The 70,888-nt window shown below is 46.0% G+C and overlaps 2 protein-coding genes and 1 pseudogene across 3 annotated transcripts in view; 2 read left to right on the top strand and 1 right to left on the bottom strand.

The window, feature by feature from the left end:
• Window positions 1-9,710, top strand: part of Ptpn18 (protein tyrosine phosphatase non-receptor type 18) — an 18,051-nt gene extending 8,341 nt beyond the window's left edge. The window contains exons 6-15 of the mRNA XM_059281630.1: window positions 4,378-4,446; window positions 5,768-5,830; window positions 6,105-6,247; window positions 7,067-7,133; window positions 7,218-7,295; window positions 7,390-7,479; window positions 7,680-7,768; window positions 8,394-8,605; window positions 8,990-9,064; window positions 9,263-9,710. Coding sequence (XP_059137613.1) covers window positions 4,378-4,446; window positions 5,768-5,830; window positions 6,105-6,247; window positions 7,067-7,133; window positions 7,218-7,295; window positions 7,390-7,479; window positions 7,680-7,768; window positions 8,394-8,605; window positions 8,990-9,064; window positions 9,263-9,330 — 954 coding nt within the window. The 3' untranslated portion in view covers window positions 9,331-9,710. The remainder of the gene's footprint in view (window positions 1-4,377; window positions 4,447-5,767; window positions 5,831-6,104; window positions 6,248-7,066; window positions 7,134-7,217; window positions 7,296-7,389; window positions 7,480-7,679; window positions 7,769-8,393; window positions 8,606-8,989; window positions 9,065-9,262) is intronic.
• Window positions 9,711-22,534: 12,824 nt separating this feature from the next.
• LOC131926120 (phosphoglycerate mutase 1-like) lies at window positions 22,535-25,957 on the bottom strand (annotated as a pseudogene).
• An 11,205-nt stretch (window positions 25,958-37,162) lies between these two features.
• On the top strand, window positions 37,163-42,358 carry LOC131926326 (serine protease 40-like). 2 transcript variants are annotated; one of them, XM_059281674.1, is made up of 5 exons: window positions 37,163-37,568; window positions 38,334-38,525; window positions 39,174-39,448; window positions 41,146-41,315; window positions 41,889-42,358. In XM_059281674.1, the coding sequence occupies exons 2-5, from the start codon at window positions 38,407-38,409 to the stop codon at window positions 42,210-42,212; spliced, it is 888 nt and encodes a 295-aa protein (XP_059137657.1). In that variant the 5' UTR covers window positions 37,163-37,568; window positions 38,334-38,406; the 3' UTR covers window positions 42,213-42,358. The 2 variants fall into 2 exon arrangements, with proteins under 2 accessions (XP_059137657.1, XP_059137656.1); XM_059281673.1 differs by having other exon boundaries at window positions 37,282-37,568; window positions 38,363-38,525.
• The last annotated feature ends 28,530 nt before the right edge of the window (window positions 42,359-70,888 follow it).

Here is a 70,888-nt window from a genome sequence, read left to right as displayed (position 1 = left end):
AACCGACTCCCTGTCAAGCTTCACTGTGTTGACATGTCATCATTTCTGCCACAACTCATCGCTGGGGTAATGAAGTTCATCCTGGGAACTGCTCTGGGCAAGCAGTTTTGAGCCACATCCCTGTTCCCTGTGCTGAATTCATTCTGTGTCCTTTCACTGGACCAAGTTGTGCCCATGAGGACGACGGTGTGTCGAGTCCCGTCTGTCCCAGTAAACTCTCAACACCAGAGCTGTTCTTCCATAGCCCCCCACACCTACACTTCTATATTCATCTTAAGATTACCTTTTCAGGAACATCAAAAATTTGCCAGTGGCTAGAGAGACAGTTCAGTGGTAAAACACTTGTCATAAAGCCTGACAACTTGAGTTTGATCCCCAGAACCCATGTAAAGGTGGAAGGAGAGAACTGACTCCACAAAGTTGTCCTCTGACCTCCACGTGTGTGGCTGAGCACTCATGCCCTGACCCATCAGACATGCAGGTAATAATAAAATATTTTAAACTGCTGGGATTTTCACAGGGACTGCACCACGGCTGTGTATTTGGACTGTGCCGCCATCTTTACAACGTCGACTACTCCGCGAACACAGACGCCTTTCCACTTACCTGCATTGACCTCTTCTTTCAGCAAATGCCTTGTAGGGGTTAGTGAAAAAGATGGTACTTGCCGGGCATTGGTGGTGCACGCCTTTAATCCCTTGGGAGGCAGAGGCAGGTGAATCTCTGTGAGTCCTAAGCCAGCCTGATCTACACAGTGAGTTCCAGGTCACCCAAGACTACATAGCTGAGACCCTATCTCAAAAAACAAACAAACAAACAAAAAAAACGAAGAAACATAAAAAACCCCAAAATATAAACAAAACAAAAAAACTACAGTTTTGAAAATTTATGTCATATATTTTATACTTGATGTTATAGGATTGTTTTAATTTATGTTGAGAAAGGAAGTGACAATCCACAGGACGGGAGAGACACTTAGTCAATCATATGCTGATAAGCACTTGTATCCAGAACTTCTTCAATTTAGTAATAAAGACAATAGCCTGGTTTTAAAACGGGACCAAACAACTTATACTGAGTAATGATACAAAACTGATACCCTTACATTGATCATTTCCAGCCATCTAGCGGAGCTTATTCGCCTGGTGTGTGTGGTACGCATTCTTTAGGAGTTTCTTCATAGGAACGATTCACGTCATATATAAATCAAAGCTTCGTTTCTTCCTTCCCAGGCTGTGTGCTGACATCCCCCTCGCCCTCCCTGCCCCCCTCCGTCACTTCCTCATCTCCTTTCCTCCCTCTCTCTTTTTCCCAGTTGTGTTGCCGCAGGCTGGGGTGGGGGTGGAACTGACAGGCTTCTGTCTCCATCCCGGGCTCCCAAGTTTCACCACCGGGCATTTCTGTGGAGTTCGTAGATGCTCTGGGCATTGTTGAGGCATTCCTTTCTACTCCTAATTCTCTTCATGTTTTTATGGCGAAGCTATGTTGGTTTGTCAAGTTTTTTTTTCCCCTCCATTTGCATGACCCTGTGTTTTTGCTTTGTTATTATCTATTTATATGATATTATCTATTAATATGATACCTGACACCAATGGGTTGTTTTTAACTCTCTCTCTCTCTCTCTCTCTCTCTCGGGCGTGCGTGCGTGCATGCGTGTGTGTGTGTGTGTGTGTGTGTGTGTGTGTGTGTGTGTCCATGTGCATGCACACCATAGCATGAGTGTGCAGGTCACAGGACAACCTCTGGTGTTGTACCTTGCCCCCCACCTTGTTGGAAACAGGGTTTCTTGTTTTGCTACTAACCTGCAGGCTTTCAGAGACATTGCCTCCTGTCCTGAAAGAGAGCTAGAATCATAAACACACTCAGCTGTGTGCAGCATTTCATGGGCTCCTGGGATCCAAACTCAGGTATCCACACTTGTGCAGCAAGTGCTGAATTCCCCAGCAAGCCTTCTCCCCAGCTCTGACACTGATGGATTTTCATTGTCAAAACACCTTGCATTTCTAGGGTTAATTCTGCTTGGTCATGGCATATAATACTTGGCTAGTATTTTCTTGAGAATTTGGGCTCTAAGTTCATGAGACATTGGTGGGCACTTTGTTTATCTTGTCATCTCTGGTTTGAGTAGGACCTTAATTGACTTTAGTGTGCTGAGTCATGTTCATGCGCCTTCAGGTTTTGTTTTTTGTTTTTTTGTTTTTTTTTTTCAAGGATGTGTGAAGGGTTGGTATTAATTCTGCCTTACTTATTCAGTAAATGTAACTAGATTATTATTATTGTTATTATTATTATTATTAGTAGTAGTAGTATTGGTTTTTCGAGACAGGGTTTCTCTGTGTAGCTTTGGCGCCTCTCCTGGAACTCACTCTGTAGACCAGGCTGGCCTCGAACTCACAGAGATCCACCTGCCTCTGTCTCTGGAGTGCTGGGATTAAAGGCGTGTGCCACCACTGCCTGGCTAGATTGTTTTTTTACAGGAGGCAAATGTGAGAACTGTTTTAGTGTAACCACATTTCTGTTTTTGTCTTTGTTCCTTACTGTTTTCTGTAGATCCAAGCTTCCATCTGGTGTCCTGTTCCATTCATATGAGACGCTTCTACTTATAGATTTGCTTGCAATGAATTTGTCTTGTTTTTGTGTGACAAGGTTTCTATTTTATTAATTTATTTGGGGGCAGTATGAGTCAGAGAATAACTGCCCAAGAGTCACTTCTCTGCTCTGGCCATGTGGAACCTGGGGAATAACTCCAGTTGTCTAGCCCAAGGTATCTTTTTTAATTCCAGTATTCTCAGGATATCACATGACTAACTTCTGGCTTACAGAGTTTCTGAAAGAAATTGTGTTTTGCTTTTAAGATTTTTTTCTCTTTATTATTATTATTGTTTTTCTTTTTTTTTGATCAGGTGGGTCGTGGTGTGCCATTGTCTTCTTATGAATTTCCCCCTCAATGCAGATTACTGACTTTATTAATCTCTAGTTTCATCAGCTTTGGGGAACTTGCAGCTTTTATTTCTTCAAGTACGATTTCCCTTCTCTCTGGAACTAGAGAGATGGCTCAGTGGTTAAGAGCACGGGCTGTCCTTCCAGAGGACCCGAGTTCAATCCCCAGAACTGACATGTGGGTTCACAACGATTTGTGACTCCGGTTTCAAGGGAGCCAATGCCTCTTCTGGTCTCAGGCACCAGGAATGCACCTAGTGTCCAGACATACATGTAGGTAAAACACCCATACACATAAGATAATAAATTAAAATAAATTTTAATTGAAAGTGTTTTTCTGTTCTCTCCATCTCTCCTCTTCTGGGCTCCAGTACCACGTGGTGTGTCCCACAAAGGCCCAATTCTCTTGTTTTCCTGTCTTCTCTCATTGCTTTGTTTCTGATGCAGTATCTTCATGCTCATGGCTTTTCCTTCTTCGGAGGTTTAACCTGCTATGAGTGAATTTCAAGTGTTTAAGAATTCCATTTAGGGCTGGCTTGGCATCTTATACTTCATCCTTTGTTACATTTGTGTTTCCATTTTGACTATATTGCTCTTTTGAGGTCTTTGCCTCTTTCTTCTGTCTCTTCTGGATCTTTTTCTACTCCCTGATTATTTATTCCCCTGGTAACAAGTCACGTGTTACTACATCTTTGTATGTCAGGGATATTCTTATTGGACGCTGGATGGTTTAAGTGTCCATAGTTCAGGGCTAGATTGTGTTGACTTTCATTAAAGACTGTATCAAGTGGTTTACTTTTCAAGGAAGGTGGCCAAGTCTCCTTTGGATATTTTATCGTCCACCCTTTTCTGTTTCCCTGGTTTCTGTTTGCACAGCTCTCTCTTCCCTGAGAATTCTGTGTTGCCCTCTCTGGGCCGTGACCTGTGCTTCTTTAGCGTGTTGGAATCATGGGGCTCCTTAGTTCCTACAGCTCAGTGACAGGTCAAGGCAGTAGACCAGGTGGTCCACTTAGTGACCACGCCCTGCAGTGCACGTGTCTGTGACGAGATGCCATGGGTCATGCACTTAGTTCTAACTCCAGGCAGTACGAGGATGTCCTGAACTGCCTCCCCCCAGCATAATCAAAAGCTTGCCCCTCAGAGGCAGGTGGATCTCTATGAGTTCGAGGCCAGCCTGATCTATAAAGAGAGTTCCAGGACAGCCAGGGCTACACAGAGAAACCTTGTCTCAAAATGAATGAATGAATAAATAAATAAATAAATAAAATAAAAAAAAGCTTGCCTCTGTGGAGTGTGCATGTGTTTAATGTCGTTCTCTGCAGCTGGCCTTCATTCCAGCCACAGCTGCTGGCCCTTCCACGTGTCACACTTGGGTGTCCTGGCACTCTGGAAGTGACCTCCCCCATTCACTCTTGCCTTTCCTCCCTCACTCTGCAGAAGAAGTGTGAACGTTACTGGGCCCAGAATCAGGAGCCACTGCAGACTGGGCCCTTCTGCATCACCCTGGTAAGCTCAGGCAGGGATGGGAATAAGGTGGGTTCTGCAGGCCTCAGGTAGTGTGGGAGATCTCAAGGAAGATATGTCGAAGGAGAAGCCTTGGGCTGGACCTGGAAGGATGAGCCATTTTCTCACAGCTCCCTTACATCGTGGAAAACTCAGAATTCTTTGAGGTTGTCGTGCAAACTGTCAGAACACAATTTAAAGTTTTTAAAATTTATTTTCACTTTGTGTGTGTGTGTGTGTGTGTGTGTGTGTGTGTGTGTGTGTGTGTGTTTTGCTGGAAAGAGAATCAAGGGCTTCACACATGCTGGGTAAGTGTTCTTCCCAGGCCCTAGTACTTTTGACTATGATTACTGTTACCTCTGTAACCAAATTGTACCTGTTCAGGTTTCTGCAATTCATATTTCCTTACCATGCCCAGAGCACTGGAGGAAATAACTACAGGTAGTTAGCCATTAACAGATGCAGTGGACCACTGTATTTCAGAACAATAGAACCCTCTGTGTTCACTGTAAAGGGATTAATTTGGTTTGTATAGTTCTTCCTCTTTCCCTGTTCTGACAAAAGTTTCCTTGAAAGCTTTGGGAGAAGATTGGACCAAAGGAAAATCTAAAAATATTATCAGTACAGGAATTCATTTGAATTAAAAATATATGGCTGTATCATAATTGTCTGTGAAAACAATTTTTTTTTTTTTGAGACAGAGTTTCTCTATGTAGTCTTGGCCATTCTGAAATTAGCTCTGTAAACCAGGCTGGCCTCAGATTCATAGAAATCCACCTGCCTCTTCCTCCTAATTAAAGGAGTGCACCACCACTGCCCAGCTGACTGTGAAACCATTTAAAGGTATTCTTCTGAAGTAAAATACTATGTAATGAGAATGTATAAGGAAGCAAGAAAATAGAAGTACGCTGAGGATTGGGGACTGTGACAAGGACACACTATGTAAGCTAGTCTAACAGAGTATGAACTGTAAGACATGCCCAGCAAGCTCGATTGTCGCTCAGCCACATGGGAAGTAAGTCTGTGATCCCAGGAATGTAAGAACAGCACCGCAGGCCAAAGAATCTTAAAAATGTTTTTTAGTATTTGATTTTTATCAAAATGCTTTGCTTCCATCAGGCATGGTAGCACACACCTGCCCTCCCAGCACATGAGAAGCCGAGGCAGGAAGATCTCATGTTTGAGGCCAGCCTGGGCTCTACAGCAAGACCTGTCTCAAAAACAAAAAACAAAACCCAAACCTTTGCTTTCTAGAAATATGAAATGTGTCACTGAAGATCTCTGTTTCTCTTCTGTTTTCTCTTTCCTCTTTTCACATGCTCAGACAAAAGAGACACCAGTGAATGCAGACATCATTCTCAGGACCCTCCAGGTTACATTCCAGAAGGTACTGAGAAGGCAAAAGGTGAAGGGACTCTTGCGTGGGAGGAGCTGTTTCCACCTCTGTAAAATGGGACACTCATGACAGTGATCAGTTTTCATCACCCTCAGTTATGATGCAGTGGGCTTGTGTTTCCTTGCAGTGCTGGGGATGGAGCCCCACAGCCTTGTACATGCTCTTTCACTGAGCCTTATCTGGTAAATTTAAATGGGATATGTTTAGAACTGTAGTCAGTGCTCGATAAATGTATGCTTTTCTATTCTCTGTTTCCCTGTCTCAGGAATCCCGCTCTGTGCACCAGCTACAGTATATGTCCTGGCCAGACCATGGGGTTCCCAGCAATCCCGATCACATTCTCACCATGGTGGAGGAGGCCCATCGCCTCCGAGGAGCTGGCCCTGGACCTCTCTGTGTCCACTGCAGGTTTAGGGAACAGGGTTTATGGGGATCTGGTGAGGGTGAGACAGAAAAGCCAGGGAGAGAGGTTATGGTTTGGAACCAGCCTCCCTTTTCAGTTGCCTCTTTTGAGAAACTTCTGGCCATATGTTCATGACACAGTGAGCTGGAATCGTTAGCATTTGTTGATCACAGACTGCCGGGACTGGGGAGTAAGCATATAACTAACTGGTACTTCGCAAGTCTAAGTGAATGAAAAAGGTTTTAGAAGAAATAGCTCAGTGGGTAAGGTACTTGCTGTACATGAAATTGAGTTCAGATCTCTAGCACCCAGGAAAAGCCAGGATGGGTGGCTTGCCCCTGTAACCCCAGGGCTGGGTGAGGGGTAGACAAGTGGACCCATGGGACTTGCTAACCAGCTAGTCAAGCCGATTTGTGAGCACCCAGTTTAGTAAGAGATACTGTCTCAAATGTAATGTTGATCTCTGGTCTCCACACTGTCACACACACACACACACACACACACACACACACACACACACGGGTGCATGCTAGTGTATATATAAAAACAAAAAAGGCTTTATTTGAAAGTATAATCTAGGGATCCTGCAATTTAAGAGATACTGTAGGGGATCTCCCTCAGCTCAGCCCCGAATTCTCTAAGTAGAAGATGGGATGTGGCATCTGTACGGTTAGGCAGGTCTGACATCTCAGAGCTTAGGAAGCTGAGGTCAGAGGATCCAAGAGGTCCAGGTCAGCCTGGGCAACACAGCAAGACCTTTGGGAAGGGGAAGAGGTCATTGTGAGCACGCCATGATGGAGCCTGCTCTGATTCTTGCTTGTCAGTGCTGGTTGCGGACGAACCGGTGTCCTGTGTGCTGTGGATTACGTGAGGCAGTTGCTGCTGACCCAGGTATGGCGCCAACTTCTCCGTGTGCAGAGTGTGTCCCACGCCTGCCTGCCAGGTCCTGTTCACACTCCTCCTTCTCTGTCCCAGACAATCCCACCCAATTTCAGCCTCTTCGACGTGGTCCTTGAGATGCGGAAACAGCGGCCCGCCGCAGTGCAGACGGAGGTGTGTGCTCGGCCTGTCTTCCCATTTCCCGGGGACACGGGGAGACGCTGGTATTTCACCATTTTCCCTTCTCAATGACCGCTCTCCCCAACAGGAGCAGTACAGGTTCCTGTACCACACAGTGGCCCAGCTCTTCTCCCGTACTCTCCAGAACACCAGCCCCCACCATCAGAATCTCAAGGAGGTACAGAACCCCCAACTCGACTCTTTTTGGTCAGCCATCGACACTCTTACACTCCTCCTGGGAACAGCAACCGACTCACTGTGAAAGGCGCCTTTGCCTCCTCGGGACCCCTTCCTCAGCCTGTCCCCTTACCTCAGCACCTACAGTGACCAGCACAAGGGGCTTGGCCTCACGACCCTCCCCGCCTGCTTTCCCCGCAGAACTGTGCCCCAATCTGCAAAGATGCCTTGTCCCTCAGGACCTCTCCAGCCCTGCCTGCCTCATCCCGCCCACCAGGTGGGGTTCTCAGGTACTGGCTGACCCACTCACAGCTCGCTCTTCCTCTGGACTGCTAACATTCTGGGTTAGCCTTCCCCTTGCTCTTCCAGACGGTAATTAAGAAGTAGGCAAATATATTTTTTTAGATTCTCTCTCTCTCTCTCTCTCTCTCTCTCTCTCTCTCTCTCTCTCTCTCTCTCTCTCTCGTGTGTGTGTGTGTGTGTGTGTGTGTGTGTGTGTGTGTGTGTGTACACACTCTGAGAGGTCAGAGGACAACCTTGGGTATGGGTCCTCACCTTCCACATGTTCTGAGACAGTCTAGTCTCACTGTGTACATCAGGCTTTTGGGAGATTCACCTGTCTCTGTCTCCCATCTCACGGAGGAGTTTTAGGGTTACAGACACACATGACCAAGTCTGGCTTTACATGAGTCTTCATTAGTTCCACTTGCCAATCTGTCCCCCCTGCTGTAGGGTTACTAGGGACACGGAACCCCGGTTTCAGCCCTCGGGTGGCCCGCCCCTTCCCTCCTTTCCTGCGCTGGGGACTGGGGCAAGCAGGCAGGAAGGAAGCCCGCACCCTGGGGTGAGCTTGCTCCCTCCCCTGCTCTCCCTGTACTGGGCGCTTTCACTTCCTCTGCTTGCTGCTCGCTGCAGGAGCATCTCGGTGCCCGGGCCCCCGACCCTTCCCATGGCCGACACGTACACGTACGCTGTGGTGCAGAAGCGTGGCGCCCCCGCGGGCACAGGGCCGGGGACGCGGGTGCCCAGCAGCGCGGACACCACGCTCTACAGCCACGTGGCTCCGCGTTCCCAGCGGCCGATGACACACACCGAGGACGCCCGGGGGACGACGCCACTGGGCCATGGTGAGTCGGGGCCCGCCCGGGATGCGCGGCCGCAGGCGACCTGCGCGCACCTGTTTGCGTGTTCCCCACCCTACTAAGGCTCGGGGTGGGGTGGGGGGTCTAAGTGGCCACGCGGAGGTCAGCTCCCGATCCAGTCTAGTCACGTTCCTGGGATCCTGACGGTCGGGGTTCAAGCCCCAAAATGAACCCCAGGTCAGATCTCGGTTGAGAGGTTGGGTTGTCTAAGTCGGGCCCTAAAGACAGACCTCTGGACTTGGCCACGCCCATGGCTCCGCCTCCAACCGGCTACCTCGGGAAGGGAAGTCTGGGGCTGCGCTCTAGGTGGCGTCCCTGGGACTCGAGAAGGCTGCACGAGCTGACCCGTAGGGGTTCTCCCGCCTGCAGTTCCTGCGGATCAAAACCCTCCCGGGCCTGATGCCTACGAAGAAGTAACAGATGGAGCGCAGACTGGTGGTCTAGGTAAGTCAGTTAGAACCTAGGGTGCAGCTTTGGAGAGTCCCAGGAGTTTGGGAGTTTGGACTGGAGTGCGGGACTCAGGCTCTCCTTCAATACCAGGACCTAGGGGCACGCCCACGGGGAGGGGGTGCTGGTGCTGGTGGTCTGGGAGAGGTTACCTTTTCACGCCTAAGCTTCTGCACGGCGCCTTTCTTCTCTCAGGCTTCAACTTGCGCATTGGAAAACCCAAAGGGCCACGGGATCCTCCTGCGGAGTGGACACGGGTGTGAGTGCTGTGCCAGTTACGGCCTGTCTCTCAGTGGTGTCTGGACTTCTGCAGCCGCCATGCTGCTGTGCACTGTGTTGGGAATGGGACTTGTGGGTCTGCATCAAAATAAAAGTTTCTCAGGTCGGAAAAAATATAAGGGCTTTGCCCCAGTGATTATAGCAATCAAACCCCGAGACTTGGAGTCTACCTGAGAAAACTTAAGAAAGATCACCGGAAGTGGGCGTGGCAGCTCCCTTCTCCACAGAATGAGAGGTGTATCCTCAGTACTGGGGCCTCCTTTGCCCAGACACTCAGGTGACCACAGGGGGATGAGGTAGATGGACTCTGAGGATGGGTAGCTGGACCTCTTGCTGTTCAAACAGATCCAAGTCAAGCCTAGCTAGAGCCAGGTGGACTGACCCCAGACAAGCAGATGAGAGACAGAGACAGAGAGACGGGGGTGGGGGTGTGTGTGGGGGGGAGAGATTCCAGATAGGAAAAGATATGGTTCACCAAATCTGGACATAGAGCTAGATCCCTAAATACTCACACCTTCAGAGGGATTGTCTATGGCAAAACAGATGGACCTCAGCTAGAGAGAAATGGATCAACCAATAGCCTTTAAGACCAGTCCTAGCCAGTGATCACCAGTCCCCCAAAGTCAGACCCTCACTCTGCCAGGTAGACAGCCAGATAGTCTCCTAGCTAGACAAAATTCCAGTCATAAACAATTTCCATATGAACAATACACAGACATCCCAGTTATACTGGGAAGACCGACTGACCTTCCAGCCATAGACAGAATGGCTAAACTTCCAACTATCCAGACAGATGGAGCTTCTCCTACATAGAACTCCTATTTGGGTGGACACATTAATATTGCTCCTTTTGATCAGACAGCTGCCAGATAGGCAGATATACATCCCTAGCTGGGCATGCGTGGTCTGGATAGTGGGATGTGTCTAGACCATGCACAGCTAGGCTGACCTGGCGTATTCTCAGGCAGAACCCCAGCTAACAGATTGATGAACTACCACCCTTCATCTAGATAGGAACCCATAGGGGGACCTTCAGGTGAATAACTACCTTCAGGTAGAGCTAGATCCCATGTTAAGATTTGCCAGTCAAATTCCAAGCTAGATAGATAGACATAAAGCTACCCAGACTGCCAAGTGGACCCCAACTAGTCAGACATGATGATCCTCTAGATGAGCCAACAAACCTCCCAAATGAGTATATATATATATATATATATATATATATATATATATATATATATATATATACATTTCCAGCAATACAGATGGAGGCCCAACAAATTAGACTCTGTCTAGACGGACCCTGGGGAGGCAGAAGACCTGTCCAACATACTGAACACCACTGTTCAGAGTGGAGCTAGACAGTCAGTCTTGAGTAGAACAGACAGATATACCCAGGCTGCCACTTGGCAGACACACCTGCAGCCAGCAACATAGACCTCTGACCTAATAAGACAGATGAACCAAACCCCAGAGTGACAGACCAGTCATGAGCTGGAGGACTAATGAGATAGAGGTCTTCACTGGAAAGTGCACCCCAGACAGAGTCCTACCTGGACAAAGCCCTCAGACAGATGCCTGCCTGAGTTGACATACAGAACTCCAGCTAGAGACACCCATAGTAGACCCTCATGTAAACTCTCAATGAGCTAGAAAGATCTCTGGCTGGTCACAGAAATGGATCACCCAGTCAGATAAATAGTACGCCATCCAGAAAGACAGAACTTCAAACCTCCTTTCTTGAGATGCAGATGAGCAGATTCTCTGAGATGGAAAGCCATGAATAAATATATGCATAATGCTCTAACCCTGATCCTCCCCCACCCCCCACCATGATGTCCGCAAATAAGTCACTCTGGCTATGCCTTCTGACATAGTACCTTCTTCAGGCTCTTGGAAAAGCTTGAATTTGATGAAGGCTCCTACCAGGAACTTGCTTAGCTAGGCACACATCACTAAAATGATTATTGTGAGAATTCAATGAAGGGCAGGTTAAAAAAAAAAAGTATGAAACATGTCTTATTTGGCCACAGTGTCTACTGGCAAGTGCTGGGAGATCTTTATGCCAACAGGAAGCAGGGATGACAGGGAAACCTTGAGAACCTTCAACACCTCAGCTGAATCTAAACTCTAAGGAAAGTTGGGGCTGATCATGCTGAGAGGCAGCTTGGAGCAGAGAAGGGTCAGGGTGCCATTTTCAGAGCATGGGTGGGGAATGAACACCCTGAAGTGAAAAAATGAAGGGCAGAGGGGTGTAGGGTGTCATTTGGCATGTAGGTTAATCTCAAAGGCAGAACTGTTGTTGACTTTCTCAGTCCCAGAGACCAGCAAGGAGAGCTGTAAATTCCTGGAAACGGAACTCTTGCAGGAAGAGGAAGAACAGTTCATCCTGACGGAAGAGAAACCAACCAAAGTTCTCTCCTGGAGGCCAGAAGATAGGATGGTTTGAGGTTGACAGGGTCAGTTCTGAGCTCAGCGAACACTGTGCAGGTCCCAGCTGCCCGGTCTGAGTAGAAAGAAAGTGGCTGTGTTGAACAAGAGAGCATGTCTCTAGCATCAGCTGAATAGGAAGACTCCCGGGTATTGGCAGGTCCCGTCAGTTCCACCTTGGAAATTTACCCTAAGTCAGACTGCTGCTCACTCCCAACTGGACTCTGCAGTCACCTTCCTAACCTCCCTCTTAGTCCCCTTTTGCTCAGGATAAAATGCCAGTCTGCTAGGCTTGTTGCTTTGAATCCTGAATGATAGTTATATTGAATGTCAACTTGACAGAATCTAGAACTGCCTAGGAGACACACACCTTTGTGAGAGAGTCTGTAAATTGGGTTAATAAAAGTGGGAGGACCCACCCTCGGTGTGGACAGCACCATGCCATGGGCTGGGGTCCTGGACTGAGTAATAAGAAGAAAGCAAGCTGAGCACTTGAATTCGTCGCTGCTTCCTGAACGCAGATGTAATGTGACCAGCTGCCATGCTCCTGCCTTGACTTCCTCACTGTCAGGGACTATACCCCGGAACTGTGACCCCAAATAAAACCTTCTTTCCTTAAATTGCTTCAGTCTGGTGTTTTGCCACAATATTAGAAAAGTCACTGAGACAGGAAGTAAAATCTGGTCCAGAAGAAAGTCTTAGGCATTCTTTGATCTTGTTCCAAAGAAATGGGGGTGTTGGTGTTGTTGTTTTTGCTTTGTGTTTGTTTTGTTACATTAGAAATTAAACCTTAGGCAACATGCATGGTAGCCTGTTGCTTTACCACTGAGTTATATCCCCAGCCATCTTTTAACTATTTATTTATTTTTAAAGTTGAAACAACTATATGTATGGGTGTTTTGCCTACTTGTATGTCTGCACCATATGCAGAAACCAAAAGAGAGCATCAGATCCCCTAGAACTGGAGTTACAGATGGTTGTAGCTTCCATTGGGTGTTGGGATGCAAATCCACGTCCTGTAGAAGAGCAATCAGTGCTTTCATTCACTGAGTTATCTGTCCAGCCCCTAGTTATTTAGTTACTGTGGTAGTTTGAAAGAAAATGGTCCCAAAAGGGAGTGGCACTATTAGGAGGTATGGTCTTGTTGGAAGAAGTGTGTCACTGTGGGGGCAGGCTTTGAGGTCTCATATATGTTCAAGATACTGCCCAGTGTCTCAGATCACTTTCTGTTGCCTGAACAAGATAGAGAACTCTCAGCTACCTCTCCAGCACCATGTTTGCCTGCAAGCTGCCATGTCCCACCATGATGGTAATGGACTAAACCTCTGAAACTGTTAGCTGCCACCTCAATTAAATGTTTTCCTTATAAGAGTTGCTGTGGTCATGGTGTCTCATTATGGGAATAGAAACCCTAAATAAGACAATTAAGTTAGTGATTTGAAACATGTAGCTTGGATTGACCTTGAAATCACTCTATAGCCAAGGCTGGCCTTCAACTCACAATTCTCCTGCCTTCATCTCCCAAGTTCTGAGATTATTTATACCTATAATCATGCCTGACTCACTTTTTACTTTTTATCTTGAGAAATAGTCTCAGTAAGTTTGCCCAATCTGGCCTTGAACTCATTCTTCAGCCCATACATATCTTGAGGTTCTTTTGTTTGTTTGTTTGGTTGGTTGGTTGGTTGGTTTACAGACAGAGTTTCTCTGTGTAGCCCTGGCTGTCCTGGAACTCTCTTTGTAGACCAGGCTGGCCTTGAACTCAGAGATCTGCCTGCCTCTGCCTCCTGAGTGCTGGGAGTAAAGGTGTGCGATACCACACCTGGTTATCTTCAGTTTATAATCTTTCTGCTTAAACTTCCAGAGGAACTAATTGCAAGTCCGTGCCACAAGATCCAGCTTCTTCTTCTTCTTCTTCTTCTTCTTCTTCTTCTTCTTCTTCTTCTTCTTCTTCTCCTCCTCCTCCTCCTCCTCCTCCTCCTCCTTCTTCCTCTCCTTCCTCTCCTCCTCCTTCTCCTCCTCCTCCTGCTCCTCCTTCTTCCTCTCCTCCTCCTCCTCCTCCTCCTCCTCCTCCTCCTCTTCCTCCCCCTCCTCCTCCTCCTCCTCCTCCTCCTCCTCCTCCTCCTTCATTAAGCACCTATTAATCCACTTTTTGAGACCTGGTAGAAGAGGGTATTTGTTGGCTTCATGACTACTCAGGTATGTAGGAAGGACAATTTTTATGAAAATCAAAGTGAAAGTCAAGTTTAATGGTGGAATCCAAATCTGAGACAACATGATAGCTAGCGAGGATGGCTTCCAGATGGAGGCCCCTCAGATCATCTCTGGGTGGTGAAGGAAGATGGCAGAAGATCTTCATCAGTGCATTTCTTGGTTGGCAATGGCAGGTCTTAGGTTGATGATATGGGTGTCACCAGCCAAGCCCTGACTATTTCTTGGAGCCAAGGTGGGACACTTCCTTCAGAGTTCTGATGGGAACCTGAAAAGACGGGTTTTAGTCTCCAATCCTCAGTGACCCCAAGTCAAGAAAGTGTGAGAAAAAGTAGAAACTCAATTGGAGATTTATAAGCAAATATCAGGAGAAAGCAGAGGGGTTGAGAGTTTGGCAAGGATTGAAAATACGCAAGGCAGAAAATAATTGGTTTACAGAGAGGCAGAAAACAGAACCAAGACCATAGACAGGTCTGGGGAGGGACCAGTGAATAGGCTGTGCTTTTCTGTTGAAACATCAGATTTGCCAATATACCCACTGTGTGGTCCCTGCTTAGAACATTTGTCTGACACATTACATTTGCTTTGATTATTTATATATATTTTCAGCAAGCAGTACTTGCCAGCAATTTTGGTCTTCTTCGCTGGAGTTTTTCTGCAAGGAATATTATTAGATTTCTAAGGATATGCCGGCTGGAAAGCCAAGTTGTTATACACTTTCCACTAGTGACATTAGCCAAGAGATTCAAATGCAATGTTTATACAGAGCAAAGGGAGGCCCCTTGAAGGTGTTGGGGGAAACTCAGGGAGACTCTCTGAATATAGGTGCCGCCTGCTTACTTCCATCCCTCAGGTAGAGGTGCACCTTGTTGTCTCATGCAGAACAGGGGCAGGGCGGCATCTGTTTGCATCTCATCTCTCCTCATCTCCAGCAAGCGTGGGGTTTCCCTGTGATATAATGGAGCAAAGGTTATTTCTGCCAGGGGTTTCTCTTGTGCCATTGCTCCAGTCTTCTGCCTTTAGAAACCAGTGATTGACACACACTGATCCAGCGGTTCCCGTGAGGGAAACTGTTTCTTCCAAACCCCGTCCCCTACATCGTTGTCCCTTTGCCCTTCTCACAAGGACAACACAAGAGCTCACTCACCTTCAGTATCTACACTGCCTACTGGACTTCCGTTTTCCTCTTCCCTTGAGATTGTCAGGGGCTCCTGGGTGATCGCCCATTCTCATCCTGAGGACTGCAATGTGGTACACCAGGTTCAAGGATTTTTTTTTTTTTTTTAAACCACAAGGGCTGTATCAAGTCCACTGTGGACCCTCAACTCTGTTCAGAGCTTGATTCTATAAACACATATTAGTTACTTTTCTATTGCTTTGATAAAATACCCTGACAAAGACAACTTAAGAGAGAAAGAGGTTTCTTTGGCTAACAGTGTGAGTGTACAGTCTACCGTGGCAGGGATGTCCCGGCAGCAGGGGCTTGCAGCATCTGGTCGTGTTGCAGCATCAGTCAGCAAACAGGGAGCAATGGATGCTGGTGCTCAGCATCCTGTCTCCTTTTTATTCAGTCCAGGATGCCAGGCTCTGGAATGGTGCTGCCCACTGGTGCCCAGAGGCTACCTTAGTCTAGGTAATCCCTCGTAGGGATGTCCCAGCCCATGGCTCGTCTCCTAGATAATTCTGGACATTGTCATATTGATAATCAGTATTAACCATCACAACATCGTTCTCAGCTGAGAATTTTCAGCCGAAGTCTGAACACCATAATTCAGTTTCCCATGATGTCTTCTAAAAATGAGAAAGAAATCTCGTGGAACTTATGTAACTCATAATGGAATTAAGAATACTTCATAAGCTGGAGAGATGGCTCAGTGGTTAAGAACACTGACTGCTTTCCAGAGGTCCTGAGTTGAATTCCCAGCAACCACATGGTGGTCTATAATGAGATCTGGTGCCCTCTTCTGGCTTGCAAGGAAACATGCAGGCAGAATACTGTATACATAATAAACAAATAAAAATTTATTAAACCGGGCGGTGGTGGCACACGCCTTTAATCCCAGCACTCGGGAGGCAGAGCCAGGTGGATCTCTGTGAGTTCGAGGCCAGCCTGGTCTACAGAGCGAGATCCAGAAAAGGCGCAAAGCTACACAGAGAAACCCTGTCTCAAAGGAAAAAAGAAAAAAAAAAAAAAAAAAAAAAGAAAGAAAATTTCATAAGCCTTTCTACGTTTTGGAGGGAATGTAGGGAGAGAAGATTAAACGTTTCAACTTTGTTTACAGCAGTGCTTTTTACCAAATTGTTACTCATTCAAGATGGCTCACAGACAAAGGAAGATACTTTTCTTCTCTCAGAAGCTGAAACATGGAAGAACCAGTGATGTCCCGGGTACCATCATAAAAATATTTGTATCATTTCATTCAAATACAAGTTTATTCTTCTTTCCTTGGAAATTGCATTAGGAGTAGGGCCAGTGGTAGACACGCCTTTAATCCCAGCATTTGGGAGACAGAGGCAGGAGGATCTCTTGAGTTTGAGGCCAGGCTGGTCTACAGAGTGAGTTCCAGGACAGTTAGGGCTACACAGAGAAACCCTGTCTTGAAAAAGAAAAAGTTGCATTAGGATATTCATGAATCTGTCAGCCTTAATATTCAACTTGGGGAATTTCTGAGTTACTCCAGTGGTGTGGTCTCTCTTTGTCTGTCTGTCTGTCCATCCGTCCGTCGGTCCGTCCATCCATCTATCTATCCTCTATCTTTATGGGAGTTGGTTCTCTCATTCCATTATGTGGGTCCTGGGGACTGGACTAAGGTTGTAGGCTTTGAAGCAATCACCTTTACCTGCTCAGCCACCTCACCAGACAACCCTTTAAGAAACATATGTATTGATAATATTTACTTCTATGAACATACGCCCATGGGAAGCTCTACATTTTTCATGTAGTGATGCATATCATACTCTAAGTAAACAAAATAAGAAGAAACACAAATAGCCAAAATAATACTTGACAAGGTGTCTAACATCTTTAGCTATCAGGGAAATTCTAATTAAAACTACTTTGAGAGTTTAATCTTGTCTCAGCCAGAATGTCCAGCATCAAGAAAACAAATGACCAGTGGCCGTGAGGATATAGGGGGAAAAGGAACTCTTTGTCCACTGTGGGTGGGAAAGTAAACTTGTGTGGCCACTATGGAAATCAGTGTGAGGCACCTTAACAAGTTGGAAATAGAACTACCAAGTGACCCAGCTATACCAAGCACTCTTGGGTACATACCTGAAGGACTCTTAGTCAGCATATTATGGATACTTGAGCATTCAGGTTTGTAGCCATACTGTGTACTATAGCCAGGAACTAGAGCAGTTGAGATGTCCATCAAAAGATGAATGTATTTTAAAAATGTGGCACCCATGCACAATGGAATTCAATTCCGCCACAGGGAAAGATGAAGGTATGACATTTGCAGGATGTGATTGTGACTGGAACTTATTACGTTACTAAAATGAAGCCAGACTCAGAAAGACAATAACATGTATCTCATATGTGGAGCCTACATTTAAAATGACATGTGTGTGTATGTATGTATGTATGTATGTATGTATGTATGTATGTATGTTTGTAGGTCATGAAACCAAAAAGGTGATCATGAGGGGGCAATCTTAAGGGAAGCAGGAAGTAGAGAGGTAATAGGAAAACAAAGCAGTGGGTGCTGGGGGAAGAAAGGGAAGCAGCATTTGGACGAAACACATGACACACATGAGCTGTTGCATTGTCTCCCGAGCTTCACCCCTGCTGTGTGTGCATGCGTCCAGAGGAGCAGCAGTGAGGAACTGAAGGCCGAGATTTCCTTTCTTGCTTCATTCCTAGACCAGGGCTAAGTGACAAGTCTGGGTGACACTGTATTTCTGGCAAGAGATCAAGAGCCCTGCTCCAGGTCATCCTTGCTGACCTGATAGCCCTGGCGGAAAGCTGTCCAAGGGAGCAGCCATGTGAGTGGACACTGCTGGAGCTGTCTCTGTCACGGACTCACTGCCAGCTGTCCAGTCTCAGCCTTGTCCTGACGCCACAATGAGCAGTTCCTGTTCTGCTGCCATCGGGAGCCACAGCAAGAAGGACTCTGTATATTCAGAAAGATGACTTCCTATGGACCATGACACCTTTGAAATGTGGCTTTTGGCAAAACACCAGACTGTCCTATCCTGGGCCTCAGTTTCTCACTCATCACCCATTGTGCCCACTTCACAGAGCAGCATGGAGTTTAGGGAGATGATGTGCGGGGTGCCTGCATGCAGGAGGCGCTCTACATGAGGCTGTGTGGAGTCACTCTGAGCTTGCAAGGGAAGGTGGAGCTCAAGAGTTTGAAGGTGTTTGCAACTAGCCTACCCACATTCTCAGTTTATCTCCATTTCCTGGACAACAGCACCATTGAGTTGAGTTGCCCAGAATGGTTGACACTGGATGTGCAAAGGGACTTTCAGAGTCACTAGCTTGAGCCCAGCACCTCCCTATGCCTTACTGTCCCCACACAAGGTTGCTATTCAATTATATTCATCTCTTTTCACAGGAAGGATACATTTTGATGTTTTCAGAGTTTTATATTTTCAAAACGATTCTAGTTGAAAGTTCATAGAAGGAAGTTTAGATTTACTTCCTGGGGTCTCTCTTTGAAGGGTAATGAGTATAATTTTATGACGACTTTTTCATTTGTTAGAAGAGAACAATACATGCCTTTTGTATGACAGTCAAAAGTCGGCTCCTTCCTTCTTCTATCCTCTTCAACCTCAAACTTTCCCAACATCAAATATGTCCCATTTCCCCTCTAGTGATAATTTTATTAACATATGCAATTTTGCAAAGAGTCCCAACAATCTCATTGTTCTATTGAGCAACTGAACTCTTGAGTATTAGATGGATAGATAATTTTAGTTCTAATAAGGACTTCAGGATCTGGTATAGTTAGTTAGTTAGGTTAGGTATAGTTAGGTTAGTGGAAAGTTTTAAAAATTGTGTGTGTGTGTGTGTGTGTGTTGTTTAACACAGTTGGAAGGAGCAGATAAATGGTCTGCTTCTGATAGACTTGACTACTGTGGGGGCCCAAAGACAGTCATAAAAATGTTCTAGGGTTGTTTCTCAGTGCAACTTCACACAGGCCTAGGTACTGCCTATGACCTTCCGGAGACAGCTGCAAACACGGTAGGTCCTGCTTTTTATTTAACAGACACCTTTGGTTTTCTGAGTCAAGGTTTTGCTGTGCAGCCCAGGCTGCCCTTGAATTTTCAAGGCTCCCACCTCTGTCTCCAATTGCTGGGGCTTACCATTGTGTGCCTCCATGACAAATGTATTCATTGTGTTGTGCTGCACACACAGTTCTCCGTCAGGTGGTTTGCTACACAATCATCCATTACAGCATCTGTCAGAGATGTCAGAGCCTCCCTATCATAGGCTACTGGTCTTCTTTATGTCCAGCATCTACAGAGCCACTTTCTAATACAGGAGCCACTGTGGTCATGTGGGTATCTGTACTAAATTAAAATGAAATAAAATGGAAAAAAAAACCTCTCAGTTGAACACTCTGGGTGCTTGGTAAGCACATGTGGTTTTGGAAGCTGTGGTGGACATGAGTCCAGAACCTTCCATAATGGTGAAAATGTTGCTGGATGCTGCTGTGGAGGTCAGCCAGGCTTGGTAGGCACTGATCTGGGGTGTCAGTCATGTGGCTTGGAACACACAGCAGCCACACACTCCCATGGGCTTGAATCTGAGCTCTGGTAATGACAGTCAGGTCCATGGCAGATGCAGGATTGCTGCTGAGGTGGACACGCAGGCCTGCCTCCCAAAGTGGGCAGCAGAGGTGGAGGAGCCTAATGCAGCGTGACCCTGGCCCTGCCATTGCCTCCCTTTTACTTGGCACCTTGTGTCCTTGCTTAAGTTCTTTGAGCTTCCATTGTTTTTCTTCCTAAATGTTATGATTTTGCCCCTTTCACCCAGATCCTGGCACAGTAAGGAGAAGCTTGGTGACAATTCAATGAGAGGAACCATTTTGATTTTCTGATAATTTGCCTACTCTGTCCCAGAGAGAACAAACATGGCCACCAGCAAAGTTTCATAAGACACAAACCACCATGGCCCTTTTGTCATGACTTGTCATGTGACTTTTTCTTTGTGCTCTTGAAAAACGTGTTAATAATTGTTTTTCCTCTCTCTCTCTCTCTCTCTCTCTCTCTCTCTCTCTCTCTCTCTTCTTTGATTTTTTTTTTTTGAAGCATGATTTCTCTGTGTAGCCCTGGCTGTTCTAGAACTTGCTCTGTAGAAAAGGCTGGCCTTGAACTCACAGAGATCCACCTGCCTCTGCCTCTGCCTCCACCAGTGCTGGGATTAAAGGTGGGCACCATCACCAATGGCTTGGCTCTCTCTTCTTCTCTGATGTTTAAAACATAACACAACATTTGAGTCCAAGTTTCAAATCCTATGACATAAAATGAAGAGCCATTGACGCTTCCTCTTATCATTTAAACACAAGCGGACATGTTGCACCTCTTCCTTACAGTTCAACACAGTTGTTCCTTTATCTTATTTTTATAAAGAAATCCGGGGAATGAAGCCGTGGGTGTGGAATGCCTGGTCGAGGCATGTTCAGGGCTGAGGCGAGGACTCCTTGGTGAAAGCACTTCCTGTACAGTCGTGAGGACTGAGGTCTGGATCTCCAGAACCCATGTGAAAGCTGAATGCCTCTAGTGGCACACATGTAATTCCAGCACTTGGAAGGTGGAAGATGGGGATCCCTAGAGCTAGCCTGCTAGACAGACTAGCCATAGCAGCGAGATCTGGGTGCCACCAAGGGACCCTGCCTCAGTGAATGAGGTGGAGCATAAAAAGACATTGGATGCCAACCCCTCGGCATCCACCCCTGGACCTACTCACATGAGCACACACCATAAATACACACATGTGAAAGAAAAAGAGGCTTGAACCTACAGGGTGTCGTGGTGTACAATTATAATTGAGCCCTCAGGATGCTGAGGCAGGAGGATCTAGAGTTTGAAGCCAATCTGTCTAGGCTGTACAGAAAGATTTTGAGTGCAGAAACAAAATAAAGGCATGTAAATTTTTTTTTTTTCCCCTGAGATGGAGTTTCTCTGTGTCGCCTGGGCTATCCTGGAACTGTAGACCCGGCTGGCCTCGAACTCAGAGATCTGTTTGCCTCTGCTTTCGAAGTGCTGAGATTTGGCTGCATGTAACCCAGGGTCTCCTACATAATAAGCAAGTATTCTCCCAGTGAATATCACTCCCAAAACACATAACAAGTTTAAAATAGGACATCAGTTTCTATGTTACCCTCCCCTAACTCTTGATAATCCCACTTCAAAGAGTACCGGAAGGGGCTGTTTCTCCACCCTTGACTTACTGTGAGGCGTGGGGCAAACTTGTGATTTTTATGCTGACTTCTTTATTTGCTGGAGTTTCCAAGCCTCTAACTCTAAGTGAAACTGAGCAGGTTTCAATGTTGATGATGACATTCATATCTCTTGTCATTTCTCCATTGGGTTTTTCATCTTTTTCTTTGCATATTAAGAACAAAGGTCACTATCATCTTTACAGGTAGGGAGTGTCTTGGACATGGTGGGCAACTGGCAAGGTGAGTGTCTGCTTGCTTTGATCCACTGTCCCACTTACAAGAATTTACTCTCTGAACAGAACTGAGTCTTCAACAGAAGGGGACAGCTATATACCCAGTAATTTTCATTTTAAAAAAATGGAAACAGTGTTGAAAGTGAAACTGTTTTGAGGCTGCGCAGGACGTGGATCGCTTCTGAATGCAGCAAGCCACAGGCAAAGCAGCTCCCTAATAACAATGGCTGAAGAAAAATATGCTAAGAGCCTCATGAAAATGACCCATTCCTGGAAGGGAGTATGGAAAATTGAAAACAATGATGGGTGTGAGGCGGAACAGCGGGAGACACCTCTAATGGTAAGCAGCAAAGCCATCAGGAGATGGGGAGGGGTACAGGTTCTCCTGGAAATATGCTGTCCCCTGGGCTGCACATCAAGCTTCAAAGGTCCCCTCACACCCGCCGCTTCCCCAGCCTCAGCCACAGCTGCACAACTTTGTGATATTTGTCTTGATTCTCTTGGTCTATTTTCTGTTACTGTAATTGAATATCGTTAGAATAAACCCTGAACCACCCCTGTCTGATCCTAACTGAGGCTCCTCCCCCTTCACTGCCATTGCCTAACTCAGACTCCTACTATTACCAGCATCCTGATAGCCTGGGGCAAGGCAGTTTCTAAAGATAAAAGAACCCTTATCTTGACTAACAACTCCAGGAAGGAGAAACCCCAGGCTTTCACTTAGCGCCCCCGCCCCACCGCAGTTGAGTTTAATTTCCTATTCCCTGAAGCTCTTATATTAGCCCCAAGCATCCCCTTCCCCTTTAGCAGACACCCATTTCATGCTGTGTCTCCCTCTCACTGTTTGAAATAAGCAGATTCATCTTTCTGCCCCCTGTCTCTTTAAGCAACCTCAGAAATCCAACAAATACCACAGCTGGTAACGTCTTGAGAATAAAGGTTTATTTGGGTCACTTAGTTTTCAGAGGCAGAAAAGGGCCAAGGTCCGGGGGTGGTTTTTGGTAAGGCCTTTTCTGCTTGTGGGGTCTCTGCAGAGCCTTGAGGTGAGGCAAGGCACAGCTTGGTGAATGGGCCACAAAAGAGAGACCAGAGTCAAACTGGCTTCTTCAGTTACCCATTCTTGAGAGGACCCATTAGCCGGTGAGTCAATGAATGCGTAATCCCATGAATAACTTCTTAAAAGTCCCACCTGGGGATGGGGGAGACGGCTCAGATGTTAAGAGCCTTTGCTGTTTTTGTAGAGGACTCAAGTTTGGTTTCCAACACCTGCGTGGTGGTTTACAACCATCTCTAGCTCCAGTTCCAGGGGATGTGATGCCCTCTTCCGGCCTCTGAAGGCACCATGTGATGTGAAGAGAGATCGTCTCTCCATGGAGCTGCTCACAGCATCACCTCTTGGGAGGAACACAGGGTGAGAAACACTGACATCCCAGGAGTTCAGGAAGACTTGAGATCAAATCGGTCATAGCAGTCATGGGTGTGAGAAGAGAAACTGTGGTCGATGATTTGATTTCCTTGACTCAAAAATAATGTTCGTTTTCTTTTCTTTTCTTTTTTTTTTTTACTTGCACATCACTCTTTTATTATACTGATCTGGAAAGAGATTTACTAGTTACGCACCAAACCAGTTCTGTACCCACATGATAGGGTCAAGCAACTGGAACATGATTCAGACAGTGAAAGACAGAAACCTGGACATGATCAAGGGGTACTTCACCTCTACAATACAAGGCAGAGGAATCCTAGAACACAGTAAGAGGCACTTCTGCTACTTGAGGACAAGGAGTTTATCCCATTTGATGGGAAGAATGGCTTATTTTCTGGTGACCATACGGGACTATTTCAATCACCACTAGAAACCTCAGAGGGGCTTTCATGTGCTGATAAATATATATGTACCTTTTTTTTTTTTTTTTTTTTTTTTGTAAAGGTAAATGTAACACATAGATTGGACAGGATTGATCTCAACCTTCTGGGGCCAGTAGCTCCTTTAGAGTCAGAGGAAGGTAGTATCTTTTAAATCACCATGCACTTTCACCCTCCCCTGGAATGGCTGCAGCCCCCAGTTACCTAACTGCGGAAGGGTGCAGGACAGGCTCCAGGGACAAAATTGGGCTGCAGCTTCTCATTGGTCACACCACAGCATGGTTCCTCCCTGACCTTTTCCTTAAGCAGACCCTTAGTCAACAAAGGACTAAGAGAAACTGTAATTACTACCTGTCAACTCTCCTGGTAAGAGGAGCTGTCCCTGGATGTGGACCAAGATCCTTCACCCCAGAGGTGTTATTCCGACTAGATTCTATGAACGGAGTGGGTGCAGAGCATAAAATTCTAAAATGAAAATGGGAGCCACGGGTCCCCATCTGCAGCTACAACTTAAACTTAAGATCCTAAAGATGTAGTCAGCGTGACAGGTGCTGGGGAAGGGTGCCGGAGACATAAACAGGCAGGGAGGAGGGTACTGGGGTAGGAGTTTGCCTGCTGGCCTTCACTACTTGGCCTTGCCCTGAGCAGCCACAGCTTCCGTGGCTTTCCGCACCGTCTCTTCATCTCCCAGGAACTGCATGGGTTTGACCGGGCTTCAAGTTCTTGTCCAATTCATAGACAATGGGGATGCCAGTTGGCAGGTCCAGCTTCATGATGGCCTCTTCTGAGAGACCCTCCAGATGCTTGATGATGTTCCGAAGGCTGTTGCCATGGGCCGCCATCAGGACTCTTTTCCCCTCGTGATCTGGGGGACAATTTCTTCATTCCAGAAGGGCAGTGCTCTGGCAATAGTGTCCTTCAGGCTCTCACAGGAAGGCAGCTGGTCCTCAGTAAGGTCTGCGTGCCTGCGATCCTTGCTGATGATCGGGCTCCATTGGAGGCAGGAGGGTGGGGGGACATAATGAGATTGCCTCCAGATCTTTATCCGCGGCCTCATCATGCTTAGCAGCAGTTTTTGCTTTATCAAGACCAGTCAGACCCCCACAGTGTAGCTCACTGCAGTGCCAAGTCCTAACTACTGGCAGCCACATCTGGCCAATGGCATCCAGGACTGTCCAGAGGGTCTGGATGGCTCTCTTCTGCACGGAGGTGAAGCAGATGTCAAATTCATAGCCAGCATCCAGCAACACCTGTCTGCCGCGCTTCGCCTCGTCCTGACCCACTAGGCTCAGGTTGGTGTCGTACCAGCAGCTGAAGAGGTTCTCCAGGTTCCAGGCTCTCAGCACTGGCTTATAAGCCGCTGTGGCAATAGGCAGGGGGATGCGGCAGGGACTGAGGAGATTCTGCTCGCAGCCCACCCCACGACTGCGCCTCAAAATTCTTTCCTTTAATAGACACATATAAACATAAAATTGTATATATTAATGCTGTTTCTTTTTTTTTTCTTTTTTGGTTTTTCGAGACAGGGTTTCTCTGTGTAGCTTTGCGCCTTTCTTAGAACTCACTTGGTAGCCCAGGCTGGCCTCGAACTCATAGAGATCCTCCTGTCTCTGCCTCCCAAGTGCTGGAATTAAAGGCGTGTGCTACCACCGCCCGGCCAATGCTAAGTTTCAATACCTGTGTATATTGCATGATGTTAAATCAGGTTAAGTGTGTTAATTTTTTCATTTATCATTTCTAGATGGTGAAATGTTTCAAAATCCTTTTCTTCTATGTTTTAAAATTTCTAGCCCAGCCAGTCACACTACGGCACCAATAGCTCACCAGAACTTCTACCCGACTGAACTTAGCTCCCAGGCCATCTTACTACATGGATTTAGAAATATACGAGAACTAATGCTTATTTAGAAATAAATGAGAAGTATATGAGAACTAATTAGCAGGGTGCTAACAGTCTGGGTGCTAAGGGGCTTCCTCCGTGTCTAACAGTCGAATGGAGACAATCTCAGTCTCCTAATGAAGACATCCTCAGTTTCAGTCTCTAAGTTAGTGCAAACTGCAGCAGGCTGTGTGTGTTCTGATCAACCAACACCTCGACACATTTGGAGCATCTGCAGGATGCAGCTCTGACAGGCAGCTCGAAAGGAGAAAGTGTAGTTTATCAGCCTCAAAGGTGACCTGCCAAGCAGCATGCCTGGGAAGCTTTCGCAGCCTGAGTGGTTGGACGGCGGAATGGACAGCTGGGAGCCTGTGGGACTAGGAAGGAGGTTGTCTAACGCCTTGGACAAGAAGATAGGCAGGTGTGAGGGGCGGGGCCATGGGCGGTTCCCACAGCCTGCTTTCCTACAGGTCATTCAGGCAACCTTGTCTCGGCTCTACCCCAAACCGGCCTGTCCCGGGCTAGTGCTTCCTTCAGGGACGCAGTGCAGACCCCCCAGGCGCCTTCCTGGCAACCCTGAAGACTTGCGCTTGCTCATCACTTACTTGGGGGTCCTTTATCAGTGTGTAAACTGTTCTTCTTGTAGCCCCTTAAATAATGTATATTTCGTACCAATTCTGGGACGTCGCTGGATCTCAGCCACCAAGAAGTCAGGACAATTCTTCGCCCAGCTGGAAGATGCTAACTATTTCCTTCCCTCTTCCATTGTTTTCATCACCCAGTGGCTGCAAAACGCATCCTTTCTTGACTTCCCGCTTGGGGGCAGCAGTGAGTTGTCGGCTCTAGTTCAGTGCAAGCGGTGCCAGGCCAGCAAGCCGTGCCAGGCCAGCAGGCTAGCCAAACTTACCTTCAGGGCAAGTTCAGTACCCACCTCTGCTCCAGGTGCCTTCCGCACAGATTGCTGTGAACACGATGGTTCTTGAAGCGGGTCTGTAGCGTGGATACGTCCTCCAGTGTGCAGGTAAGGAAATTTGATCTCGGCCCTATTAAGCACATTTCTCAGAATCATGCAGTTTAGTGGGTGGAGGAAGCCATCATGGAAGGCCTAGAACTCAAAACCTCTCAGTAGACAGAAATGTTCTAATCCTCTGGACTGAGACGGTGCCATGTAGGGCTGAGAGGCAGCCTCAGAATAGCACTGATCGCTAGAAAAGAGTTGCACCCACTGTTTAGGTTTTTTTCCCCCCCAGCAACCACATTACAAAGTACTACAGATAGGAGACCAGTTTTCAATAATGTCCCATCTATAAGCCGGTGTATTGAGAGCATGGTTATTTAGCCATGTGATCAATAGACTTATTAGCTGTGTGTTTTACTTGGCTCAGTAAACTTGAGTTTACTGAACTTTCAGAACTCAGTGAAACTGAGTGCGCGTCACACACAGCCTGCCTTCATTTGCAGCTTCCCTTGGGTAGCGGTGGCAAAGTTGCAACCAGCAGCCTGCCTCCAGCCCCGCCGCATTCCTGAGCATCCTGTTGGCTACACACCGTCTCTCACTAGGCTCAATTTAATTTTCATCTGGAGAACGTGGACTTCGTAGATCTGCCAACTCCACAGGGTTGCGGTGAGGTCGAGAGACAGAACCCAAGTTCCGAAGACCCGACCGGAGGGAGCAGCACTGTGTTGGAGACTCTTGGTTTCCAAAGCAACCTGATGTGACAGGTTTAGGAAGACTGTGGAGTGAGATGTCCGAAGCTTATCTGTGTATTAGTTACTTCTCAGTTTGCTGTGACCAAACACTGGACAAGAAACACTTAAGGGAACAACACTTTATTCCCGCTTCCGGTGTGAGGGAATCTTTCAATGGTGATGGGGAAGGCATGGTGATTGGAGTCAGCTGGTTTACATCGAGTCAGTGCTGCTCAGATTACTTTCCTTTATTTAGTCCAGGACCCCAGCCACCGGGATGGTGTCCTGGCTGTTTTTTTTTTTTTGTTTTTTTTTTGTTTTTTGCCGACTTGACACAGGATAGAGATATCTGGAAAACGGCAATTCAACTGAGAAAATGCCTCCATCAGATTGCCTGGATGCAACTCTGCAGGGTATTTTCGTGATGAATGATTCACGTGGGAGGGCCCAGGCCACTGGGGGTGGTGCCCACCCTGGGCAGTGGGAACGAGGGGAATTTTGTGTAAGTGAAAGTTTATCCAGGGAGGGGATTAAAGCATTTCCATACATGTTTTGCAAAGTGAGGGAGATAACATGATTTGAATTCCTCTCATAAACAAAGGTTTTTACAGTATTTGATGGAAAAGACTAATTTTTTTCCCTGTTGCTTTTACACTAGGAAGATAGCTCAGCTGAAAAGTGCTTCCCGCAAAGGCACGAGCGCGTCTGAGTTCCAATCCCCACTCCCCACTTAAGAAGCCAGGGGTGATAATACAAGCTTGTAATCCCAGCCTTAGGGAGGCAGGGACAGGATCCCTGGAGCTCATTGGCCGAATAGCCTTGTTACTAGGGAAAGTGAGGGTCTCTTTGCATAGTCTTGGTCTCTACGCTGAAAGACAAGTCTATTCACTAAGACTCAAAAGGAAGCTGAAGGACGATTTTATCAGAGTTAAGAGAAAAAAAACAGTACAGGATAGGTAAAAATCCCAGCAGCCACCTGGAGCAGACGGTGAAAAGCCATGCCTTTTTAAGTTTGTCACAGAATAGGAATCGCTGGTTAAGAAAGAGAAGGAAGTAGGCCGCTGAGCACAGAGCCCAGGAAGCGCCTGCCACGCTGTGCGCTGTGCATGGTCCTTTACATCCCCTCTCGTTTCGCATCTGTTCTGTTGGATGATATCAAGGTAAGAAAGCATTTCCAGGTCTTCTCTGCAGCCTGGCTTCTCTCGTGTGCTAACCTTCCTTCTACTTTTTAAATTCCTGCTCTCCTATCACGGCCTTACCAAATCTGTGGTCTCCAGGTTCAGTGAGAGACTGTGCCTCAAAATTTGAGGTGGAGCATGACTGAAGAACCGGGAATGTATCAACCTCTGGTCTACTACACACACACACACACACACACACACACACACACACACACACACACACACACACTTGGAGACGTGCACACCAGAGAGAATAAAGAACGGACTCTTGAGTGTTTGTGCTTTGATGTTTTATTAAGGTAGTCCCATAAAACTGCACTCTTCCCAAGATGGCATGAGCCTTGGGTGAGAGAGCTGTACCCCACTTTCTCTGACCTGAATAAAAATGGCTCCCGCAGGCTCATGTATTTGAATAGCTTAAACCAGGGAATTGAACTCTTTGATGAGAAGGATTTGGAGTGTGGCCTTGTTGGAGGAAGTGTGTCACTGGGGGTGGGCTGTGAGATTTCAAAAGCCCATGCTGGCCCAGTGTCTCTCTACCTGTGGATCAAGATGTGGCTCTCAGCTACTGCTCCGGGGCTGCCAAACGCTGCCATGCTCCCCGCCATGATGACGGTGGATTAAACCAATAAAACAATGGTAAGCAAGCCCCCAGTGAAATGCTTTCTCTTGTAATAGTTGCCTTGGTCATGGTGTCTCTTCATAGCAATAGAACAGTGACTAAGACACCGTGGGAAAAATTATTTATCCTATTTTATTAGCATTGGTTTTTAACTGCAGGCCAGTTAGAGACTAGTCTGGGTGGCCCACAACTTAGGGTGGGTGTTTGAGATGGGAGAAAGGCAGCTGAACCAGTAGCCCAAATTTCTCTTTGGCTGTCGTCGGTCCAGGAGTGGTGGCGAACTGTGTGTGTAGCCATCCGTTCACACCGACTCAGTGAGCAGTCCAAGCCGCTAGGTGTCCTTTCGGTTCCTTGTAATGAAGCAGCCACAATGCTGTCGTTTAAAAGCTTTAAGTCATCTTTTTGAGAACCTGCCGCCTCTCCCAATTCCCTAACTCTTTGCCTATCCTCAAAATAACTGTGATAAACCAGGCAGTGGTGGCGCATACCTTTAATCCCACTTGGGAGGCAGAGGCAGGCGGATCTCTGAGTTCGAGGACAGCCAGGTCTACAAAGCAAGTTCCAAGACAGCCAGAGTTAGAGAGAAACGCTGTCTCGAAAAACAAACAAACAAACAAACAAACAAACAAAGCTACTAGAAAAGCATCCCTGCCTTCATTCTGTGTTTCCTTCACCTCGGATCAGACCCTTTAACTCAGCCCAGGCATGTTTATCACCCAAGGAGTGTCCATTTTAAAACTCATTCCCCTTCAAAGTCAAAAGCACAAGGAAGCCATCACTGTCTTCCCTTCCTAGCAGAGACAGGGGCGCAGTTCTGCCCCTCCATGTTGTCACTTGCAGCAGGCCCAGTTTTCAGAGACCTCCAGTCAGGCAAGACTGAGATGCAAGGCTTTGCTGTGGAGAAGAATTTCAGAATGAACCAGTGTGAAGCACATCCAGGTTTACTAGAAATAGAAAGGCAATCAGGAAAGAATAAAACCTGTTAGAGAGTGTTGGTATTGCCTTCTAAGAGAAGAGTCATGCTTAGGGATCTGTAGAATGGGAGTGTGCATGCGTGTGCGTGCGTGCGTGCGTGCGTGCGTGCGTGCGTGTGTGTGTGTGTGTGTGTGTGTGTGTACCTGCATGTGCACATGTGTGTGCATGCAGAGGTCAGAGGACAATGCAGGAATCCATTCTCTCCTTCCACCTTGTGGATTCTGGAGGTGAAACTCACGTCTTTAGGCTCGGCAGTGTTAGATCACATTCTGCATCTTTAGGACTAATCCCACAGCCCAAATCAAGCCACGCCCCTCTCAGCTGTCTGTGGGGCAGAGAACTAGAAGCAGTCTGGGTTCTGAACTGATAGTTCTCAGTTGATGGTACCTGGCTCCTCCATGTTCCCTGTCACACATGCTGCTGCGGAGAGCTAAGTCACATGATGGGAAACTCCCTGCTACACTTAAAAGGTGACATACAAAAGTCAGAACTTTTTTTTGTTGATGTTCTGGGGATTGGTGTCCAGGACTCCTGAGGGAGAATCTTGGGGGTTATTTGTTCTGGAATGAAGGCTATTCTCTGAAAAGGCTCCTCTGGCTTCTGTGTCCCACCCACCTCTCTCATGGAGATTCATTTTCTCTCTCTCTCCCCTCCCCTCTCCCCCATTTTCTTCTAGGCTTTAAAGGGAATCCTCCCCCTTTCTTTTAAGGCCCCTGCCATGTTTAAATCACTACACACTGTATTATTATTTCTGTCCATGTTCCTTCCCTTTGAGCTCATTATGTTTAAATCTCCACACACTGTATTACTTCAGTCTATGGCTCATCCCCTTTAAGGCCCGTCATGTTTAAATCTCCACACACTGTATAACTTCTGTCTAATGCTCATCCCTTTAAGGCCCATCATGTTTAAATCTCCACACACTGTATTATTACTTCTGTCCGTGTTCCTTCCCTTTAAGGCCCATCATGTTTAAATCTCCACACACTGTATTACTTCTGTCTAATGCTCATCCCCTTTAAGGATTATCATGTTTAAATCTTCACACACTCTTTAATTTCTACCTGATGCTTTCCTTCCACCTTGAGTTCCAGCCACAGCTTTGTGGCCTTCTTATTTTAATACATCACACCCCTGAAGGGAATTGCGTCCCTGTCCTTCTGGACTCACTCGTGCTGCTTAACTGTTATCATATTTAACAGTGTGAGGCACATTCACCTAGGGAGCCATCCTGCCAGCTCAGGTTTTCTGAATTTTTTTTCTTTTTCTTTTTTTTTTTCTTTTCGTTTCTGAATTTCTAACTTTGGTTAGAAGTTTAGCTCAAACTTATTGACACACCAGTGCAAATACGTGGCTCCCTGGTTTCTTCTTGTTGCTTATCCGCAAGGAGAGTAAAGGAGGAGAAAACTGGTCAACAAGAAGGAGCCGAGGCCAGGAGAATTGTGAAACTATCAGTTACTCCAGGCAGCAAAAAGTGCAACTTAGTTTTACACTCATGAAATGACCAAGACATCAGGATGTTAAAAGAGTGATTATGCACGGTTCTGGGGCCAAAGTCCTGGATCTGGTACCCCATTAGGTTAGACTTGGCCACTTGTCATGGTATTCCAATGAAAGGAGATGAATAACGGTGAAAGGCACAGGAAGAGGCTTCATCAATATGCAGCTGGAAAATGAACTGATAAAGTGGTCCAATGCCCCCCAAGTTCATCTTCTCGTACTGCCATGAGCTTTCAATGCAAACGGAAGAACTGGGGCAAGGGTCAAGAGTTATGTGCAGTCATGCAGTGGTAGTCAAGTTGTGGTCTGGTTGATGATTGTCTCAGTTCTGGTTCTTCAAGGCAGCCCTAGGAAGGTAAGCAGGAGGCCCCGCTGCCTAATGGAAAGACAGGAGGAATTATGGGAACGTGGGAAGAGAAGGAACCCCTTACCTAGGAATCCAGCTGAAGCCTGTGAAGCTGATCTCTGACCACTCAGAGAAAGGCACAAGACTGCTTTGCTTTTTTTTTTTTTTTTTTTTTTTTTTTTTTTTTTTTTTTTTGGTTTGTTCGAGACAGGGTTTCTCTGTGTAGCTTTGCGCCTTTCCTGGAACTCACTTTGGAGACCAGGCTGGCCTCGAACTCACAGAGATCCGCCTGCCTCTGCCTCCCAAGTGCTGGGATTAAAGGCGTGCGCCACCACCGCCCGGCCTACAAGACTGCTTTGCATTAGGAATTAGGACCCGGCCAGACCCCACCTGGGTCTGATTGCCTGATTGTTTGATTAGGCATGGCACATACCCTTCTGTAGAAATAAAACTTTTTTATTCTTCTCTCATACATTACATCCTGACCACAGCCTCCCCTCCTCCATTTCCCCCTCAACCTCCCCTCTCTCCCAGATACCCTGCTCCTTCCTTTCCCTTCAAAAAAAGAGCAGGCCTCCCAGGGATATCAACCAAATATTGCATAACAAGTTACAAAAGACCAGGCACGGACCCTCGTATCAAGGCTGGATGAGGCAACCCAGTAGGAGGAAAGGGGTCCCAAGAGCAGGCAAAAAAGTCAGGGACAGACCCCACTCTTACTATCAGGAGACCCACAAGAACACCAGGCTATACGACCATAACATATATGCAGAAGATCTAGCGCTGACCCATACAGGCTCAATGATTGTCGCTTCAGTCTCTGTGAGCCCCTATGAGCCCTGCTTAACTGATTCTGTGTGCCCTGTTCTCATGGTGTCCTGCAACCCTCTGGCTCCTACAATCCTTCCTTCCCTCTCTGTGGGGTTCCCCTGGCTCTGCCTTATGCTTGGCTGTGAGTCTCTGCATCTGCTCACATCAGTTGTTGGATGACACCTCGGTGGCGATGATTTGTTAGACCCAATCTATGAGTGTAGCAGAATATTATTATTAATCATGGCATTAAATTTTTTTTCTTTGCCAGTCATGTTCGGTTCTATCCTGGGAGACTGGTGTGTTCAGCTTCTGGTTCCTGGCCATCCAGGCAGTGTCAGGCGTGGGCTCTGTCTTGTGGCATGGGCCTCAAGTTGGACCAGTCATTGGTTGGCCACTCCCACAAGTTCAGCACTACCATTACCCCAGCACATCTTGCAGGCAGGACAGATTGTAGGTCGAAGGTTTTATGGCTGGACTGGTGTCCCAGTCCCACTGCTGGAAGACTTGTCTGGTTATAGGCTCCATATCCCCCATTACTACAGTCTTTGCTAGGGTCACTTCATAGATACCAGGTAGTTTCCACTGCATTAAATTTCCACATGCCCCCTCCTTCAAAATGCTCCTCCATTCCAGTCATCTCTCCCAGTACTCTATCCCTCCACCCCTACCTTCTCCCAGTATAACCACAAAATCTATTCTATTCACCCTTCCCAGGAAGATCCCTGCCTCCCTTCAGCCTTCCTTGTTGCTTAGTCTCTCTCCATCTGTAGATTGTAGCATAATTATCCTTTATTTAACAGCTAATGTTCATTTACAGGTGAGTATATACCATAGTTGTCTTTCTGGGTCTGGGTTATCTCTGGGTGATTTTTTTTCTAGTTCCATCTATTTGCCTGCAAATTTCATGATGCCATTGTTTTTTTAACAGCTGAGTAGTACTCTATTGTATAAATGTACTACATTTTCTTAATCCATTCTTTGGTTAAGGGATATTCCAGTTTCTGGCTATCATGAATAAAGCTGCTCTACACATAGTTGAGCAAGTGTTCTTGTGGTATGATTGAGCATCCTTTGGGTATCATGCCCAAGAGTGGTATAGCTGGGTCATGAAGTAGATTGTTTCCCAATTTTCTGAAGAAAACTGAAGAACTGCCATATTGATTTCCATGGTGGCTGTACAAGTTTGCAGTCCCACAGCAACAAAAGAGTGTTCCCTTGCTTTACATCATCTCCAGCATGGGCTGTCACTTGTGATTTTGATCTTAGCCATTCTGACAGGTGTTAAGATGGAATCTCAGAGTCATTTTGATTTGCATTTTCCTGATGACTAAGGATGTTGAATATTTCTTTAAGTGTTTCTCAGCCATTTGAAATTCCTGTTTTGAGAATTCCCTGTTTAGATTTGTACCCCACTTTTTGATTGGATTATTTGGCTTGTTGATACCTAGTTTCTTGAGTTCTTTATATATTTTGGATATTAGCCCTCTGTCAGATATAGAGTTGGTGAAAATATTTTCCCATTCTGTAGGCTGCCATTTTGTCTTATTGATGATGTCTTTTGCCTTGTAAAAGCAACTCTTATAGAGAAAACATTTAATTGGGGTGGCTTGCTTACAGTTTCAGAGGTTCAGTCCATTATCACCATAGAGGGATCATGGTAGCATGCAGGCAGATGGTGCTGGTTACATCTCGGCTTGCAGGGAACAGAAAGTCGACTGAAAGTCACACTGAGGGAAGCTTGAGCAAAAGAGACCTCAAAGCCTGCCCCACAGTGACACACTTCCTCCAACAAGGCTACACCTCCTTTGGGGGCCATTTTCTTTCAAACTATCACACAGAGGATTACAGTTAAGGGAATGCCATGAGTCTCAGAAAAGACTTTAGGCTTTGAAACCAGTATGAGACTTTTATAAACTATGGGAACTTTTGAAGTTGAACTAAATAAATTTAGCATTATGATATTGTTACAAGCTTGGGGGGCCAGGGAGTGGAATGTGGTAGTTGAATGTTTCTTCACAGCAATAAAAACCCTAAGACAGAGGACTACTGATCTTTTTGAATTAATCTGATATCCAGTCACTTCGCTAAAGGTGTTTATCAGCTGTAGTAGTTCCCTAGTCGAAATTTTGGGTCACTTATGTATATAATCATATCATTTGCAAATAATGATACTTTGACTTCTTTCTTTACAAATTGTATCCCTTTGATCTCCTTAAGTTGTCTTATTGCTCCAACTAGAACTTCAAGTACTATATTGAATAGATATAGAGAGAAGGGACAGTCTTGTCTTGTTGCTTTTTGTAGTGGAATCGCTTTGAGTTTCTCTCCATTTAAATTGATGGTGGCTATAAGGCTTGCTGTAAATTGCCTTTATTATGTTTAAGTATCACCCTTTTATCCCTAATCTCTCTGAGACTTTTATCATGAATTGGTGGTGGATTTACCAAAGACTTTTTCAGCATCTAATGAAATGATCATGTGTTTTGTTTTGTTTTGTTTTTCTTTCAGTTTGTTTATATAGTAGATTACACTGACTGATTTTCATATGTTGAACCATCTCTGCATTTCTGGGATGAAGCCTATTTGATCATGGTAGATGATCTTTTTGATGTGTTTTTGGATTCAGTTTGTGGGTATTTTATTGAGTATTTTTGCATCTATGTACACGAGGGAAATTGGTCTGTAATTCTCTTTCTTTGTTGAATCTTTCTGTGGTCTGGATATCAGGGTAACTGTAGCCTCATGAATTGGTAATGTTCCTTCTACTTCTATTTTGTGGAGTAATTTGAGGGGTATTGGTATTAGCTCTTCTTTGAAAATCTGGTAGAATTCTGTGCTAAAACAGTCTGGTCCTCTGCTTTTCTTTTTTGGTTGAGAGACTTTTAATGACTTCTATTTCTTTAGGAGTTGTAGGTCTATTTAATTTGCTTGTCTGATCTTGATTTAACTTTGGTAAGTGATATATATCAGGGAAATGATCTATTTCTTTTAGATTTTCCGATTTGTGGAGTCCAGGTTTTTGAAGTATGACCTAATGATCCTTTGAATATGAGAGCACCGTTTTGGGCTATCTTTAGCTCTCCTAATAGTCACTGATTTGCCACCTCTGTGTCTGACCTAACATCCTTGTGACTACTAGAGAAATCATTCTGGAAGTTCGAATCTATCAGTCAATATAGTAGTCTGGTACTCCGTTGCTGTGATAAAAACCATGACCAAAAGCAACTTGGGGGGAAAGGGTTTATTTGGCTTACGTGTCCTGATAACAGTCCATCACCGAAGAAATCCAGAGCAGGAACTGAATTCAGCAGGAGCAGAGGCAGGAACCATAGAGGAATGCTGCTTACTGGCTTGCTTCCAGGGTCATGGTTAGTATCTCCCAGGACAACCTGCCCAGGATTGGCACTGCTCCCAGGAGGCTGAGCCCTGCCATACCAATCAACAGTCAAGAAAACCCCCACACAAGCATGCTGCAGACCAATGGGATACAGGCATTTTTTTTTTCTCAACTGAGTTTCCCCCTTCCCACATGAGTCTAGTTTCTGTCAAGTTAGTGTCAAGTTAGCAAAACCAAAACCAAAACCAAAACAAACAAACAAACAAAAAACCAACACAATCAGCCTTGTAGACTCGTGGCTTTTCTTAGGAACTTCAGTTTACAATGCCTACCCAATATCCTCTCCTCTATATTTAGTAAACACATTGGCGTATTAGTTTTTGTTTTGTGACTTAAGTTCACGCAATATCTTTTACCATGGGACATGTCATTTAGGGAAACTTAAGTCTGGGTTCCTGAACCGTATTAAGGGATGTTTGCTTCAGAATAAACTACTTCTCATTCTTTGTGTAGCAAGAGCTCAGTTACTAGGTGGACCTACAGAATGCTTTCTGGTAAAAGCAGTTTCTCAGTGCCTCTTCTAGAAACATTTCAAGAGAGTGAGTGCTCCTCACAGGCAGGTCTCCATCAGAGTCCAAGGCGTGGGGTATGCCTCAGAGCACTTGGCCCCCTCTTGCCTCTTCAGGTGGCCAAGGCAGAGGAGGAAGTGTTTTATACGTGGCGGCTGCTTTGTCTGATGAAGCAAAGCCTCATGAAACACACCCAATAACCATGAAGTGCTTCAAACAGCTATGGCTACAGAAACCTCCCCCTGTAAGCAGTGCTAGGGGCACAGAGAAAGCACATCCTGTCCCAACCTGCCTTGATTGTCATGGCAGGGAGCTTACAGAAATGAACACAAGCAAATGTGTGCTGCTTTCTGATTTAAACAAACATACCAAACCAAACCAAACCAAAAACATGATAACAAGTTAAAAAGGAAAACTAGTTAAGAATCCCAAGGGCAGAGCTGTGAGTCCCAGAGAATGCCTTCCTCAGGCCCTGATCGCCAATGAGTTTGCCCAACAGGGCATAAAACCTACTCTAAACCAGAACCTTCCCTGTGTTTTCCTCATTACCCTACCTACCTTTCGCATATGAACATAACTTACCAGTACTAGTCCAAGCAGGCACGTTGGCAACGTTTAGTTTCTAGAACTGTGCTCAAGGGCAGTAACGGCTGGTTACCATCAGAGGAGGGAGCTGATGATAACTGTGTGAACTTTGATGAGATGGCCACATCCTAGTCTGGGTGGTGAGACTGTGTTTTCAGTGCATATGGTAACAGAACCAAACTGAGCAATTCTGGGATGCGGTGAATGCTTGTGCCCTCCAGAGGGAGCCAGAGAAGAGACAAAACTTGCTCCAGTGCTGCCTGCCTCCCGTGGACCTAGGTTTTCAGCTCACTTGCTCAGCTCCGCGAGGTGGGGCGGGTGAGAGATGTCCCCTAGAGGCAGTTTGCCGGCGTCAGCGGTTGTCAGCGCGTGCTTTCGGACCTGTCTGGGACCCAGGGGCAGGCCGGCAAGATGCCAGGTATCAGGGCCCAGCCATCGGGCCAGGGCAGGAGAGGAGCCTGTCTGCTGGCTGCCCTCCTGCTCTGTTCCAGTTTCTTGCCACTGCATGCCCAGGACTTCACGCCTGCGCAAAGAGCCCCAGGCACACTGGACGTCCCGCCCACACCAACAGGCCCCCCAGACCAGGCGGAAGGTAAATGCTCGAAAGAGGAGGCAGGTCTCAGATGGGCATGTCCCCTCCCTTTCCCTTGGAACATAGGCAGTTGGCGGGGGTGGAGGGAGTAGGGGGGTGGATGTGGGGTCTGCAGACTTTTACACTGAGCATGAAGCTTTGAAGGTGGGGGGTCGGGGGTCGGGGATTTAGCTCAGTGGTAGAGCACTTGCCTAGCAAGCTCAAGGCCCTGGGTTCGGTCCTTAGCTCCAGAGGGGAAAACAAAACAAAACAAAACAAAAACCCAAAAACTGAAGGTGGGGGTCAATACAGGATACCCTTATCTTCTGCTGACTAATTCTCATTGATCTCCAGACCCCCTCCCTCAGTTCAGGGTCAAGGTCATGCACTAGGCTGGCTGAGGGCTATGCCATGCTCTTCATTGGGTTGAAATGGGAGGGCACACGCATCCAAAAGACCATGGCCCTGAACATTAATGGCCTCTGTCAGCCTCAGTTTCTCGCTTTTCAGAGCTGTGTTCCTCAAGTTAATAAGGTCTGAGGAGAGCCTGGCAGCACCCTCCCCTTTGCCTGCACCTCTCTCTGTTCCGTGGGCCTTGCTTGAGAGGCTCTCAGACTGACACCGTACCCCCGCCCCGCCCCGCCCCGCCCCTGCCATCCAGGAGGCTCATGGGCCACGCCACTCCACTCTTGACCTTGGCTATGCCCACCTGAAAAGGCCATGGCGTCCCCTGGGACCTGCTGATGCTGACATTAGGCCTACCAAGCACATGCATCCTGAATGCAGGTGCCTCGCGGCTGGGATTGTCTCCACAGTATGTGGCAGGACCAATTTCCAAGGGAAGATCTTTGGCGGTCAGATGGCAATACCTGGGCGGTGGCCATGGCAGGCCAGTCTGCTCTTTCGTGGCAGTCATATCTGTGGAGCAGTCCTCATCGACAAAAACTGGGTAGCGGGCGCTGCCCACTGCTTCCAAAGGTGGGTATGTGTTCCCTCCCTGGGGCCCTTCTGCTAGGAAGGGGTGCAGGAGAGCGTCACTAGGAGGGAAGGAGAGAAGGAAGGATGCATATCAGCCATTTCCTTCCAGACTGTGTTCTGGGCTAGCTGGCTGCCCCCAGGAGTCCTCTGTGTTGTTGCCCTGCCCTTGAGTGTCGCCCTCCACCCCGATTGCCAACCCTCAAATAAAGGGACAACAGGAGAGGCCCAGAGTTAGGAAACCTATTTTTTCCTTTTAGGTATTCCTAGAAGCTAAGAAAAAACAAAAATAAAAACAATTTTCATGCAGCCCTAAGAGGGATCTGGTCAGGGCTGGAAGTGAGCAGTCTTTCTTCCTCCAAGATGAAGCAGAGCAGTTGGATGTACCTCAAATATATATATTAATATATTTAATGAGAATAAAATCCACAGCTCCTTGGACACTAGGGTACGCTGGAGAAGTGATTGGAAGCCTTCAAAGGACCAAAGTCCTCAGGCTATTGGAGGTCATCCTGCCCTTCAAGAGGACCATCCTAGTATTAGGAGAGGAGGACTGACATGATGGGACATGTGGTGTGGCTGCCTGCAGGGTGGGTGGGCAATCAAGGTGACAGTGCCCACTCTGCACTCAGAGGTGCTGCCCTCTACTAGGTCCCGCAAACCATCGGACTACCGGGTCCTGCTAGGGTACCACCAGCTGGGCAATCCCACCGAGTACAGCCGACAGATGACAGTGAGTAAGCTCATCTTGCACGAGAACTTTAACAAGGTCCACAGTCAGGGGAACGACATCGTCCTGATTCAGCTGCACAAGCCTGTGACGTACAGCTCCCACATCTTGCCAGCCTGCGTCCCAGAGAACACCACGAAGGTGCCCCTTGATAGGTCCTGCTGGATAAGTGGCTGGGGGATGCTCAGAGAGGATGGTGAGTACACAGAAGATGGGGGAGGGGCAGGGGACTGTGGAGGCCTTTCCTGGGGTTGTGAACCTCAGTTTCTGGTTCAAAAGCAGAGCTCCACCTTCCAGATCAGAAGTGTGGGCTCTTTGACTCCAGAGCCCTGAGTGTGGCTGAACCTGTGCACCGCAAGGCTCTCACCAAACGGTGGTTGCTCTACCCGGGCCAGGAAAGACATGGGGTGTCCTTAAGAAGATGAGAGAGACCAGGCATGGGGCAGGTTGGGGTGTTTACCTGGGGAACACTCACCTCTGTGAATCTCACTGCCCAACCCTCAAGGCAAGGAAAGACTGCCTGTTCTACCAGCTTGTACAACCTGTCTGCATGTGGTTCCGATCCATGAATCCATGGATCCAGTCACCTGTGGACCTTAGTGTTGGGGGGTGACATTCTCCTTGTCCTTATCCCCTAAACAATATGGTATTGTGACTATGTGTGTCCCATTTGCCCCGTGTCAGAGAGTGTCATCTAGAGATGATTTCAAGTGTGCAGGAAGGTATGCACAGGTTCTCTGCATACACTATGCAGCAGGAATTCAGTGTCTTCAGAGTTTAGTATCCTGGGCCACAGAAGAGCCTGCTGATAACAGTAAGGGACGACTGTAGATGCTTAGACTGAGAGTACAGAGATCCTTGGCAAGGATTTTACGCTGGACTGAATGCTTTTGACTTAAGACAGTATAATGGCACGTGAAATAAAGTGAATATAAATTTGACGTGAAACTTAGGGTCCCAATCTGGCAGAGCAGCCCCGAGGAGGTTTGCAGGCAGATGTTTCTCTGAGGTCAGGGCTAGGGTCCCATCCCTGCTCCTGGGCTCTGAGTGTCGGGCTCACCAGCATTAGAGGGGATGGATCTTCACTCTCGAAGCCCAAGTCAGGGCGACAGGGTCTCCAGGTCCGGCCAGGGGATGAGAGAGGGAACAGAGAGGGAAGGTGTGGGCTGGGGCGGCACTCAGAGCAGAGAAGCTGCTCCCTAAGAGCTGGACCTTCAGCCATCTTCGGTCATGCCCTCTCCTGACCATGGTTGCTGGGCCTGGGGCCAGGCTTGGGTCTGCTACACGCAGGCAGCCCTGGCCACCCTTGAGGGATGTGCACAGTGGCCCCTGCCTGAGGTGCCGCTGTCACTCGGCTCCCATGAGGTGACCCCAGGCCAGATCTGTGAGTGGACCTGGAAACGGAACTCATGTCTCCAGGTGCAGTTGCTCCTTGGGACTGGCCAGTCTTCTTGTCACGCTCTTAAAGGTTTCTGGCCCATGTCCTATGTCGCTGCCGCACGCGGGCTCCAGTTTCCCCGTGTCCAGCTCGGGCCCCACAGAGCAGCCAGAGCTGTTTGCAAGCTGAGTTCCCCTTGCTTGGTTCCTGTGTCCTCAGGTGCAGTCTCAGTCCCCTAGCCTGGTGAGGAGCCTCTGCCTGGGGCCCCCACGCTGCGACCTTTACAGTCACCCTGATTTCCAGCCTGTTCCTGTCTTCCACACCCCTCTGATTGCCCTTGAATGCCATTTCCCCTGGTCACTGCATGCCTGTTGTGAGCCCTTCCCTGTCACTGTGGCCTAGAGTGGCTACCCCCCCCCCAGCCCCCCACCCCTGTCAGCAATCGTCCTGGAAGGGAGCTGGCATCTTCCAGTCAGCTGCACATCACAACTGATGCACAGAGTTCCCTCCCACAGAGTTCCTGGCGGCACCTTTCCCTCTGCAGGATGGAGAGGTCTTCCTGATGGATGACAGGCAATGTGAAGCCTTTTTCCAGACTCCAGAAGTCAACACCTTTCAGTATAAAGTTATAAAAGACGATATGATATGTGCTGGGGACGTCGTGAATGGAAAGTACATCTGCCGAGTAAGCGAGGGTGGCTCACACACTGCTGTGGAGTTCAGTCCTCTCCCTAATCCTGGCCAGCAGGCCACCCCGTGTGTCCTTAGAGGCTTCCCCTCCCATGCGGGTGGTGGGACAGATAGCAGATGTTCAGTTGTCATCCACATACTAAAAGTCTAGGATTGCCCCAGGGAGGTACCGTCCAAGATCCCTTTGCAGCTTTATTGAGTAGAATTCTATGACCCTGCCCTGAAGATACTGATGTAGGAGAGGTCTCCTGTGTTTTAATTAAAAAAACAAAACAGCTGAGTGGTGGTGGCGCACGCCTTTAATCCCAGCACTCGGGAGACAGAGCCAGGCGGATCTCTGTGAGTTCGAGGCCAAGCTACACAAAGAAACCCTGTCTCGAAAAAACCAAATGAATAATAAATAAATAAATAAATGACAAAACAACAACAAAAAAAACATGCTTCCGTGGACCCAAAGGGCACCAGTCAAGATAGCTATAGAGATCTCTGGTCCCCAGCAAGTCCTTACCCTGGGCAGTGTGGGTTCCTTCCTTCCTGGACCTGCTGGCTATGTCTTCTCTCTCCTCAGGGAGATTCTGGGGGTCCCCTTGTCTGCTTACTGGATGGTTCCTGGTATGTGATAGGGTTGGCCAGCTGGGCCGCAGCGTGTCTAGAGTCAGTTTCCAGCCCCAACATTTTCACCAAAGTCTCCCACTTTTCCGACTGGATCAAGAAGAAAAAGCAAGAAACCCCTGACGCCGACCCCTTCTCGGCACCCCCCGAGGAGAAAGCCCCCACGCTGATAGGCTGGAGGAGTTTTGGCACGGGCACTACCATCAAACCCAGGATCTGCGTAACCGCGCTGTCTTCTCAAATCCTCCTCCTGCAATCGATTTGGTTCCGGATTCCGTGATGGGCCCACAGAACCATCCATGCCAGCTACCATGGTCTGTCAGCGTATTCACTGAGCACCGCTCTGAATGCTTCCATCTGTGGACTCACCTGTCTCTCTGAGGCTACCCCTGCTCCAGGCCTGACAGAATAAAACAACTGAAGAAACTTCTGGATCCCTTTTCTTTTGTCCCATCAGCACACCCCACCCGCTAAGTCCCATCAGGCTTCCCGTTCTTCAGTATCAGAAGGCTACTTCCTCCCTGGGCTGGAACAGCAGTTGAGACAGTCAGGGAGCTGGTCTACCAATGCAGGAGCCGATTCTCTCCCAGTTGGCTTCCAGAGACTTCTGTCCACCCCTGCCCCCTAAGGCTGTGTGTTCTTTTGGATTGGGCCAAGCCCTCACCATGTAGCTGCAGCAGCTTGTGTTCCTGGAGCAAGGTCCAGCTGAGGCATGAGGGGCGTCTTGCAAGCCCAAGGTCACAGTGGTGCTTCTAGAGAGTTTGACAGCGAGCTGGGAGGGTCCCCAAGGTCTGACATCTCAATAGCAACCCTCAAAGCTCTTCTGCAAGTGTCAACTGTTAGAATTCCTAGCTACTCCCCCAGCTACGTGACCACACATGCACTGTCCAGTAGCCAAGCAAGAGGTTTAGCCATCCCAGGGCCTTACGTCCTGATCCCGTAATCTATGTGCACGCATGGCGTAGCTACGTGAGCCCATATGCACATGTGCAGGGGGAACCTACAAAAGCAGGTTCCATCTATCCCTCCTCCCTCTTCCTGCACGATCATTCCCGTAGGCCTATGCGCATCCCTTCTGTTCCCCTAATAAACTCTTATAGTGTTTTGTTGTACCTCAAGGCTTTTCTCACATGGTAAACAGTGCCACTTAATGAATAACATGAGGTTTGACATCTCAATAGCAATCCTCAGAGCTCTTCTGCAAGGGTCAGCAACCACCCCAATATTACACCTCCATCCTCCAAACCCCACCCCCTTGTCTGATAAGCCCAGCCCACAGTCCTCGTGGGCTTGCTTCAGCCTGCTCTGACTGAGGCTGGGCAGACCTGGGAATGACTCTGTAGCACTGAGCTGCCCCACAGACCTATCTGTGTCACCACATCCTATTCAGTCTGTATGGGAGCTCACTAGGGCTCCACACCACAGACTCCACCCTTCAACATCAACTGTAGATAAGGGAGCCACTGGCTCTTTGCAGACCCATGATGCTCTGGGAGAAATCCAGGTGCTTTGAGCAATCCTCTCCAAGCCTGTTTGAATATCCCAGGCCCTTCCCAGCAGGTGGGAACAAAATGACCCTTAGGTACATGATCAGCATGCTGTGCCCCGTTCAAAGCCCTCTGCTGCTAACGTCAAGATCCCCAGTGTGCATCCTGCCCCTCCCTCCCTCTCTGCAGGTCCTCCTCTGCCCTTCCCTCCCTCCCTCCTTTCCTTTCTTCCTGTGCCTAGAATACCCATTCTGGCTCTGTTACTAAGTTTCTGTCACTGTGACAAAATGCCTGAGGAAATCCATGTAAAAAGCGGCCAGGTTGTTATTCTGGCTCATGGTTTCTAAAGTTTCAGCCCTTGGTATGTTGACTTGTCACTCTGACTGTAGTGGTATAGTATACCACAGGCAGTGTGAGAGCCAAAGTTACATTTCAAGTTTTAATTACTATGCCTTAGAGATCCATGAAACAAAAATGCCTCCGATCTGCAAGCTCCTTGCCCAAGGACAGATAGTTCCTGAAATGCTGGAGGCTATTGTTTATGGGAGATGACAAATCACATGTTTTCACTCCCCTAAACAAGTTTGTTTGACCCACCTGCACCGGATGTGCTCGATCACATGTGGGCGGGAGGTTCACAGGCAGGAAATATGTCAGGATGTGTGCTTGCCCCTACTGGATATAGGCTGAAAGTAGGCAGGTATGTATGCTTGCCCCTGATTGGACCTGATGAGAAATGTGAATTGTGGGTTTGACATTCTTAAGCTCCCAAAAAGCTTGATTCAGGGTCATTTTTCTGGAAAACCAGAGGTGGACCTGGTGCTGTTTTAAAAATAATAGGCAGTGCTGGTTACCATGTGGAAAGTCACAACAAAACCCAGTATCAGAGCTTTATTAGGAGGAGGGGGTGGGGGAACAGAAGAACCAGGCCTGGGGAAGAAGCATGTGCAGAGAACAGAGAGAGAGACAGGGGGCTGGGCAGGAGAGAACAGAGAGGAAGAAGGAGGAGTCTGTGTCTGGCTTTTTAAGGATTCCTGTGAACATGTGCAGGTGGGCTTTTGGAGCTATGCCACGCATGCGATGATTGCGTGACCACACCACATGAATGTAATCACCAGTGTACACTGGTGATGTAAGACGCAAGACCCCTTGCTTAGCTGCTGAACTGTGCATGTGTGGTCACGCAGCTGGAGTGGTGGCAGAATTGTAACACCTGGCCAGAATTTAATTAAACCTTGCTTTAAATTTGGTTTTAAATTGTGGTATCGGTCTTATTCTCGACCAGCAGATGAGGCCTGTTCACTGCATAGTGGCTGAGAAGCAAGGGGGAAGAGGAAGGAGATGGGATTCTATGGCTCCTAAGATCTCTTTTGAGGGTTGACACTGCCCTCCCCAACAGTGACCCAACTTTCTCCTACAGGGTTTGTTTGTTTTAGTCGGGATCTGATGTAGCCAGCATTGGATTTATACTTACTTTGTAGCCAAGGATGAGAGAATGACCTTGAAAATTCTGATCCTCTTGCCTCTACTATTGAGTGCTAGGATTACAGAAATGCACCACAATGTCTGATTTGTGTGGTACTGGGGACCAAACCCAGGGTATCTTGCATGCTAAGCAAGCCCTCTATCAACTGAGTTATATAGTCACCATTTTTTGTTTAAGACAGGATCTTACTCTACGGGTCAGGCTGACCTTTAACTCCAATCTCTAACTTTAGCTTCTGCAATGCTGGGATTACATGCATGTACCAATATCTTTCTTCTGGCTCCGATTTTGGGTGTTTTCTTTCCATTTGTGGTGGTTATACTTAGCACATGATGTATATCCCTCTTGGACAATCTAATTCTAGCCTATGGATTTGTTCACAGCAAAGATCAATGCATCATCCCTAGGAAGCCAAAACATAGCCGGACTTGGTGGCTCACTCATAATCCTGGCTTTTGGGAGCCGAGAAAGATTTACCTTACATTCAAGGAATCCAGGGCTGCATAATGACGATAATGGACTAACTCTCTGAACTGTAGCCAGCCCCCAAGTAGATATTTCCTTTTATAAGCCTTACCACGGCCATGGAGTCTCTTCACAGCAATAAAGCAGTAATTGATACACATTCCAAGAAAACAAATCAGAACACCAAAACAAATCAAATAAAATCCAATCCAAACCAAACCCAAACTGTCAGCCATGGTGGTACAAGCCAGTAATCTCATACTAGGGAGATAGAGGCAGGATGATGAGTTCAAAGTCATTCTTTTCTTACTTACATATCAAGTTAAAGGATACAAGAGACCTTTTTCAAAGCAAAATAAGGAGAAATAAAGGAAAGCAGAAACATAGGTAATTCAGGCTTTTTAAATGGCAAGAATAAAATACATTCACTCTTTATTTAGGGCTTTTCCTAACTAACAAATGACCACAGAGCTATTGGTGATGAGTTTCTCTTCCAGCACAGTTCTCTGGACCCACTGCCAGAGACATGAAAACAACATTTGAAATTCAAATGAAAGATTCCAAAATGGCTTTGAGAGCAGACAACGAGTGAAGAATATTTAGGAGAACCTTTTAGTGGGTTGGTGATGTAACTCCTGCTTCATGCCCACCAGGCCCTGAGTTCACTCCACAGCATGGAGAGAGGGTGACCTTCACACTTGTCTGTAGAACAGAAACGTTTCACCCCTGTGGCTGTGGCTACTCTCAAACATGCGTGCTGTGAAGAGTGAGCCTATCCCTCGGTGTTCCTCGCGATCACTCTGAGTGACCTTCTCTAAGCACGCCTCTCTCCGTCTGTTACGCCGCTACAATGTCCTGACATCAGAGGGGGTCTTCACCTGCTTGTCCACCAGATCCACGTGCCAGAACCTTGAACGCCCATAAACTGCTGTTACCTGTAAACCACCATGCTGCGTTTGCCGTGCTACAGCAACGAGACAAGCTGGTGGCCGTTGATGCCGCTCAAGAGTCCCGACTGCACCGAACTTGAGTTCTGTCTTGGTTCTGCCTTAAGGAGGAAGACAAGGAGTGGAGAGAAGTGAAAGGATGAATGGAATGGCGCTGGTGGGTCAGCAGAGGAGTCACGGCCATGGCAGAACGCAATATTAGTTTTTAGAGCTTTAATGAAGGGAAAGGGGGCGGGGTGGGTGGGTGGGGGAGCCAGGCCTGGCAAGAACAGAGCAGGGACAGAGAGAGAAAACACAGGAAGAGAAGCACGCAGAGAGAGCATGGGGGTCCGTGTTGGCTTTTTAAGGCAGCAGGTATACATGAGGCGCCAGACAAGATCCCAAGCTGCGCATGTACAGAATCCTAACAAGGAGGAGGGAGTGGAGAGAGAGAGAGAGAGAGAGAGAGAGAGAGAGAGAGAGAGAGAGAGAGAGAGAGAGAGAGAGAGAGAGATTGGGGTGGGGGTGAACAGAGTGTGGAGAGTTCATGGAGTCCTGGTCTTCCCTGACCCGGTCAAACAGTAGGAGCTACCCTACGGGGCCCCATGAACCTACAGGGCAGGCAGATGACCTTCAGTCACCCAAGTACACCATTGATCAGCTCTATTGGTTGACTCGGGCAGTGGGGGATTAGACCTCAGTTTTACCATCTGACTTACTCTAACCCTTAACATGGGGGGCCAGTCACTCTTAGAGGGGTGTATGCACCCTTGTCCCAGGTAAAGTAAGAATTAAGAGAAAGCAGCAAGACTCTGTGGGGACTGCGAATTCATCTGGGGTTAATAGATGAGATTAATAATGGGAAATTAAGGTCTGGCTGTATTAAAAATAGCTCAGCTAGTGGAATTGTTATGGAGTTTGTGACCCCTGGGAGAAGGCCATAGGCTCCATCCAATCATAATTAAAAAGTTTATTGATTAGCTGCTAGCGAAACGAACAATCTCTGAGCCAGATTTGAGATTGCTTTGAAGGAGGGTTACGGAGAAGGATTTTTAAAGGGGGAAAAAAACCACAAGAAGACCTTCAATATCTGTGCAAGCAAGAACTGTTCCATTCTGCCAAGTTAAGTGGTTAAAGCTACTCATAGTGATCTGTGGGTATCTGCATGAGCAAGTTACAGATGGAAAAATAAAGCAGTCACATCATAACAAGTAAATAGTTGTGGCTGTACATTGTTGGGTGGGGCTCACTGAGTTGGGGTTATCGGGAACTTATCTTCCAGGGACTGGAGTCAGAGACAATCAGCTAGTGGGTACCAAGATGGATGCCTAGCATAAAACGGAGTTTCTTTAACCATCACAATATTCCCCAATGTTAAATGAGGAAATGCTCACAGGTTAGCCCCATGAAGACAGAGTTTTCAGGTCTTCAACTCATGCTTACTGAATATGAAGAGTGTGGTGGTCTGAATGTCATGGGCCCCCATAGTCTCTTAGGGAGTGGCGCTATTAGGAGGGGTGGCCTTGTTGGAGGAAGCGCATCACTGTGGGGCGGGCTTTGGGGTATTTCCTGCCACCCCGTGTCTCAGTTGACTTCTTGTTACCTGAAAGATAACTTAGCTGCTCCAGCACCACGTCTGCCTGCAGCCGCCATGGCTCCCGCCATGAAGATAATGGACTGTGAGCCTCTCCAAATTAAATGATTTCCTTTATAAGAGGTGCTGAGGTCATGGTGTCTTCACAGCAACAGGAACCCTAACTGAGAGAGAGAGAGAGAGAGAGAGAGAGAGAGAGAGAGAGAGAGAGAGAGAGAGAGAGAGAGAGAGAGCACAAATGGAGAGTCTCCCAGAGATGAATCTGTACTAAGAGGTGTGGCTTTCCTTGGGCTGATGTGTTGGAAATTGTAGTGATACTGGCCCCAGCACGACCACTTGAGCCGCACAGGAGAGGGTGGCGCAGCGTCCCTGCCCTGGCCCAGGGTCCTCTGAAGACCCAATGGCAGCGCACCGGGCAGTGGTGCCCTCGGTGCAGCGGTGTGCGCGCTCTTAATTCAAAACAAACAACAGTTCTTTCTCTCTTCGGACACATCTGGGTTTCTGGGACTTGCAGCTGCAGGAGGACGGCTGTAGGAACAAGGGAAAGTCCTCAGTGACTCTGCAGCTGTGCGTGGCTGTGACTGTTGTGTGAGACTCTGTCAGAGCAAATAAAGAGATTTAAAGGAGAAAAGACAAAACACCTTTTCCTCTGAGTAGTCCTTACACTGTGTGTGTGTGTGTGTGTGTGTGTGTGTGTGTGTGTGTAGGCCCGAGGTCGCCTTGGATGTCATTCCTCAGGCACTGTCCACACTGTTCTTTTGATAGGCGTTTCAGCTAGACTAGGCTGGGGCCGGAGAGGTGCTGGCTGGCTGAGCCCCTGCGGTTTCTGCCTTCCAGGCCTGGGATTGAATTGGGAATGGAGAACAGATTTGGACGGAGTTTGGGGCGGGAGGGGGAGTCGTGCAAAATGATACTGAGTTTCAAAATCGTTGGCCCCGAGGCTTGAACTCATCGGTTGACCTGTTCTGCCCATCGCCACCATGACTGGGTTGCAGGAGCCAATCTTCTTGATTTCCTCCTTACCCCAGGTGACCCTCAACTGCAGGCCTCATTCATCTGAGTCCTGTGTCCCCAGAGCTGGCTCTGCCCATGTCTGGAACCCCAGCCTAGAGCAGCTAACGGGCAATGTCTTGAGTGGTGAGGAACTCAAGTTCCAACAAGGAAGGAACTTGGCTAACGTACCCAGTGGTGAATTATGTGAAAAAGCAAGACCCACAGGTGTAACACCCTCCCACCCCCACGTCTTCTCACATCAGCTCCACAGCTGGATGCTGATTTGGGGCCCAACCATAGGGAGCTTCTTCTACTGGCTTCTTCCAGTGGCCAGGATCACTCAGGACAGGCTAGCCACTTCCACCCAGCCCTGACTGCTCCCTGCTGTGATCACAGAACAGTGGAGGGTGAGGATGAGGTGGCAGTTTGTCAGGGACGCCCCACTCCCGTTCAAAGGGAGGCTGCGGTGGAAGGAACTGGCTCAGTGCCCAACTCCATTTGGGGCTAAGGCAAGGCTCCCTCCAGGCCTGAGTGCGGCCTCGCTATTGGCTCCTTAGGGAAAGCAGTATGTTCTAGCATGCCAGAACCCCAACTACGGTCCTTACACCTGAACCAAGGGAGGCTCAAGAGAAGTTGATGGATGCTCAAACCCGTGAAAGGGGCTGGAGAGACAGCTCCAAGGTTAAAAGTACTGACTGCTCTTCCAGAGGACCGGGGTTCAATTCCCAGCACCTACACGGCAGCTCATAACTGTCTGTAAATCCAGTTCCAGGGGATGTGGCATCCTTACATACGTATGCAGGCAAAACACCAATGCACATAAAATAAAAATAAATAAATAAATAAAAATAAAAAAATAAATAAATAAATAAAATGAAAATAAATAAATAAAAATAAATAAAGCAGGCTCGGATGAGTGTGTGTGTGTGTGTGTGTGTGTGTCTGTGTGTCTGTGTGTCTGTGTGTCTGTGTGTCTGTGTAATGACAGACCAAAGATTAAAAGCACTATCTATGCAAGCAAGAGGACTGGAGTGTGGACTGTCAGCATCCACATAGACACCAGATGGGCTGGTTAACTGCCCATCATAGACGGAAATTTCTTCGGCCCTGCCTTACCCAGCAGTCTGGATGAGTCTCTCCCACCCGAGGTCCCACAGCTGCTTATAAAATAATCACTCAGAGGCTTATATTAATTACAAACTGTATGGCCCATGGCTTCAGCTTCTTGCTAGCTAGCTCTTCCATCTTAAATTAACCCATTTCTATAAATCTTTATGTTGCCACATGGCCCTGGCATTACCCATCTGCTGGCATCTTGTTTCTCAGCAGCAGCTGGCGTCTCCCCCCGCCCCCCCCCCCCCCCCCCCCCCCGTATCTCTGCTTGGATTTCCCGCCTGAGTGTAAGCTTTCGTGCCATAGACCAAAACAGCTTTTTTTTATTATCCAGTGGGAGCCACACATATTCACAGCACACAGAAAGACATTCCACGGCAACTCATCTATAATTTTAGCTCAGAAGGTAAAAACAGGATCCTGGAGCAAGCTGGCTTAGTTTGACTGGCTGTATTGGATAGCTCTGGGTTTGATTAAGAGTCTCTGTCCTAAAGAACCAGGTGGAATGAGCTGGAGAGATGGCTCACCAGTTAGGAGCACTGGCTGTTCTTCCAGAGGAGCAGGGTTTGAGTCTTGGCACCCACCTGGGGACTCAAAACAGTCTGTAACTTCTAACGCCCTCTTCTGACCTCCATGGGGACCAGGCACACATATGGTGCACAAACGTGAATGCAAGCAAACTACCCACGCACACAATTTTTTTTTTTAATTTAAAAAATTAAAAATAAAAGAAGGTAGAAGAATGATTGAGGAAGATTCCTGACAGCTAGAATTTTGGGCACACCAGAGACCCATTACTTTTATGCATGTGTGTAAGAGAAAGAAACAATTGAAACCCAGTTTGACCACTTGCTACTTGTCTCTGTTGCTGAAGAGACAACAGGCTGATTATTATTATTATTGATTAAAATTAACAGCAACTACTACTACTGTTGAGGGATTTGGAGAGCATGGTGGAGGTGGACAACATCACCTTTCAATGTGAAGGACAGATTCAGTGTTCCTGAAATCTCCAATCTGCAGCCTGTTGGGGAAGCCCCTATGATTCCGATGGCTTCCTCTTCTGCTCTTCTGCCCTTAGAGGCGTGCCCACCAAGACAAAACCTCCCACAGAGCATGTCTGGGGATAGTTGGACACTAGTTATACACACAAGTTCAGAGCCACTTGGAAACAGGTACCTCTAGATCTACCCACAGGTATTTATTCATTGATTTGTTGGCTGGTTTGGTTGTATTTTTTTTTTTTATTGTTGCCAGATGCATTGTTTAAAGAAAAAACTGAGGGCTAGAAGGTGCTCGGTGGTTAGGAGTGCTCACTGCTCCAGCAGAGGACCAGAGTTCAGTTCCCAGCACCCATGTCTGGTGGCTGACAACAGCCTGTAGCTCTAGTTCCTCAAGCCCTCTTCATGGATATCTGCACATATATGGCATGTGCACACACAGACACACATGCGCACAGAAATAAGAAATAAATAACTGTGAAGAGAACTCCGAAATCTTAGCAACTTAACCTCGGTCCGTCTCATACTCAGATTGTCACACCAGCACTTTTTTCCCCCGTGTTTGCTGCTAGAGATTAAATCCAGGGCCTAGAACATTCTTAATGTATATGCTATCACTGTGCTACAGAGCTGCACTGGATTTTTTCTTGTTTTTCTGGAGATGGAGCTCAGGGCCTGGCATATGCTAGTCAAGGGCTCTAGTGATGAGTTCCACCTCCAGCCTTTCATTACTTATTAGGGCTCATGAGTATTTATTCTTCTTTCTAGGGAACTACTACTGGCTAGTCCTAGTAGTGGCTGAAGCTGTTTGGGGGTGGGAGGTTGGGGCTAGGGCTAGGCTGCCTGCCTCCCCAGTGCCATTTACAGCTATGACAACAGCAGGGTGGCCAATCCCTGATGGAAACCATGGGGGACCCAGACAACAGGCCTCCTTAACCTCACTAGAAAACAAACAGGAAAATGAAAAGGTTGAAATCCCAACATGAACCCAAGAGCTTTCCAGAAGATAGAATGCTGAGACTATTGGACAGTCCCTGTACTGGGAGATTTGGAAGGGCTCAGCTGGAGAGGAGAGCTGGTCAGGGGGACACAGCAGCTGAGGAGTGCTCCCATGTGTCCTGTAAGCTGAACAGGAAGGCAAAGGGGGGCTTTGCAGGCTCTGCTTCCTGGGGGGCTTATTTGCTTGCACACAGGGAGCCTCCTCTGCCCTCTGCTGAGCACAGCACTCTCTGGGGGAGACAATGTTCTTCCCTGATGTCACACTGAACCTTGAGTGGTTAAGCCCTTGGACAAGTAGAGCATTGAGAAAAAGAACATGCAGATGTTATGATGAGCCCACAGCCCGTCTGTGCATGGTCTCTTTGCCTGAGCAGAGATACTGCAGGCTGTAGGCTGCATCACCAGAGTGGATGACCTGGGACTGCTGCTCCTCAGGTTTTCTATCTGCTAAGATATAGGACCTGAGCCCTATCCTTATCATAAAAGAGGACACTTTGCAATAGACGTGGTAAATTCTTCTGTGACTTTAATGTGGAAACTCATTCTTAAAAATATTGTTTCCTCCACAGTTGCAATAGTACTCGGCACTGACTTCACTCATTTTTCCTTTAAATGTGAGCTTCATCAAAGAGGCTGTTACCCAGAAAGGAATTGGTGAGCTTCCTCAGCCTGTGACCTCCCAGTGCAGGGCTCTGTGAGCTTCCAGGAGCAGGTCGAGACTGGCAAACACAGTGGGCAAAACCCACAGAGAGGATGGGGCCTCTGGACTTCAGGGACACACAAAAATTCACTTTTAAATGTAATGTTTATTACTGGTGAAGAACACAGTTCAACTGCATGTACAAAACATGGATATTTTATTGTTTCAAATCAATACAAACTTCTACAGGAAGAAAACCATCCATACGTTAAGTGAGTAAGTGTATATCTTTGCAAGAAATGCAAAGAAAAATTAAAAATGGTTCATTGTGCTGAGTTCTGAATCCCAGCACTCAAGAGGAATAGGCAGGCAGATCTCTGAGTTTAAAGCTAGCCTAGTCTACAGAGGGAGTTCCAGGACAGCCAGGACTGCACTGAGAAGCCCTATCTCAAAAAACAAACAAACAAACAAACAAACAAACACAAATAAAATTGTTCATTGTGCAGAGTGCCATGGGAACTTCCTGATAATACTCGGGGTTTAAGGAGCCATCTCAAATCTAATCTCTTCTCCACACGAATTCTTTTACTAAAAGTTTTATAAATACATTTCAATGCATACATGAGAGCTGGGAAATTGATCCAGTGAATTCAGACTCACTATGGAAGTGTGAGCCTGGCCAATCCTATTGCCTCCTGGGCTGAGTTTTCATGGAGTTACAAAAAGCAGTTCCCAGACACTGTGGCACCCACAGGGCTGTCCTCCTGTTGTTTACCTGTGGCTGTTTGCTTGCTAGGCAGGAACTGTATCACCTGAGCCAGTGCCCAGCTGCTCAGAGGAAGTGTGGAAGAGCCACACTTTATTGATGGAAACTAGATGAAGGAAGGGAATGCCTCACCAGGCAGACAGGAGTGAGAGACAAGGAACAGCATGGGAGACCCCACCTCCAGTGTGTGCTTGGGGTCCAGGGGCCTGAGCAGCATCAGAGGGGAGACCCTGGGTGACAGAACTGCTGATAAACTTTCTCACTGTCCTGTCACTTGCTCTGCAGCAGGCCTTTGTGGTCCAGGCTCAGCCATTTACTCCCCATCAAAGGAGTTTGGCATGTCACCTCAGACAGAGCTGCTGAATGTCTGCCACCAAGGACAGCCAGCAGGCAGAATGGCCTGGCTGGCAATGGCTGACTGGGAGAAGGGGAGAGAACTTGTCTCTTGTTATCAGTTGTAAAGAGATAAGGCTGGAGCCACCAATCCTGCCTCCTGGGGGGCACTCTAACTCACACAGTGTGTGGGAACTGGGACCTCCCTGGCCCAGGACAGGAAGGCTTGCTGTCCTCTGCTCTCTTCTCAGCACCTAAAACTATGCCTGAGGAAATGACCTGATACAGAGTAGGTGTGAAGGATTCTCTGAGTGTGGCTTAGAGCTCCTTGGGGTCAGAGGGCAGAAAAATGTGGCTTATCCAAACCTCTGGGTGCTTTGCTGAGTTACTTTTTGTCTATCTGACATATTGTGTTTGTCCTTTGGGTTCTTTTTGTGACATTGAGCATGAGCCCAGGGCCTCACATGTGACCCAGTCTTCTGCCCATGTCTGTCCTTTTGTACTCGGCCCACTTCAGGCTGCAGAGTGCTGTGAGTTTCATGCATGTTGTAGTATACATCAGAATGCCACAGCTTCTCTCTACTGAAGAACATCTCACTGTGTGTGTGTGTGTGTGTGTGTGTGTGTGTGTGTGTGTGTGTGTGGACTATATCAGGTCCTGAGGGAGATTGGAAGCCTTTCTCTCCTGGGGCATCATCTGAGATGCAGAGCGTGGCCGACCAGCCAGAAGAATGTGAGTAGAGGAGAAAGAGAGGGAGTGTTCTGTTAAAGGCTTTGTGCTGCATGGCCAAATGCTTTTAGGGCTGGCTCTTTCCTCTGTTCACTAGCCCGCTTCCATTTTTGGGGTGCCCTTTCTTTCTTTCTTTCTTTCTTTCTTTCTTTCTTTCTTTCTTTCTCTCTCTCTCTCTCTCTCTCTCTCTCTCTCTCTCTCTCTCTCTCTCTCTCTCTTTTCTCCTTCTCCTCCTCCTCCTCCTCCTCCTCCTCCTCCTCCTCCTCCTCCTTCTTCTTTTTGAGATAGGGTTTCTCTGTGTAGTTTTGGTGTCTGTCCTGAATCTCCCTCTGTAGACCAGGCTGACCTCTAACTCACAGAGATCTGCCTGGCTCTGCCTCCCAAGTGCTAGGATTAAAGACGTGTGCCACCACTGCCTGGCTGGCTTTTCATTCTTAATCAACTGTCTGTTTCTCTCCCATGCCTAACTTAAAAGGCATGACTTTTTTTCCACCTCCTCCTGCTAGAAAAATATGTTTGAATAGGATTGTCAAGATTTCCTTTTAAGGGCAGGTGTGGTGGCGCATGCTTTAATCCCAGCACTCAGGAGGCAATGGATCTCTGTGAGTCTGGTGTCAGCCTGATCTACATAAAGCATTCTAGACAGGCCAGGGCTATCTAGTCTCAAAACAATTTTTTTTCTTTTTAAAGTTAATCCCCTTAAATAGCTTTTTAGCTTTGGACCCCAAAATTTTGTTACATACACAGGAAAGCAATAGACTAGATATCAAAAAGTCTAAGATAGTTCAAGACAATGTTGGCTTTGGACTTGTAACATGTAAAATTTTTACACTTATGATTGAAGTTTGAATAACATAGATATAGTTGGTTGATGCTTTAACATAGATGTAACACAGTAGTATCATATTTCATATGAAAAATAATTTAAAAAAAGTTTGTTGCCAGGCAGTGATGGCACATGCTTTTAATCCCAGCAGAGGCAAGCCGATCTCTGTGAGACAGGTTCTCACTATAGTTCTGGCATGGCCTACACCTTTAATCTCAATACTTGGGAGGCAGAGACAGACAACTCTTTCTGAGTTCGAGGCCAGCCTGATCTACACATCAAGTTCCAGGCTACCCAGGGCTACAGCTTTGCTGCCTGCAACATACATCTTTCGCTTGGGCTGGTTCTACTCTGTGTGTGTAGCTTTCCTTTAGCAGACATCTCATGACATCACAAACTATTGTGAGCTGCCATGTGGGTGCTGGAATGGAGTACAGGCAGGTCCTCTGAAGAGAAGCCAGTGCTCTTGGTGTGTCTAATGTATCCAAGCTTTAATTTCACAGTTTAATGGCCTTTCAGGGCCTCCATGCAGGGACTCTCCTGTCACACACTTCCTGCTCTCAGTGGTTCTCTGAAGCTGAAGAGGAAGAATCGACCACCCCTTCAACAGCCAGCTTGGGATGAGCTTGGGATGCTTCTGCTCCCTGTATGCAGGTCTCCTTGGCACGTATTACATGGCTCTGCCATCTCCTGGGCCATCTCTATAGACTTTCTTTCTTTCTTTCCTTCTTTCTTTCTTTCTTTCTTTCTTTCTTTCTTTCTTTCTTTCTTTCTTTCTTTCTTTCTTTAATTTTTTTTCCAGTTTGAGAATTGGTTTCTAGGTAGTCAAAAGCCTAAAAATATCAGCAGAAAATATTCACAATTCTCTTAATAAAACAACAATGCTCGTCTTCTAAGCGAATTCCTTTTCATAAATGTTACTGAGAGCAGAATGATATTTGTAAGAAAGCCTTTTTGTTTTCAACAAGAGAATTACATTCTAGTTGCACATTGTATTACATTTTGACCTTACAAAATTCCTTAAATTCATATTTCGCTTTGTAAAATTTAGTATACATTTAGTTTGCGTGCATTCATGTTTGTGTGCATATGTTCCTGGCATACATGCATGGCACAGAGCACATGTGAAGTCCGAGACAGCTGGTGGGAATCAGCTCTCTCCTTCCACCATATGGATTCCTGGGAATTGAACTCAGGTCATCGGGCTTGGAAGCAAGAACTTTTACCTACCGAGCCAACTCACAGGCTCACCTTTTTATTGGGAAACTTCTTATTTTACAAATATTAATAGTCTTGTGGCTATTAACAGATTTTAATCTAAACAAAAATTTAAATGAGCACCAATCCTATTTAAAAAAACACATAAAACCAGTAGAAATCATAAATGATTTTCTTTTGTTGTTGTTGTTTTGGGTTTTTCAGACAGGGTTTCTCTGTGTAGCCCTGGCTGCTCTAGACCTCTTTATGACCAGAGTGGCCTTGACCATCAGAGATCCACCTGCTTCTGTTTCCTGAGTGCTGGGATTAAAGGCATGTGCCCCCACGCCTGGTCATAAATTATTTTTTTTTAATAAAAACTGAAATCCTGTTTTCTAAAGTAATACTTCCTCAAATTTTACTACCAATAGATCAACATTCTTAGAAAGTCCAATTGCTTTGACTATAAAGCATTAAGAGAACTCTTATAAATGACGTTTTGTTTATGGTCAACCAAATTACAGATATTTTCTTAAAAGATTTATTTTTACAAGCCTCATATAAATTGTATTTATATTTCAGATAGTTGTCATTTATAGACATTGTATATCTACTAAAAATATCTGAAAACCACAAAACAAGCACAATTTCTAATGTCATTTTTATCATGTTAAATATGTCAGATACTTATTTATATATTGCTTACACCATCAGAACATTTTTTCCAGGTGTGGTGGTATACACTGCACTAAGGAAGCAGAAGTAGGAGAATCACTCATGAGTTCAAGTCCAGCCTGATTTACCTGGTGAATTTTAGGCTGGACAGGTCTGTGTAGTAAGACTATTTAATAAAACAAACTGAAAAAAAAAAAAGCATTCTTGTTTAAATTTTATTTCTTTCTTTCTTTCTTTATTTATTATTGTTCAGTACTTTGCTCTGAGTTAAAAAAAATTCCATCTTGGAAGGAAGCTCATTGAGACTCAGGCTGTTCTAAAGGATGGCTCCCAGGAAACAAGCAACTCAGAAGCCTCAGGAGTTCCTGAAACTGAGCAGATTCACTAGGCTCCTCCCTCCCCAAGGACCGCTGGGAGACACTCTGAGACCAACTGAGCTGCTTGAAAAAGATACTCTCCAAGCTGTTCAGCTGCCTGCAAGTTGTACCCATGCTGGGGTGGGCTTTGGGTGATGGCAGCTAGTTTGTAATCATTTATGTTCCTGTAAGTGATCTCTTACCTGGACTTCTTTAAGTGACACCAGTCCACTCATTGGTTCACTAAGTTGGACACTGGCAATAGCCTTACTTTGGTGTGTGGTCAGTTCCACATCTGGGATGAGCATGATACCCCAGGAGTAGTGTCAAACAATAGTTGTGTGTGTGTGTGTGTGTGTGTGTGTGTGTGTGTGTGTGTAGCCACTTACAATGGAGTTCTCTCCTTCCATCATGTAGGTTCTAGGGGTTGAACTCAGATTGTCAGGCTTGGTAGAAGGTGTCTTCACTGGCTGAGCCCACCACTTTCTATTACAAACATAGATATTGAGTCTAGTGAGTTCAACAAACACAGAGATTCTAAATTTAACATTGCCATTTTTTTGTGAACAATACTTGTTTTATCTTGACAATTTTATAATGTACATGCATGCTGAATTAGATATTAAAGTCTCTTGATAACGAGAAGAAATTACTAATGTGTTTTTCAAAAATCAACATAGGAATAAGATGAATTTACTAACAAGCACTTACTTAGGGAGATACAGGAAAAAGAACACAGAGTAAGGAACTCCACTTCGATTTAAGATCACAGCTAAAACCACCCTGCTGACTTCTGCTTGTGTGAACCTGCTTGTCCCTTCCTATTTTTCTGGAAGAGTATAGACAGCAAATTCTGTTTACTAAAGATAAAACTGTTTTAACTAGAAACCTGAGATCTCAATTTTGGTAAAATTTGCTCAGCTCCGGAGAAAATCTCCCTCGGGGTGGGGATGAAAAGACCGCACTAATCCCACAGACAATGCTGCCTGTCTTGTGGAAGCTACCGTGTACCCGTCACAGTGGACCTCCTTGGCAGGAGTCATAGGCTTCAGTAGTGCCAGTGAGAGTCTGCCCTTTTGTCTCTACTACTGAATTTCTCACTGGGGAAGGGTGAGCTCCTGTAACAGTCTCAGAGCATTATTTACAACAGGATTGTTATCTCTTACATTGTTACATTAGATCAGTTGTTAATTTCGAGCAGGACCTTTATCATTCCAAGAACAAATTTAGCCCAACTCAACTGTGACAAAATGCCTTTCAGATGGAACAAAGCATGTAAAAAAAAGTTTCTCTACATTTAGACCAGTTCTTATTATTTTATCATTTATCTCTTACATTTGTGAGGTTGATTTACTTATTTTAGAATCCAGCTTTGATCTTTATTCAAGAGACCAGATGGGTTGTCCCAGGGCCTGGCTGCTATCCCTCACACCAGCAACCTGTCCTGCCAGTGCCCTGAAACATAGTTTAAGTGCCAGGACCCCGATTGCAGTGACTGCATGTACAGGAAGGAGTGTATGCCATTGCTGATTCATTAAAAAAGAAAAAGATAGCAACATTCCACGTTCCCAGGGATGTGCAGGCTTGAGGGAGCTCTGGGACTCAAGACAGCATGCCAGCTATACAATCGATCGATCCATTATGTAGGGTAGAGGAGTGGGCACATGGAGGCCATCACTTGACTTCGTAAAAGCTTCATGGTGGGGTGACAGAGAAGGCTCTAGGACTTAGGCCACTGAACCATCTGTACTTCATCCTCTTGTGAGTGGGCTTGTGAGTCTGAAAGGAGTACATGCAGCGCTTGTCCTTGCTCGCTTTGGCACAAGCAAATGCACTACAGTGGTGGAAGTGAGAAAGTGTCCAATAGTTGCCACTTGGCAAGGAACACATAGCTGTCTTCACCATCTGATGTACACGGCAGCTAGGGTCTAAATCGAGTTTGTGCAGGAACTTAGCCTCCACCTCAGCCCCAGAGGAGACTCCATTTGATAGTCACTCTCGACTCAGTCCTGAACATCCTTGACAGGCAGGCTATAGCTGGTCACACAGGGGGACCTGGTCAGGCACATCTGTGGGTCACACCCTGTGCTGAATCCACTTCATAGATTGCAGATCCAGGGAGGGGCCTCCGTGGCACAAAACCATCTCACCTACAGTGGCCACAATGGTGCAGGCTTGCAGTGGATGGAGATTTTCCACAATTTGACTCTGTAGCATTTCTTGCACTCATTGTAGAAGCTGTAGATAATGGTTGATGCTGGCCCATTCCTCACAATTCTCATGATGCAGAAGGAAATTCTCAGGAGGTAGTTGCTCTTATACAGGTTAACAGCAGGCAGATGGTCTCTACAAAGTCCCCCAAGAAAAAGTAGTTGCTCTCTGGAGGGAAGCCACCATACCAAACAGCCACAGAAGGTCACAGGCTATGAAACTCACTGCAGATTTTGAAGGGGACTCCAGCCATGGCATGGCCTGGTTTAGGAAACCCTCCTAGGATCTGACTGTGGGCTTTGTTCTCTATCAGCTGCGTATTCTTTCCAGGACATGAGGCAGATGTGCACTTCAGCAGGTGCCTAATGAGAGTCCGGATTGAGCTTCCTGCTGCCAGAGTTGGCAGTGTGGCCACAGTGCTGGGCTCTGCCTGGTCTCGGGCTTGCATATTATATTTGCCTTGCAAAAAAAAAAAAAAAAAAGCAGTTTATACATTTTTCTGAGTATTTAACAAAACCTATGTTAACAACTTAATCATCCTTTAAAGTCAAATGTTAGTTAGGTCTCTTCTGAGGAAGATTTGATGACCTAGGTCCCCCACTTCACCACATGCAGAGTGAGCTTGTGCAGCTTCTGGATATTGCTGTTTGCTCTCTTCTAGTTCCATTACAGAAAAGGAATTGAACAAAAAGATCTTTATTACACATTATTTTATGTCTATTGCAGCCTTGATAAAAATCTCATGTTTATCAATTGCATATATGTCTATTCTTGGAAAAGAAACCCACAGCAATAATGTAATAAAAGGATTTTGATGTACATTAGTTAGAGGTGTTTTGATTAACACAAAACATTTTTTTTTTGGTTTTTCGAGACAGGGTTTCTCTGTGTAGCTTTGCGCCTTTCCTGGAACTCACTTGGTAGCCCAGGCTGGCCTCGAACTCACAGAGATCCGCCTGGCTCTGCCTCCCGAGTGCTGGGATTAAAGGCGTGCGCCACCACCGCCCGGCCCACAAAACATTTTTATGTCGACTTTATTTTTGGTTACCATTGCTTATTTGGAAAAGAATATTTATTGATTTGTCTGTTAGTTTATTTGTTTATTTTGAGACAGAGTCTCACTATGTAGTCCTGGCTTACCTGAAACTTGTTATGGGAACCAAGCTGGCCTAAAATTTATAGAAGTCTGCCAGCTGTTGCTTCTGGAATGCTGGGATTAAGGGCACGAGCCACCTTGGTGGTCGTACACGCCTTTAATCCCAGCACTCAGGAGGCAGACACAAGTGGATCTCTGAGTTTGAGGCCAGCCTGGTCTACAGAGTGAGTTTCAGGACAGACAGGGAAACAAAACAAAAACAAACACAAACAAACAAACAAACAAACAAAAGGCTTGAGCCACTACCCTTGGCCATATTTAACGTTTTGGAAACTGTTTGTTTGTTTTATGGGAGCGTCATGTGTGGAGGTCAGAGGGAGGGAGGGTAGGTTCCCTCCTTCCAGCACGTGGACTTTAGAGACTGGATGCAGGGCATCAATCTTGGCAGCAAGTGACTTTTCCTGGAAAACCATCTTACTGGCCCCTGTTTTAGAAGAAAATCGTTTTTCAAATCTATGTATACAATATAAAATTTATAATTTAGCAAAACTTGGTTTATGGCTAAATAAATGCTGTTTTATGTAAACAATATACTTTTAGTAAAGTATGTGAAATGCTATTCTTTCTAAAATAATTTGTTTGAGAATCAGATGTGTCTTCATATTGTATTTAAAGCATTTTACTGCTTTATAAATCATATTTAGCAGACTCCGACCATTTTAATGGGCTTATAAAGTTTCAGAAACTTAAAATTGTGATCAGTATAGATCGATCAGACTTTTGAACACTATATAACTGATTGAACAGTTAAGTCCTGACTACACAGTAAGTTAAGATTATCTGGGTTTTTTGTTTTGTTTATGTTTTGAATTTTTTTTTGTTTTGTTTTTTGAGACAGGGTTTCTCTGTGTACCCCTGGTTGTCCTGGAACTTGCTCTGTAGACCAGGCTGGCCTTGAACTCAGAGATACACCTGCCTCTGCCTCCCGAGTGCTGGGATTAAAGGCGTTCACAACTACTCCCCGGCAAGATTATCTGTTTTCAAATCTTGATTGAGAATAATTCTATAATCTCCCTTGTGAGACCATAACAAGATTAATTTTTGAAATAAAGTTTTAAATTAATAGTTAGAAGCACTATATCCAAACTATTCTACTAGGAAGCACAAACCTTGTATTTCAATATTTACATTTTTGTTAAATCTGACTGACATAAAGTCCTTATATTACCAGCTTTCTTTTTACACTACCAAATTCTACAATTAACTCTCAAATGCTTATATTTTAGCGTGGCCTGACTAAGGTAAAGTCCTGGAATAGCTGCCTTCTCAAGAGGCAGTGGTAAAAAGGAGAAGAAAAAGAACAAAACCAGAGACCACAGCTCCAAACATTCCCATTCATAGAACTAAACCAGAGACCACAGCTCCAAACATTCCCATTCATAGAACTAAACCAGAGACCACAGCTCTAAACATTCCCATTCATAGAACTAAACCAGAGACCACAGCTCCAAACATCCCCATTCATAGAACTACATACAACCAGGCTAGAGACATGGCTCAGCAGTTAAAAGCACTGGGTGCTCTTCTAGAGGTCCTGAATTTAATTCCCAGCAACCACACAGTGGCTCACCATCAATCTATAGTGAGACCTGATGCCCCCTCTGGCATGCAGGTGTACATGCAGACAGAGCACTCATATACATAAAAATAAATACATCTTTAGCAAGACTTAGTGGTGCACACCTTTAATCCCAGCACTCAGAGCAGAGCAGAGGCAGGTGGATCTCTGTGAGTTAGAGGCCAGCCTAGTCTACAAAGTGAGTTCCAGGATAGCCAAGGCTATTACATAGGAAAACCCTGTCTCAAATATACACACAAACACACACACACACACACACACACACACACACACACACACACACACACAATCAAGTTTCAGATTGGGTTTGGGCATGCCTTGAGCAGTAATTTTTTCCCTTTTATTGAAAACAGACTTTTGTTTCACATAAATATCCTGATTATAGTTATCCTTCCCTCTACTTCCAGTTCCTCCCCAGCTCCCCTCCCATCTGGATCCACACATACCCCCTTCTGTGTCTTATTAGCACACATTATTAGAAAACAAACAGGCTTCTAAGGGATAACAGTAAAATGAAATAAGATAAAACAAAAACTAACGCATTGGAAAGGACAAAATAGAACAAAAAGAATCCAAGAAAAGGCACAAGAAACAGACATAGACACTGAGACCCATTCCTATACACACTCAGGAAGCCTATAAAAACATTAAACTAGGGGCTAGAAAGAAGGCTCAGAGGTTAAGAGCACTGGCTGCTCTTCTAGAGGTCCTGAGTTCAATTTCCAGCAACCACATGGTGGCTCACAACCATCTACAATGAGATCTGGTGCCCTCTTCTGGCCTGTAGGCAGAACACTGTATACATAATAAAAGAAATATTTAAAAAACCTACTAAACTAGAATATATACACAAAGGACCTGTGGGGCAAAAAGAGAGAATATATATACACACATATATCTTATATGTATATTTCTACATATTCATACATATGTGTATTAAAAATGAAAAATAAGATAAAATAAAAAAAAACAAATACTACTATTTAAAAAAAAACAATAAAATGATTCCTAATGACACTCTTCTATACTCATAGATCGGTGCCTTGCTCAGCCCTGACAACATTATGAAACAAGGAACCTCCAAAGATGCCACTGAGTTCATTTTCTGTTGGCCATCTCCTGCTGGGCATGCAGCCTACCCTGAAGAGTAGCTTGTTTCCCCAGTGAGACTTCTTTGGAGAAAACTAAATTTTCGTTTGCAAGCAGTTATCAGTTGGACATGGCTTCTGGGTTAGGGATGAGGTTGTGTGTCCACTTCTCACTTCAGCTTTAGGGCCCCATCTGGTGCAGAGCCCACAGGCCCTGTGCCTGCTGTCCCAGTCTCCGGGAGCTCACACATGCTTCGATACTACTGATTTAGAGGGCCTTGTTTTCTTGGTGTCCTCCATCCCCTCTGGCTCTTACACGCTTTCTTCTTCCTCTTCCATGGAGGAGCCCTACAGGGAGAGATTTGATGGAGACATCCCTTTTAGGGCTCAGTGTTCCAAGGGCTCCCACTCTGCGTAATGCCTGGCTGTGGGTCTCTCTGTATTTGTTCTCATCTGCTGCAGGAGGAAGCTTCTCTGATGATGGCTGAGCAAGGCACTGATCTATGAGTATAGAAGAATGCCATTAAGAGTCTTTTTGTTGCTACATTTTTTAAAAACAGTGGTTTTTTTCTGGGTCCCTGGGCCCTCTAGTCTCCAGTTCTAGGTCATCTAAGCAGTGGCAGGTATGGAGTGGGCCTTAAGTCAGATCAAATATTGGTTGGTGTGGTGGCTTGATTAATAATGGCACCCATAGGTTCGTGCATTTGAATTCTTAGTCACCAGGGAATGGAACTGTTGGAAAGGATTAGAGGGTTAGAAGGTATGACTTTAATGGAGGAAGTGAACCACAGAGGTGGGCTTTGAGGTTTCAAAAGCCCATGCCAAGGCCCAGAGTCTCTCTGCCTATGGATCAGGATGGAGATCTCAGCCACTGCTCCAGCACCTGCCTGCCTGCCTGCCGCAGTACTTTCTGCCGTGATGATAAAGGACTGAACCTCTGAAACGGTAGGCAAGGCCCCCAGTTAACTACTTTCTCTTGTAAGAGTTGCCTTGGTCATGGTGTCTCTTCACAGCCATAGAACAGTGGCTAACACAGTTGGTTACTCCCAGAAGCTTTGTGCCACCGCTACACCAGCATATCTACTAGGTAGGACGCCAGTGTGGATCAAAGGGTTTGTGTCTGGGTTGGTGTTTCTCTCTTGGTAGCATGCAGAGTGCCTGCTCCGTGTTCAGGGAGTTGTGTAGGTGTTGCCTTCAGCAATGGGGCTTTGCCATCAGTTTGTAGAGAGCAACCTATAGTCTTGGCAACAGCCTGGGTTCTTTGGGGGTTCCCATGGGACCCTTGGGCCAATAACTCAATTAGATGTAACCTGGTCCTGGTATTGGAAACTTCATATGGTGACAAAAGTTGGCCAGTGGGGCTCTGTCTCCCCATTATTTGGTGATTTCATTTAGGTCATTTTCATATATATATATATACATATATATATATATGTATTTTAGGAAGCTTCTGCTCTATTAGGTTTTAATAGTACCCTTAATGGCACTTAGTTCTAGCTGTCTTTGTTCAGCAATTTTAGCATGCAGTAAGTTAATAAAAAAAGATGATATGCCTACCAATTGGCTCTTCAGTTAGCTTTAGGACTTCCAGACCAATTAACTCTTGCCCTCTGCTTTTTTTAGACATAAAGTAACATAGAAAAACAATTACACTGACTCAAAGTGCATTCTTGTACAAATTATAAGTTTATAAGATGAGTCATCTAGAATTCTCCTTCAGGGACACTAAGATGATACACTTACTAACTTAATTGTTATACAAATTACAACCTAGATTTCTTGTCAAACAAATTTCAGTAATTCAAATTAGCTCAATTAATTAAGGAAGAATCTGTTGTGGTTTGGAATAAAATTCGCCCCCTCCCATGGACTCCTGTGCTTGACATATGGTGGCACCATTTGGGAAGGTTATGGAATCTCAAGGGTGGAGCCTCTTCTGAAGGAAGTAGGTCATGGGATTTTTGACAAAGTCTAACATTGACTTATAACAAATGATGAGAAGAAACTAGGAAGAGAAGGAACATATCTCAACACAGCAAAAAGTATATATGACGAGCCTATACCCAGCATTGTAGTAAATGAAGAATTTTCACCAAAGTTACAAGTAAGATTAGAGCATCTACTCTCTCTACTCCTATTCTGTACAGCACTTAAGTCTTTGCTGGAGCACTATGTCAAGAGAAGAATGTAAAAGGGACACATATAAGAAAAGAAGTCAGAGACCTAAATTGCAGATGATATTGTTCACTAAAGACTTCACCAGAAAACTCTTAGCATGGATCAACACTGTCAGCAAAGAGGCAGTATGTGAAATTAAACTACTAACATACTTTCACAGCAACTGTAACTATTTTATATTAATATCTTACATTAACATAAATGTAAATAGCTGTCTGTTTACCAACAACAGAGAGCTGAGAAAGAAATAGGGTCAATATAATCACTATCAAAACTCAATGTCATTCTTCATAGAAATGGAAAAACAATCTTGAAATTCTTACGGAAGCACAAAAGACCTCAGATAGCCAAAGCTGTCTGGAGCAAAAACCAAACCGAACCAAACCCAAACCAAAGCTGGAGGTAGCAGCATACTGGATTTCAACTTATATTACAGAGATACAGTAACAAGGACAATAAGCTACTGACACACAAAAAAGACATCTACATCAATAGAAAAACAGAGGACCCAGAGAGTAATACAGCTAAGGCCACCGGATTTATGATAGAGACATTAAAAAAAAAAATAGAGATCGCTAGAAAGACATCCTCTCTAACAAATCTGCTGGGAAAACTGGACAGCTATAGGCAGAAGACTGAGATTAGATCTTTGTCTGTTACCCTGTACAAAAATCAAATCCAAATGGATCAATACAAACCCTAGAACTGAGAAACAGTAGGGGAAAGAGAAAGCACTTAAAAATATCAGCATAGGAGAGGGCTTTCTGAGTTGCCCAGGAAATTATGCCAACAAATTACAAATAGGACGTTCTGAAATAAGCAAGCTTGCAGACAAGAAAGGAAATAAGCAAGCAGAAATAGAATATGTAACATGGGAGAACATCTTTGTCGGCTCATATCTGACAGAGGATTAATGCCTACCATGTATAAAGAATTCAAAATACTTGTAAGAAGAAATCAAACAGTCCAATGAATAAATGGACTCAATGAATGAGCCAACAGTTCTCAGAAGTTGATATACAGACGGCAGTAAATGTATGAATACATTCAACATTCTTAATGCAAATTAAGACTACACTGAGATTCTATCTAGTGTTAGTCTGCTTTGGCCGATGTTAGGAAAATAAATGTGGGGGCTGAGGAGATGGCTGAGCAGCTAAGAGCACTGGTTGCTCTTCCAGAAGACCCAGGTTCAATTCCTAGCACCTACATGGCAGCCCTCACTTGTCTGTAATTTCAGTTCCAGGGAGTGTAACACCCTCACACATAAAATGAAAATAAATCATTAAAAAAATTAAAAGCAAAAGAAAACAAATATGGTTGGAAAGATGGTCTGGTGGTGAGGAGTGCTTGCTGTTTTACTTTTTAAAATTTATTTATTTTTATTTTATGTGCATTGATGTTTTGCTTGCAAGAATGTCTGCATGAGGCTGTCAGATTTCCTGGAACTGGAGTTACAGGCAGTGTGAGCTGCCATGTGGGTGCTGGGAATTGCACCTGGGTCCTCTGAAAGAACGGGTGGCGCTCTTAGCCGCTGAGCCACCTCTCCAGCCTGAGTGCCTGCTGTTTTTGCAGAGGACTGGAGTACAGGTCCCAGCACCCGCATGGTGTAGCTCACAATCACTTGTAACTCCAGCTCCAGGGGACCTGAACCCTCTTCTGGCCTTCACTGGCACCTGCGTGGTTGCGCACACACATATACATGTGATTTTTTTCCTCTTTTCTTTTTTCATGTGTATGGATGTTGTGCTTACATGAATGTCTGTGCATCACATGTGTGCAGTGCCCCCACATATACATATAATTTAAAATTACCAAATCTTCTTTAAGAAAAAAGAGTGAAGGGAGATAGAGAGGTGATTCAGCAGTCATGAGCACTTGACACTCTTCCAGAGGACCCAAATTTTATCCCCAGGCTCACGTCAAGAGGCTCACAGCCATCTGTAAGCCCAGCTCCAGGGGATCTGATGCTTCTGGTCTCCACGGGCGCCTGCACTCATGTATATATACCCAAATGTTAGTGTGCACACACATACATACACACAAAAAAATTAAAAATAAAAGACAAATTTGAAAAAAAGAAAACAAATGCATGTATTTGCATGCAAGTATATCTGAAAATATTTTTTTAAAACATCAGTTAATATTCATAGATGCATATAATGTGTTTTAGTAAAATGCATGCCTCATCCCCTCCCTCTTATTTCTTCCCACCTCACACCGCTTTTCCATCCCAACTTCGTGTGCACGCTTAAAAAAACGTTTTTTAAACATCCACTGAATCCATTTACGGCTGCCTGTCTGTGAATGGGTGTCGAACTATTTACTGGAGCACAGCCCCTCAGAGACCCAATCATGGAAGAAAACTAACTCTTGCTCTCCAGAAGCCATCAATCAAGCCCCCTAGATAGGCGTGGGACTTCATGAGCTCCCTGTGGCTACAGATGTCTACATCCTTTGGCTCTTAGAATTTCCATCCTCCCTTCCATGATGATCCCTGATCAAGGTCTAGAGAGTAACCAAGAACTGTGGAAATGGCCTGTAATCTTTGCAGGTGTGTAACTTCACTGAAACCCCGTGTGTGTGTGTGTGTGTGTGTGTGTGTGTGTGTGTACATTTTAGGAGCTTCTATAGTAGTAGATCTCCATATGGAATTTTCAAACGTTTTTAGTGGTATTTATTCCCACATTCCCTCCCCTCCCCGACTCCTCCACTCCCTCCCATTGCGCCCTCCCTGTCTTGTCATTTCTCTGACCTTTTTCTACCTCCCACATTCTATGCCCCTTTCCTTGAAACCTGTCTTCTCTGGGTACTTCAATTTTAAACATACAACATCTAACTATTTAAACTTAGATCCTCATATGCGAGAGAACATGTGGCATTTGCCTTTCTGGGTTCTGGGTTTTACCTCACTCCAAATGATTATTTTGATTTCCTCCCGTGTACCCATGAATTTCATGATTTCATTTTTATTTGCAGTGGAATAACATTTCCTTGTGTGAATGAAGCACATTTTTTTCACTGTCCGGTCATCCAATGATGAGTATCTAAGCTGTTTTCATTTCTTGTATGTTGTGACTGGAGTAGAAATGGATATGGTTGACCAAGTATTTCTGTAGTAGGATTTAAAGTCCTTTGAGAATATGCCCAGGAGTGGTATAGTTGCATCACATGATAGATCCAATCCTAGCTTTCTGACACTAATTTCTATAGTGGTTTTTCCAATTCGCACTCCTGACAACAGCAAATCAGGTCCTCTTTTCCCCACATCCACGCCAGCATTTTTTGTCATTTGTTTTATTGATTATAGCCACTCTGATTGTGAGAGGCTGAAATCTCCAAGTAGTTTGAATTTGAATTTCAATGATGGCTATGGATAGCGAACTTTTTTTTTTTTTTAAGATTGCTTAGCCATTTTTGTTTCTTCTTAAGAACTTCCTGTTTAGTTCCACACTCCAATTTTTAACTGGGTGGTTTGTTTTCTGGATGTTTGGTTTCCTGAGTTCTTTGTATAGTCTGGACACAAACACTTTGTCAGCTGTATAGCTGGTAAAGACTTTACTCCATTCTGGAGGCTGGGACTGCCTCTTCGCTGTAAGAAGCTTTTTGGTTTCATGAGGTTTCATTAGCCTGTTATTGGTCTTAATGCCTGTGCTATCAGGGCTCTCTTCAGAAAGTCCTTCCTTGTGTCCCTGAGTTGAAACTTACTTCCTACTTTATCCTCTATCAGATTCAGGGTATCAGGTCTTATGCAGAGGTCCTTGATCCATCTGGGGTTCAGTTTTGGCAAGGTGAGAGTTGAGGATCAAAATCATCCATCATGGCTTGTTAAAGAAGCTAAAGCAGCAGTGTTTTCTCCAATGTGGTTTATTTTATTATTATTATTATTAATCTCTTTGTAAAAAAAAAAAATCAGGTGCCTGTAGGCATGTGGGCTTGTGTCTGGTCCTCAATTCTATTTCACTGATCAGTGTGTCTGTTTTTATGCCAGTACCATGTTGGTTTTTGCTGTTGTTGTTGTTTTACTATAGCCTTGTAGTTATATTTTGACATCAGGGATAGTGATTCCTCTATTGTGTTTTGATTGTTCAGGACTGTTTCAACTATCCAGGGTCTTCTGCATTTCTATATGAATTTTTTTTTTCCAATTCTGTGAGGAATCGCATTGGGAGTTTGAGAGAGATTGTATTGAATCTGTAGACAGCTTTTGGTAGGATGACCATTTTTATAGCATTAATCCTACCAATCCATGAGAGTGGAACATCGTTCCACCTTATGGTGTCTTCTTCAATTTCTTGTTTTCAATGTCTTTGAAGTTTCCATTGTATAAGTCTTTCAGTTCCTTGGTTATATTTATTCCAAGTTTTTTCGTGCCCTCTGAACCCAAGCTCAGAGAATCCTTCACACCTACTCTGTATCAGGTCATTTCCTCAGAAGTAGTGCTGAGAGGAGAGCAGAGGACAGCAAGCCATCCTGTCCTGGGCCAGGGAGGTCCCAGTTCCCACACACTGTGTGAGTTAGAGTGCCCCCCAGGAGGCAGGATTGGTGGCTCCAGCCTTATCTCTTTACAACTGATAACAAGAGACAAGTCCTCTCCCCTTCTCCCAGTCAGCCATTGCCAGCCAGGCCATTCTGCCTGCTGGCTGTCCTTGGTGGCAGACATTCAGCAGCTCTGTCTGAGGTGACATGCCAAACTCCTTTGATGGGGAGTAAATGGCTGAGCCTGGACCACAAAGGCCTGCTGCAGAGCAAGTGACAGGACAGTGAGAAAGTTTATCAGCAGTTCTGTCACCCAGGGCCTCCCCTCTGATGCTGCTCAGGCCCCTGGACCCCAAGCACACACTGGAGGTGGGGTCTCCCATGCTGCTCCTTGTCTCTCACTCCTGTCTGTCTGGTGAGGCATTCCCTTCCTTCATCTAGTTTCCATCAATAAAGTGTGGCTCTTCCACACTTCCTCTGAGCAGCTGGGCACTGGCTCAGGTGATACAGTTCCTGCCTAGCAAGCAAACAGCCACAGGTAAACAACAGGAGGACAGACCTGTGGGTGCCACAGTGTCTGGGAACTGCTTTTTGTAACTCTATGAAAACTCAGCCCAGGAGGCAATAGGATTGGCCAGGCTCACACTTCCATAGTGAGTCTGAATTCACTGGATCAAT

The sequence above is a fragment of the Peromyscus eremicus genome, chromosome 16_21 (assembly GCF_949786415.1).
Source record: "Peromyscus eremicus chromosome 16_21, PerEre_H2_v1, whole genome shotgun sequence".
In the NCBI taxonomy this organism is placed as follows: Eukaryota; Metazoa; Chordata; class Mammalia; order Rodentia; family Cricetidae; genus Peromyscus; species Peromyscus eremicus.
Note: the sequence above shows the minus strand (reverse complement) of the source record. Positions and strands in the feature narration are given on the sequence as shown.

What these genes read in the sequence shown, in the direction of transcription:
- LOC131926326 (XM_059281673.1), top strand. Translation starts at nt 37,388, where the DNA reads ATGCCAGGTATCAGGGCCCAGCCATCGGGCCAGGGCAGGAGAGGAGCC. An exon ending in CCCCCCAGACCAGGCGGAAG is followed by an intron (nt 37,569 to 38,362) that starts GTAAATGCTCGA and finishes TTGTCTCCACAG; the next exon opens with TATGTGGCAGGACCAATTTC. An exon ending in GCTGCCCACTGCTTCCAAAG is followed by an intron (nt 38,526 to 39,173) that starts GTGGGTATGTGT and finishes GCCCTCTACTAG; the next exon opens with GTCCCGCAAACCATCGGACT.